This window comes from Jaculus jaculus, chromosome X, assembly GCF_020740685.1.
Source record: "Jaculus jaculus isolate mJacJac1 chromosome X, mJacJac1.mat.Y.cur, whole genome shotgun sequence".
NCBI lineage: Eukaryota > Metazoa > Chordata > Mammalia > Rodentia > Dipodidae > Jaculus > Jaculus jaculus.
In genome coordinates this window covers 42,961,112-43,033,200 of record NC_059125.1, presented here as the reverse complement: position 1 = coordinate 43,033,200, position 72,089 = coordinate 42,961,112, and the positions used below count along the sequence as shown (strand labels likewise).

At 43.3% G+C, this 72,089-nt stretch overlaps 1 long non-coding RNA gene and 2 pseudogenes across 1 annotated transcript; 1 reads left to right on the top strand and 2 right to left on the bottom strand.

Moving 5' to 3' along the window:
* Positions 1–55,208: 55,208 nt before the first annotated feature.
* On the bottom strand, positions 55,209–62,706 carry LOC123456758. Its single transcript, XR_006634650.1, has 2 exons — positions 62,565–62,706; positions 55,209–55,649 (listed from the first exon to the last, which is right to left on the bottom strand). It is a non-coding gene; the product is annotated as an uncharacterized LOC123456758 (long non-coding RNA).
* LOC123457011 lies at positions 56,805–56,931 on the bottom strand (annotated as a pseudogene).
* Positions 62,707–71,217: 8,511 nt separating the features above from the next.
* Positions 71,218–71,336, top strand: LOC123456950 (annotated as a pseudogene).
* The last annotated feature ends 753 nt before the right edge of the window (positions 71,337–72,089 follow it).

The following is a 72,089-nucleotide window of genomic DNA, read 5'->3' as shown; positions in this document are numbered from 1 at the left end:
AGTCCAGGCTGACCTGAAATTCACTCTAGTCTCAGGGTGTCCTCGAACTCATGGTAACCCTCCCACCTTTGCCTCCTGGGTGCTAGGATTAAAGGCATGTGCCATCACACCCAGTTGATGTGTGCTTTTCTTTCTCTTCAGTATGGAGGATGCTCTCAAATATTTCCTTAGATCTTGTTTAGTCTTCATATATTCCAATAGCCTGTTTTTTTTTCTGTGGAATGTCCTTATTTCTCAGTCTATTTGAATAGATAGCTTTGCAGGATAAAATAATCTTGGTTGATAGTTGTTATCTTTCAGAACCTGGAATATATCATTCCAAGCCCTTCTGGTTTTGTTGTTTTGTTTTTTTTTTAATTTAAATATGAGAGAGGGAGGAAAGGAGGAAGGAAGGAAGGAAGGAAGGAAGGGAGGGAGGGAGGGAGGGAGGGAGGGAGGGAGGGAGGGAGGGAGGGAGGAAGGAAGGAAGGAAGGAAGGAAGGGTACACCAGGGCCTCCAGCCACTGTAAACAAACTCCAGGCACATGTGCCCCCCCACCGTGCATCTGCCTTAGGTGGGTCCTGCGGAATTGAATCTGAGTCCTTTGGCTTTGCAGGAAAGCACTTTAACTACTAAGCAATCTCTACAGCCCAACCTTCTGTATTTTTGTTGTTGTTGTTTCGTTTGTTTCTCTATTTGTTTGTTTTTGGTTCCTTGAGGCAGGGTTTCACTCTAGCACAGGCTGACCTGGAACTCACTATGTAGTCTCAGGGTGGCCTTGAACTCATGGTGATCCTCCTTCCTCTGCCTCCCAAGTGCTGGGATTAAAGGCATGCGCCACCACACCAGGCTTCCACATCTTTAATTTTGATTAACTTTCCTCCCATTCCCTCCCCTCGTATTTTTCTTGATGTCATCACAAAGACAGGTGTCAAATAATCCTTCCAGATCATTTAGTTTGAGGGGTTGGCACCAGGATGATTGGAAGCAACTTTTTCCCTTCTTAGTTCCTCCCTACTGAGGCCCCTTGGTAGCACTGATGAGATGGGAAAGGAGGCGGTCCTTCCCACCCCTGCACTGTCATTAGAACAGATGTCCTCTGGGGTGGGGGGAACCTCAGGTGCAAATTGCATGTTATCTGTATATACCTATTTTGACACTTCTTGCTGTCTCCCATGAGACAGGAGCAAAGGAGCCTTACTTGAGCAAGCTGGGAATGCCTGCTGTCACTCCATGCTCTGCTATCTTTCTGAAAGCTGGCAAAGCAACGTGGTGGTAGCCAGGACACCAAGAATGGAACACTTGGGGGGAGCTTTTGAAATTTTGTGGGTTCACTGGCTCTTCTAATTGGTCACCATAACTCCAGTTTATTTGCAGCCACCAATCAGGCCCCCCATCTGTCTCTATAAGCTCTCACACTCTGCTCTTCGGTGTATAGATCCACCTGACTGGGAAAAGAGAAGACTCCCTCAAAATTGGGGCAAAGATCTGCCCTGTCTGGCCTGCAGGGCTGCTTGGGTTTGGGCTTGAGCTGTCAGACCAGAGGCCTTTGGAATTGCTTGTGCCGGGGTTTCTACATCTGCTCCTGCCTCCTAAACATCCTGAAATGACTGACCCTGGCGTGCTAGACTTCAGCCCCTAGAGCCACTCATGCTCTCAGGTTTGTCCTTGGCTCAGACCTGCTTGGACTCTCTTCTGCTTCAGAGAGACCAAATAAAGACCACTGCCTCAGTAGCTCCTGGTTCTTCCTGAGCCTATGGGACCTGGTATTGCTCTGTCTGTCCTCATTCCTGGTATCTCAAAGCCTACCGATGGTTCAGAGCTATTACACTTTTGTGTCTTTGGTTGGTAAACCCACGACTACCAAGAGTCAGAGCTGTAACACCCACCATAATCATCTTTGCCCTCCTGTTTAGCAAACCTAGGGCCATCAAGAATCCTTTTTTCTTCCTTCCTTCCTTCCTTCCTTCCTTCCTTCCTTCCTTCCTTCCTTCCTTCCTTCCTTCCTCCCTCTCTCCTTTCCTCCCTCCCCCTCCCTTCCTTTGAGATAGAGTCACACTGTAGCCCAGGGTGGTCTCAAACTCAGCAATCCCCCTACCTCAATTTCCTAAGTGCTGGGATTATAGGTGTGAGCCCTGCCCGGCTCAGCAGTCCAGTTTTTGTTTTTTGTTCAAGTTTTTATACTCCCATGTAAATAAATCCTCATTTATTCCCCCTTCATTGTCTGTCCATTCCAGTCTTCAGATAGATAGACAAGGACCTGGACAAAATAGACTGTTTCACTGCCAATACAGTTTATGTCATGCAAAGTTTTGCACAAGCCTTATAAAGCCAAAAAGAATATTTTTTTCAAAAAAAAATGTTTTTCAGGGGCTGAAAAGATGGCTCCGCAGTTAATGCACTTGCCTGCAAAGCCTAAGGACCCAAGTTTGATTATCCAGTCACCACATAAAGCCAAATGTATGGTGGTACATGCATTGGAGTTTGTGTGTGTATGTGTTCATTCTATCTCCCTCTGCTTGCAAATAAATAAATATATTAAGAAAAATTGTTGCCAGACGTGGTGGTACATGCCTTTAATCCCAGCACTTGGGAGGCCAAAGTAGGAGGATCACTGTGGGTTTAAGGCCAGCCTGAGACTACATAGAGAATTCCAGATCAGCCTGGGCTAGAGCAAGACTCTACCTGAAAAAAAGGAAAAAAGAAAAAAAATGTTTTGAAATGGTTTCATGAAGCCCAGGTTCGTGTTCAATCCCTAATCTTTATGCCTGCATATCCCTAGAGCTGAAAGTATAGGTGTGTACCATCATGCCCAGCCAAAAATGATTTTTTCATATGTGTATGTATAATTTGTGCATGTATGTGCAGTTGTGTATACCTTGTACACACATGTGCAAAGGCCAGAGGAGAACATCAAGAACTCTCTTCTCGCTTATCTGTGTGTTTCATTGAGATGGAGTCTCTCACTGAGCCTGGAGTTGCCATTGTTTGTCACTCCGACCAGTGAGCCTCAGCAATTCTCCTGTCTTCCCTTTTAAGACTGGGGTTACAGGTATATGGGGCCACCCCTCACTTTTTTAACATGATGCTAGAGATTTAACTCAATTCCTCGTACTTCCACAGCAAGTGCTCTTACCTGCTGAGCCACCTCCCTGACCTCTCCCCCCGAATGATTTTTAGTATTTATTTTTGCATTTGTTTGTTTTATGCAAAAGCGTGCTGTGTGGTCTGGCTAACGTAGAACTCATGATCCTGTTTTTTTAAATATGACACCTTTTTAGATTTATTTTTATTTATTAGAGACAGAGAGGGGGAGGGAGAGAGAGCCAGAGAGAGTGGAAATGGGCGTGCCAGGGCCTCCAGCCACTGCAAACAAACTCCAGATGCATGTGCCACCATGTGCATCTGGCTTACATGAGACCTGGAGAATCGAACCTGGGTCCTTTGGCTTCACAGGCATGCACCTTAACTGCTAAGCCATCTCTCCAGCCCTCATGATCCTTTTGATTCAGCCTCTAGAATGTTGGGATTATAGACTTGTGCCACCATACTGAACTAACAAACAAGAAATGTTCCCTCCTTTGAAACCAACTGGTAAAAGATCAAAAATATTTGATGTTGGCCCCAGCTGAAACCACAGAGGAATTGGGGAAATAAACAAGAGTGCTGCTTTCTTATTGAATCTGATGTCAGCACAAGGATGAAGGAGATAGACACTGAGGACACGCAACACCTACCAACCCAGACATCTAGATGCTCCTAAGTGCTCATCACTGAAGTAGACTTAAAATGCTCCCAGCATGGCTCAGGAAATTTTGTGGAAGAGGGGGAGGAAAGATTGCTGGAGCCACAAGTTGGAACATTTTGCACAGAGACATTACCTCTCCCCTATAACTAACTGCTGTTCCCATAATGTATGACTCACAATCCCCATGGGGTTGACCTGCATCCGCAATGAGGAGGACCTCTTCAGAAAAGGGGCAGGGAGGAGAGAAAGGGTGGTATCAATATGTGTTGTTTACATACTAAGTATGTCCCTATCTAATATAAAATAAATAAATGTAATGAGGAAAAATATTTGATGTTAATATCAGGGGTGTCCTTAAAGTCTGGAAATTCATATGCTATGTTTTTGTTGTTGTTGTTGTTGTTGTTGTTGTTGTTGTTGTTGTTTTTTGAGGTAGGGTCTCGCTTTAGCCCAGGCTGACCTGGAATTCAGTAGGTAGTCTCAGGCTGGCCTCCAACTCACAGCAATCCTCCTATCTCTGCCTCCCAAATGCTGGGATTAAAGGCATGTGCCAGCACTCCCAGAATGATTGTATTTTGTTTTTTGGTTTTTTTTTTCTTAAAGATATCCCTAAGCAGTGACAGGATAATGCAGCAGGCTGTGAGGGCATGTTCACCCCACTTCTTCCTTCTCCTAGACTCTGGCTTCATGGTAAAAGCAGCTGTATCCACTGTTCAGATAAGACTTGAATGAAAGAGCGCTGGACTGGCCCCGTGGGTCAGAGGTGAGGAGATACCCTTAATGGCGTTCTGCAAGCTTTGCCTGTTTTCAGACTGAATAGTTCACCTTGCCTACTTAGCAAAGGTGTAACCCTACAGCATGAATGGTGCTCTTTTTCAATTTTGCTATTTATAGGATCCTCATGAGCTACCTGATCCAAGCTACTCAGTTTCAGGACTTCTAAGTCATAGATTCATTCAGGAGGCAAGCCTTTTGAGTACTGGATATGTACTGACAACATTCCAGACAAGTGAAAGAAAACATTTTATATTGTCAGCCTGGCAGGGAGTACTGACCCCTAAACAAATTCCTTGTGTCTTAGTAACTCCTCTGTTATAATCACACACTTCCTTCTTCTGAGAGATAAGAACTAGTAAAACTCTAGAGTATCAGTCATTTAAGCAATTGTATGAGCTCGACTGACTTAATTTGTGTAATAGTTCAGCCATGACTCTACCAACCTTGTCATAAAAAACAACAGCACCACCCCCGTCAAGAAAAAAAAAAACAAAAAAACTGGCCGGGCATGGTGGCGCATGCCTTTAATCCCAGCAGAGACAGAGGTAGGAGGATCGCCATAAGTTCGAGGCCACCCTGAGACTACATAGTGAATTCCAGGTCAGCCTGAGCTAGAGTGAGACCCTACCTTGAAAAATCCAAAAAGAAAGAAAGAAAGAAAGAAAGAGAGAAGAAGAAAATGAAAGAAAGAAAGAGAAAAAGAAAATGACACTATGTTCCAATCATTCCACAGCTCTAGGAATCTTGGGTAGCATGTTGAAAAGGTCTTTTATTTTATTTATTTTATTTAGTTATTTATTTAACAGAGAGAGAAAGAATGGATACGCCAGAGCCTCCAGCCACTGCAAACAACCTCACACCTTGTGCATCTGGCTTATATGGGATGTGTGTGCCACCTTGTGCATCTGGCTTTTATGGGTACTGGGGAATCAAACCTGAGTCCTTAGACTTCATAGACAAGTGCCTTAACTGCTAAGCCATTTCTCCAGCCCAAGAAGGTCTTTCTTTATTCAATTCATTAAGCCAGTTTCTGAGAAAACATGTTCACTACTCTAGGACCCCAGAAGCACGTGGTTCATTGAAAGAGACTATAGGAAAAATGTACTGTACAGAGCCACAAGCAGTAGGAGTCATTGACTTAGTCACAGCCATGTCTACCTCTGTCTGAACTGACAGAGATCAGAACGGGCCATAGCCCCCCCTTAATTCCTTCTCTTGGATTGTTTGTATGGGCCTGACCTTGTGCAGAGGATAGTACATACAGAAAAAGTCTACAGCTGCCTCATCCCTGCATCGTCTGACCTTGTCCTCCATTCCCATGTTTTTTCTATATTTGATAAAAGAGTTATTGTCAAAGCTTTTCTGAGGTGCTACAATGTCTCCAACAGAGCCTGTAGACCACCCAATCCTAGCTTTCTCTGTATTACTTGTATCTGTCTTTCTAATCCTCAAGTCACCCCTAACAGGTCATGGCTGTGCTGGTCACGGCAGCATATTAGTTAACTAATAGCAGTTAAAATAAAGAGATATGAAACATCTTTTTTTTTTCCCAGTCAGCTGTGGAATGCTGGCCTAGAGATAGCTTGGGGGTTCTCTTAAGGCTGCCCTTCCAGAATGAAGCTTGTTCAAGGGTCATAGCTCTTATCATTTCTTTTTCTTCCTTAACCATATTCTCTAAGCAAAGGTCTGGGAGTAAGATCAAAGCATAAAATCTGGGCTGAAGAGATGGTTTAGCAGTTAAGGCACTTGCTTGTGAAGCCTAAGGACACAGGTTTGACTCCCCAGAACCCACGTAAACCAGATACACAAGGTGGCACATACATCTGGAGTTTGTTTACAGTGGCTGGAGGCCCTGACCTACCCATTCTTTCTCTCTTTCCCTTTATCTTTCTCTGTCTCAAATAAATACATAATATAAAAATATTTCTCATATATGGATCCTAGCTACAGATGCTTGGACTTCTGTGTGAGTAGGAAGAAAACTCAGTAGGAAAGGCCAGTATGCTAGAAAAGAGATATAAAACAAAGAGAAAGGAAGGGAGGGGATTACTTAATAGGATAGTATTGTATATATGTAAGAAGAATAGATTAATGGGGGTGAAAAGTGAGGGCAGGGGAAGAGACTGAGAAAAGGAAAGGTGGAGGGAGGGCTAATCAAAATCTAAGAGTATATAAATAAATCATATGGAAACCTACTTTTTTGGACAATGGAACACTTAGGAGCCATAGATTGTTGCTAGAAAATTTTCAGTACCAGGGATGGGATACCTTCCAGTGAGTTGCTGGTCAGGGAAATCCCTGATGCCCCAAAAACATTACAGGCCATTGTCGAGGCCCTTGGTTGCCCACCTGGATTAGATGGTAACACCCTATTGCTGAAGACTCCACATATTTGGGCTGTAAGGTCTCTGAGAAATCCTGCTGAAGCTGAGCTGAAAACCTCCATGCAGACCAGTTGACAGAAAGCTGGGAAAAGCTATGCTGTATTAAGTTCAATGGGAGAGTGAGAAATCAACAGTGAAGATACTCAATAGTGGACACTGCAAGCCTTAAACTTGGCCATGGGATATTTTTTTATAATCATGGAAAATGCTAATAAAATTAAAAAAAAAAAAAAAAACCTGAACCAGCATGGTGGCACACGCCTTTAATCCCAGCACCTGAGAGGCAGAGGTAAAATGACCACCTTGAGTTGGAGGCCACCCTGAGACTACATAGTAAATTCCAGGTCAACCTGGGCTAGAGTGAGACCCTACCTCAAAAAAAAAAAAAAAAAAGAAAGAAAAAGAAAAGAAAAGAAAAAAGAAAAAGAAAGAAAACTAAAGAAGAAAACAAGAATCTCATAAGCAGCAAAAAGATTTAATCTAGGTTCCAATTATTTATTGTTGGATAAAAACTATGTCAAAACTCAGTGTAAACCATTTTTAGAAGCCAGACATGGTGGCACACATCTTTAATCCCAGCATTTGGGAGACAGAGATAGAACCACTGTGAGTTCAAGGCCAGTCTGATACTACATAGTGAATTCCAGGTCAGCCTGGGCTAGAGTGAAACCCTACCTCAAAAAACAACCAAAAACATTTTATTATTATTTACATTTCAGAATGGGAGAGTTAAGATAATAGGCCCAGCTGAGCTGATGAACTGAAGTAAGATGCTAGATGAAGTTGAACTTTATCTGGATCTTCTTCACAAGCCTGTCACCTAGGCTGGACTGGCTGAAGAAAAGCTGTAGGCTTCCTTATGGCCCAGAAGGTACAGAGCAATTGGGCTTCCCTAAGTCAACACGGTGTCTGGCTTCCCCTAAAGTGCACGTTCCTGAAGACCCAGGTGTTAACCACAAGACTTCTTAGTGAGGGGGTCAGGTAGCTTTATTAAGCAATTAGGGAGATCTGAAAGTATAAAGGCAGGAAGGTCTCATCAACCTGCATATCAAAAGATGGTCTGACTTCTTATCTCTTGCCTAAAGGAGATGGTTTTCCACCAACAACCGGCGCCCCTGGGAGTGAGGTCCCCTTTCCTAATCCTGATACTGTAGTTGGTTTAGTTTAGCCCCCAATTTGACCTGATGTCTAGCTTTTCCCTGAGAGAGCCCCTATCCCAGACCAATCAGTGTCTCTTTGGTTCATCTGAGCCAGAAGGTAGGATCCACCATCATAAAGTTATAAATATGTTTGCAAGCTCTCTGCGCTACCTAACAACTCATGAACCTCCAGCTGCTGGTTTCTCCTTGGCTCCACCCAGCTGGACCAAACCAAGGAGAGAGTCCCCTACCCCTTACTTTCTACATGGGCTCTTTACCCCTTCCTGCTTTCCACATGGCAGGAGCTCTTTTGAACTTCTTTTCTGTCCTTTCCACGGTTTTCCCAGGCCTTCCACGTGGGGTCTCAAGCCACATTAAGTGGCTTTCCTTAGTTCTGTACTTCCCTAAATAAATATAATAATTTAATAATTATCCTTCTTAGTCTTATTTTAGTCAATTCTTTAATTAAAATTAGACACAAGGCTGGAGAGATGGTTAGGCACTTGACTGAGAAGCCTAAGGGCCCAGGTTCGATGCCCCAGTAGCCACATAAGCCAGATGCACATAGCGGAACAAGCAACTGGAGTTTGTTTGCAGTGGCTAGGGGACCTAGTATGCCCATTCTCTCTCAATCTGTCTGTCCAATAAAGAAATAATAAAATATTTAAAGTACCTAGGCATAAACCTAGGGTTTAGGATTCAAGGACTTTTCTGATCCTCCAGCACCCTATTACATAAGGATTTAGTCCTGGAAGTCATGTAGGTCATTCTGTGGAATATATATATATATTTCTCTCTCTCTGTTTCCTCTTGGGTTTAATTTTTAAGGCAGAGGCTGGAGGGATGGCTTAGCAGTTAAAGAGCTTGCCTGCAAAGCCAAAGGACCCAGTTTCAAAATTCCCCAGGACCCACGTAAGCCAGATGCACAATGTAACGCATGTGTCTGGAGCTCATTTGCAGTGGCTGGAGGCCCTGGCGTGCCCATTCTCTCTCATAAATAAAGATAAAAATATTTATAATTTTTTTGAGGCAGTGTTTCACTTTATTGCCAGGCCAGCCTCAATTTCGTGACAACCTTCTTGCTTCAGCCTCCAGAGTGGTGAAGTTATAGGTATGAGCCACCAGACCCTGTGTGAAATATACCATTATACAAAAAGCAACTCCTAGTCAAGCTTGGTGGTGCATGCCTATATTCTCAACACTTGGGAGATTGAAGCAGGAGGACTAAGAATCCAGACAAGCCTAGCTACATATCAAGTTCAAGGGCCAGCAGGGGGGCTACATAGTGAGACTTTGTCTTAAAAAACACCCAATGGGTGGCTGGAGAGATGCCTTAGTGGTTAAGACATATGTCTGCAAAGCCAAAGGATCCCAGATCGACTTTCCAGGACCCACGTAAGCCAGATGCACAAGGGGGTGCATGCATCTGGAGTTCATTGACAGTGGCTGGAGGCCCTGGCGTACCCATTCTCTCTCTCTCTCTCTCTCTCTCTCTCTCTCTCTCTCTCTTTCTCTCAAATAAATAAATAAAATATATTTTTTGAGATATTACTTTTAATTGGGCATGTATAAGATCCACTTTTACATTATTACAAACATTTTACAAATAAAAAAATTGTTTTCATCAAAAAAGAAAACATTTCCTGGATTTACCATTGTACAGTGGAAACAAAGGACATATATAAACATGAAGGTCATACTCCAAGTATTAGAACAGAATACTGACAGATTCACTTCAATAACTTTTTTTTTCAGTAAAAATATATATATTTAAAACACCCAAGGGGAGGCCGGGCGTGGTAGCACACGCCTTTAATCCCAGCACTCGGCAGAGGTAGGATCACCATGAGTTCTAGGCCACCCTGACACTACATAGTGAATTCCAGGTCATCCTGAGCTAGAGTGAAACCCTACCTCAAAAAACTTAAAAAAAAAAAAAAAACAATGGGAATAAAACCAATTTGCAATATGTTCATATATTAAAATTCCCTTGGGCTGGAAAGATGGCTTAGCGATGAAGGTGCTTGCCTGTGAAATCTAAGGACTCATGTTTTAATCTGCAGGTCCCACGTGAGCCAAATGCACAAAGGACACAAATACACAAGGTTGTACATACATACAAGGTGATACACACATCTGGAGCAACTTAATGGCTAGAGGCCCTGGAGTGCCAATTCTCTCCCTCTCTCCCTCTCTCCCTCTCTTTCTCTCACCTGCAAAAAGGCCAATCTGTTGGGCTTGCCTCAAAGAAAAATTTCCAATAATTTTTTAAAACCTTCTCAAAAGTTTCTTTCTATAAATCTGACTTCTTTAAATACAGCTTCAGATTTGCAAAACCTGTTTTATTTTTAACCAGACATGGTGGTAAACAACTTTAATCCCAGTACTCTATAGGTGGGGGGAAGAGGATCTGGAGACAAGTCTGGATTACATGAGACCCTTTCTCAAAGAGACAAAAATGAAGAAAACAAAATAAAAATCCCTGTCCTATTTTCTGTCTTGAAATTGCTTTTTCTTTGTTCTTTAAAATTATCATTGTAGCTGGGCGTGGTGGTGCATGACTTTAATCCCAGCACTCAGGAGGCAGAGGTCGGTGGATTGCTGTGATTTCGAGGCCAGCCTGAGAGAACATAGTGGATTCCAGGTCACCCTCAGCTAGAGCGAGACCCTACCTAGAAAACCCAAAATAAATAAATAAATAAAAATTATCATTGTGTCTGCTTCCTACTAATTATTTTTCATGATGAAAGAGTGAGAGATCGAAAGGTGAGTGACTGTAATCTGCGTTTGGGAAGAGCTGGGGCAGGATTGCTGTAAATTCAGGTCAGCCTGAGCTATTTAGTGAGACTACTGCGGGAAATAAAACAGGAAGTAGCTCAGTTAGTAGAGTGCTTGCCTAACATGTGCAGAACCCTGGGCTAAATTCACAGCACCTAATAAACCAGAGGTGGTGGTGTACATCTGTACTCCCAGCACTTGGGAGGTGGAGGCAGAAAGATCAGAAGTTCAAGATCAGCCTTGGCTACATATCGAGTGTAAGGCAAGCCTGGGATACATGAAACCTTATCTCAAAAAAAGGGGAGAAGGAATTAAACCATGTTATACTATGTAAGGTAATGATGGTAGGAAGCAAATGAATTGATTTCCAGCCCTCCAGGTGGGCAAAAATATCGATTTACAACACAATTTCAAAAAGAATTGCCCTAGGTCGTCGTCTCCTTTCTTTCTCCTCCTCTTCCTCCTCATCCTTCTTCTCCCTCTCTCCCTCTCTCTCTCTCCCTCTCTCCCTCCCTCCCTCTCTCTCTCTCTCTCTCTTTCATACTTTCTGATGCTGGAGATGGAACTTGCTACACACTAGGTAAGTACTACCATTGAGCCACACTCTCAGCTTTCTTTTTTTTATTTTTATTTATTTATTACAGAGAGGAAGAGAGAGAGAATGTCCATACCAGCTACTGCAAACAAAGTCCAGAAACAAAATTTCTTTTTTGTGAGACAGGCTCTCACTGTGTACTTTGAACTCACGGTCATCTTTCTGCCTCACAAGTGCTGGGATTACAAACATGAGGCATACTTTGATAATTTTTAGAATGAATATATACCTTAAAATAGTTGTACTTATAGTTAAAATGTTACAGCCAGGTGTGGTGGCGCATGCCTTTAATCCTAGCACTCGGGAGACAGAGGTAGGAGGATCACCGTGAGTTCGAGGCCACCCTGAGACTACATAGTGAATTCCAGGTCAGCCTGAGCTAGAGTGAGACCCTACCTCGAAAAACAAAAAAAAAATAAAATTAAATTAAAAAATAAAATAAAATGTCAGCAAAATACAAGATCAGGTACAAACCCAAGTATGCTAAATCCCAAAGAGCCAAAGATAGATAATGAAAGATAATGAACAGGCGTGGGGGCACACACCTTTAATCCTAGCACTTGGGAGACAGAGGTAGGAAGATCACTGTGTTCCAGGCCACCCTAAGACTAAAGAGTGAATTCCAGGTTGGCCTGAGCTAAAGCTAGACCATACTCAAAAAAAAAAAAAAATCAAGAAAGGAAGGAAATGGCCCACTGAAAATACTGTATTATATGGTAATAATTACCTTATAAGAGTACAGATTAAAGCAATAAGTGTGCTCCTCGGGTTTCTGATTCTTGGTTAAAACCCGCTAGATGTGATGGCTCATTCCTGTAATGCCAGCATTTGGGAGGATGAAGTAGAACGATAGCTATGTGTTCAAGGCTAGTCTCACCTACAGACTGAGTTCTAGGTCAGCTTGGGCTAGAATGACATTCTGCCTCAAAAAATATATATATTGCTCACCTAGTTGATTATTATACTGTAGTTACAAAAGTTGTTGGCTTTTTATTTCTTCTCTACAGCTTATTTAAAAACAATTTCAACTTAAAGCAAACTACCAGGAGTGGTGGCATACACCTTTAATCCAAGCACTCAGGAAGCGGATATAGAAGGATCATCATGAGTTTGAGGCCAGCCTGGGGCTACAGAGTGAATTCCAGGTTAGTATGGCTTAGAGTAAGACCCTGCTTCAAAGAAAAAAAAAAAAGTTAAAAAGCAGCCAGACATGATGGCTCACTTGTGTAATCCTAGCACTTGGAAGGCAGAGGTAGGAGGATCATCGTGAATTCAAGTCTAGCCTGAAACTACATAGTGAATTACAGGTCAGTCTGGGCTAGCACAAAACACTATCTCAAAAAAGCACAAAAAATTAAAAAGCACACAATCAAATTAATCATATAAAGGGCACTCACTAGAGATAGTAAATAGATTCCATAGTTAACTATATTTCTCAATTAAGGAATAAAATGAAAATTTGTAAGCCTTTAATGCATACTAATAAAAACAAGTCTCTGAATATACAGCAAAGTCTGAATATGTAGCTCAGTCTAGCCCCAAACTCATGGTGATGTCTTATCTTTCTGAAGTGTTGATATTTATTTATTTTGTAGGAGGAGATTACATAGTGAATTCCAGATCAGACTGGGCTAGAGTGAAACCCTATCTCGCAAAACCAAAAAAAAAAAAAAAAAAAAAGTCCCAGAGATTGTTTGGATGACTCCATTCACCAAGACCAGAAATACCCTTGGTGGGAGGATATAATGAGCCATCATTGGTTTGTTAATCTGAGGAGCCTGAAGACATGCCAGTGGAAATAGCCAACAGGCATCAGGAAACAGATGAGGAGCCACTGTCTAAGAAGCCAAATGATGTGGTTGCTAAAAGGAACACAAGATTTAGGCTGTGCTTATAGCTGCATAGTATTTCAGCAGAGGTAATCAGCTACTGTACGCCTTGTTAGTGTCACTAACTGTGGGAAGAGATTGAATATATTTTTAAGACTGATGGTGGTAACCCAGCTCAGTAGGTCCAGAGGGGTCAGTGAGGATGGCAGGAGAATGGAAAATCACATTACAAATACTAAAGGCGCAGGCCTTTAATCCCAGCACTTTGGGACATGGAGATAAGGAGGATAGCTGCGAGGTTGAAGCCAGCCTGAGGAGACCTACATAGAGAATTCCCGGTCAGCTTGTGCTAAAGCAAGACCCTAACTTGAAAAACCAAAACAACAACGAAAAGAATTAGACATCAACCTTTCCCAGAAGAAAAACTCGGGTTGAAAGATCTGTGGATTACAGAATATGAAAATGTTTGGTGTGGTGGCACATGCCTGTAATCCTAGCAGTCAGGAGGCTAAGGCAGAAAGATTGCTGTGAGTTCAAGGCTAGCCTGGGCTACATGATGAGATCCAGGGCTACATAGCAGGAGGACCCTGTCTCAAAAAAAAAAAAAAAAGGACTGGAGAGACGGCTTACTGGTTAAAGCACTTGCTTGAGAAGCCTAAGGACCCAGGTCTGATTCCCCAGTACCCATGTAAATCATGTGTCTGGGTTTTGTTTGCAGTGGCTGGAGGTCCTAGCATACCCATTCTCTCTCTCTCTCTCTCTCTCTCTCTCTCTCTCTCTCAAATAAATAATAACAGGTTTAATAACCTAGTCAAAACAAACAAACAAGACCTGGTGTGGTGGCATACACCTTTAATCCCAGCCCTGGGAGGCAGAGGTAGAAGGATCACTGTGAGTTCCAGGCCACCCTGATAATACATAGCAAATTTCAGGTCAGCCTGAGCTAAAATGAGACTCTATCTCAAAAAAAAAAAAAAAAAAAAAAAAACCACTTCTTCAGAGACCCCAAGTTTCCGTGAATGTAGAGTGTCAGAGTCAGTGTCAGATGTCTAATCACTATACATAGATTTGCTGAAATAGTATTTCTTTCTTTTCTTTTCTTTTCTTTTCTTTTTTTTTAGGTAGGGTCTTGCTCTAGCCTAGGCTGATCTGAAATTCACTATGTAGTCTCAGGCTACTTTTGCCTACTGAGTGCTGGGATTAAAGGCATGAACCACCATGCCCAGCTAGAAATAGTATTTCAGATGTCACCCAGTTGAAAACAGGAAAACCTAAAGTGGAAAGAGAGAGATGGAGAGTTTTAAGGTGAAAGGATAGTACCCCTGTGTGGGGAAGGATATATATGGAGAAGTGTTACCTTCTCACCCAAAGTCTAATGAGGGATTGGTCAGGCTCTATCTCTTCACCCCACATCAATAGTGTAGATAACTAGGGCTTGATATCACTAGGGCCACGTAAGTGTATCCCAGAATTGTCTGCCTGGGCTAGGGGTGTAGTTGAGGGGTACAGCATGTGCTTAGTTCCATCTCAGTACAGCCTGAGGGATGGAAAAGGACAGTGTTTATTCAAGGCTCTCAGCCCATATCAGTCTAGGGTTACACCAGGGTGTTTACACAAGTGTCAAAATGTCTCCGGCCACAAAGAAGCCCCAAGGCCAGAGGAATCTGCTCATGTGGCTGAGGGAAGTGCTACCATCCTAGGAGCTCTGGGGACCCTTGGGACCATGTTAGACCTACACAGGAGATAGCTAAAGTAGGCAGTGGACTGAGATTTGCTCCAACCTATAGTTTCTTTTTTTATTTTTTAAATTTTATTTATTTATTTGCAAGGAGAAAGAAAGAATGGGTTTATTAGGGCCTCTTGCCACTGCAAATAAGCTCTAGATGCATGTACCACGACTTGACATGAGTACTGGGCAATTGAACCGTGCCCAGCAGGCTTTGAAAGCAAATGCCCAAAAGCTGAGCCATCTCCCTGGCCTTATGTTTTTTTCCTTTCTTTTTTTGAGGTAGGGTCTCACTATTGCTCAGGCTGGCCTAGAATTCACTACATAGTCTCAGGCTGGCTTAAAACTCACAGCAATCCTCCTTCCTCTGCCTCCTGTGTTTTCTTTTTTGATTTATTATTTTATTTATGTAAAAATATTTTATTTGTATTAATATGTGAGAGAGAGAGAGAAAAAGAAGAAAGAAAGAGAAAGAGAGAGAGAGAGAGGAAGGAAGGAGGGACATGCCAAGTCCTCTAGCCACTGCTTACTAACTCCAAACACATGTGCCCCTTGTGCATCTGGCTTATGTGAGTCCTGGTAAATTGAGCCTGGGTCCTTTGGCTTTGCAGGCAAGTGCCTTAACTGCTAAGCTATTTCTCCAGCCCTTATTTATTTATTATTTTTAAAAAGATTTTATTTATTTGTAAGAAAAGAGAAGGAGAGAGAATAGATGCACCAGGGCCTCTTGCTTATGCAAATGAACCCCAGACACATGAGCCACGTTGTGCATCTGGCTCAATGTACCAGATAATTGAATCCTGCCCAGCAGGCTCTGCCAACAAGCACCTTGAACCACCGAGAAATCTCCTCGGCCCACATTTTTATTTTCTATTATTTTTTGTTTGTGCATGTGTGGTTTGTGTGATGTGGTATGTGTGTATGCATGTGCACACAAGACTAGAAAAACAACGTCTATTGAATGTTCTCCTTTATGGCTCACCCTCATATGTTCTTGACAGAGATTCTCTCTCTGAACCCCTAGCTGCCATTTTTGGTGAGCTCTAGTGATTTTCCATCTCCGCTCCCCTCAGGACTGGGTTTATAGGTATGGGTGGCTATACCCAGCTGTTTGTATGGTAGTGCTAGGGAATTGAACTCAGATGGTCTCAGGTCCTCATGCTTGCATGACAAGCACTTTTTTTTTTCCAGGTAGGGTCTCACTCTAGCTCTGACCTGGAATTCACTCTGTAGTCTCAGGGTGGCCTTGAACTCACAGTGATCCTCCTACCTCTGCCTCCCAAGTACTGGGACTAAAGGCATGAGCCACCATACCTGGCTGGCAAACACTCTTAAGCAAGGAGCCATCTTTCCACACTCATCCTAGAGTTTCTAAAGGGAAAAGCTGGGGAACTAGCTCATTGTAGTGGTGGCTACATGGAAGCACTGCTGCACTGCACCCAGTCCATTCTAGAACCCTGTGAGAGAAAAGATGTCTGAATGCTTCCTGAGCGCAAATAGGAGACAACCCCGTAGGGTACTCTTAGGGGTTGCTCAGAACAGCTCTTAGGGGTGAATGGGAAGATCTCACCGAATGGAAGCTAGAGGGCACTGCCCAAATCCCAAGGGTAAAGGAGGTCAAACCCATACCACTATACCTTGGGAGCGGGCCCCAATGATGAGAATCTCTGAAGCCCTTGAAAACTAGTCAGAACCACAAGAGGCCTTGCCCTGACACATTCCACCTTCCACCCACCTCCCCTCCCCTCAGGAGCTTGGAAAGTAGGGAATATAAAGTAAAGAAACAGACAGGAAGCCAGCCACACTCACTTCCTGCTGGAGGAGACCAAAGCAGTCCAGAGCCAGGAAAGGGAAAAGTTATGAAGAATCTCTTGGACAGGATATTCTAATTTGGGGACAGGCTTTTTTTTTTTTTTTTTTTTTACTTTGAGGGCCTGTAAGACTGTTTCTTAGGGCTTTAGCTCAGAGGTGGAGTGCTTGCCTAGCAAGCACAAGGCTCTGGACTCAGTCCCCAGGACCAGAAAAAAAAAAAATAAAATAAAACCACACAAAGTATCGGGAGGGAAATTCTTGGAGCTGAGGTTATAGCTCAGTGGTAGGGCACTTGCCTAGCCCATATAAGGTCATAAGTTTCATCCTTAGCACCACAAAATAAAGTATCTATTTCCTAAGACTGAAATGAAATCCATGGTGCCCAATGGAATATTTATTGAGGCATGGGGTTTATTTACCCACTATGTAAGTAAGGGTCTCCAGCATGTGTATGTGCACATATGAATTGGGTCACATGATTCTGAAAGCTGACAAGTCCCATGATCTGCAGTGTAGCTGGAGACACAGGAGAGTCATTCGCATAGTTCCAATATAAGTCCAAAGGTCTGAAACCCAGAAGGATCAGTGACATATTTCCAGTCCAAGTCCAAAGGTTTGAGACCCAGAAAAAGCAAATAGTGTAGTTCTAGTCCAAATGACAGTACACTAGACACCCAGGGAGAGCTGATGTTTTAGCTTCAGTCTCAAAAAAAATGTATCCAGCTCAAAGACGAGTAAAAGTAATTGCCCATATTTGGGAGATAATCAACATTTTTCCTTTATTCAAACCTTCAAATTAGTAAATTAAGCCCACCCACACTAGGAAGGGTAATCTGCTTAATTTATTCTATTACTACTACTACTTTTTGTTTGTTTGTTTGTTTGTTTGTTTCGAGGTAGGATCTCACTGTAGCCCAGGATGACCTGGAATTCACTATGTAGTCTCAGGGTGGCCTCAAACTCACGGCGGCGATCCTCCTCCCTCTACCTCCAGAGTGCTGGGATTAAAGGCGTGCGCCACCACGCCCGGCTCTTTTTTTTTTTTTTTTTTTTAATTCAATGGTGGTGATGAAACTCAGAGTCTTGTGCATGCTAGGCAAGCTCTGAGTCACATCCCCAGCCCCCTCATCGGAAACAAGCTGGTGATTCCGTTAACATTCAAGCCGCAGAGAGGTCCTCAAGCGGCATTCTAGTGGCTTAGTTTGCATGTGACAAACCACAAGAACTAGGTCATGTTTTTCCTTTTTCTTTTTCCTACTCAAACCAAGATTCCTAAAAGCTTCCTTTGTCCCAGTAGCTCCACCATTTACAAATCCTCTCTAGTAGGATCTTCAAGCCAGGGTCTTTTTGGCTTCCATCCATACCAGGTTGAGCGCGAGGAAAGAAATATTTATGAAACTTGGTTTCTGCCTTGGGGAAAAATAAACCGATAATCACTACTCTGTTCTGATGGAGAGAACAAACAGCATGCGTATGCGCATGCGCGCTGCTCCAATCCCCCCCCCCCCCCCGCGGCGGTGTGCTAATGCCTAAATCCACTAAGAGGTAGGGAAGGCCTGTGTTTGTTTAGCCTCTCCCCAAAACAAAGCCTGGGACCCGAGTTGTGCCCTGAGGGTTCTCAGCGGGAAGCTTGAGAAGCCAGGCCGGGCTGTGGTTTCGGAAGTCTAGACTCGCCTGATCCCGCAGGGATCTCCAGCGCGCAGACCTTGGACCTCCGCATCTGCTCTGCTAGGCTGGCTGTAGCGTTATAGTGTCTTATCCGCTCCTGCATTCAACTAACTGGGATTTTTGGCTTTGTGCTTATAAGGAAGTTCAGCCAGTTTCTTTCTGATCTTTTATTGTAATTGTTTCGTTTGCATGTATGGATTCTAATAGCTCCATAAAAATGAATTGGGCAACCTGGTTTGTCCCCGGGTATTGTCTGGCTCTGGTGGCGCCACTTATGGCGGCAGTGGGTGCACTTGCGCAGCCTAGCGGAGACAAAGGCAAAGGCTGGAGGCAAGGCTGGAAAAGATAGTGGGAAAGCCTAAGGCAGTGTCTCACTCAGAGAGATGGGCTACAGTTTCCTGTACAGTGTGAGGCCCAGGCTGGCCTCAAATTTGTGATGCTCCTGACTGGTTTCTAGGTGCTGGAGTTAGAGGTGTGTAGCATAAGGCCCGGCTTGACATTCCATTTCTCCTCTTTATTATTTCTGTGAAGATTTTTAAAAATTTAAAACAATTTATTTACTCATTTGAGAGAGAGAAAGAGGCAGATAAAGAAAGAGAATGGGCCCGCCAGAGCGTCCAGATGCTGCAAATGAACTCCAGATGCATGCATCACCTTGTGCATCTGACTTACATGGTCCTGAGAATCAAACCTGAGTCCTTAGGTTTTGCAGGCATGCACCTTAACCGCTAAGCCATCTATTTCTCCAGCGCTGATATTTTATTTCTTACTGACGTTATTTTATATTAGGAACATTGTCTCTTTCATCTGATTTTCCAAATGTGTTAGCAGAAGGCTGTTTTCAGCGATCACATGTGCTTTCCCAATCTCTTACAACACACTTTCCTCTCTGTCCTGTGGACTCCTATCCAGCCCTGTGCCACTAAGTCGGGGGGGATGGGGGGTGACTTCATAGCCTTGGTTGGGAATGAGAACACTGAATAGACATACTGTCCATTTTTTTATTAGTCAAGGAGTGTTTATGGGTATGAAGGGAAAGCCACAGTTCTTAGGGCTTGTAAAGGGCATTTAGTTTAGTTCTTTCCCCCCATGGGAAACACAAATCTGCATTTAAAAAAAGAAAAAACTGCTTGCTCTTGTCATTGCCTTGCTTAAAAATGTCGCCCAAACACTGAGGCTAAATTGCTTGACTAGGCTTTCAGGATCCTAAGGAATAACCCCTCCATAAATCATTGCCATGTGTAGATCTCAGAGCCAGGGAAAATGCTAGAGGCAAGGGCATCCTTTAAGGGAAGTGTGCCTCCACTGAGGTGGGAAGTGAGAATGAGGCAAACCAGGTGAACTGCATACTAATTTGTAAAGTCCTGCTGTGAATACAGTGGGCAGCAAAAGGCTAGCTCACTGGCTAAGATACTTGCTTGCAATGCCTTATGACCAGTGTTCAATTCCCCAGTGCCCTCATAAAAGCCAGATGCACAAAGTGGTACATGTGTCTGGAGTTTGCTTGCAGTAGCTAGAGACCCTAGCCCACCACTTCCTTTGTCTGTCTCCTTTCTCTACTTATAAATAAATTTAAAAACCCCTTTTTGGGGGGAGGGTTTCGAGGTAGGATCCCACTCTAGCTCAGGCTGACCTGGAATTCATTATGGAGTCTCCGGGTGGCTTTGAACTCGCGGTAATCCTCCTTCCTCTGCCTCCCAGTGATGGGATTAAAGGCGTGCGTCACCACGCCCGGCTTTAAAAACATATTTTGGAAAAGGATGAAAGACAGTTAGACCAGACTCTGTGGCTGAGAAAGGAATGGCTAGGCTGGAAGGGACAATACAGAAACTGTTAGACAACAAAAACTGCTAAGTGAAAAGCAAAAATGATGGAACACTGGGGCTAGAGAGATGGCACAGTGAATAAAGGGTTGAGGAAAAGCACAAGGCCGAGGAACAGCACCTACGTAAATATTTAGTGGGTGTTGTACCAAGATCCCTGACCAGGAGCCAAGTCCCCCGGTCACCCAGGAGTCACCCAGAGAACCGCCGCAGAGGCCGAGACACTCGAATGTAAAAACAACAGGTTTCTTTATTGCAAGCCTAGGCCTGGGCTCCGTCCACACAATACGGCACAGCGGTGGTGAGGGAGAGAGCCCCTTTCTTTTGGGGGAAGGGGTTCATATAGGGATTCAAACAAAGAAGTAGGGGATAGATACATGATTGGTTGATTTAAACAGTTCTGATTGGCTTGGGGTTTCAGCGGGCAAAGTTGGGGGCAGGAGCTCAGGGCACTCCAGGCAGATGAAGTCATCTCCATTGCCTTGAAATGGAGATTCCTCAGTTTCTTATCTAAGCAGGTGGTCGGCGGCCCCCCGCAGTGGAGTGTTTCTGCAATGTCCTTGAAGTGGAGATTCCTCAGAAACGTTAGGGGGAAAGGCAGCAATTAAGCAAGCAAAGTTTACCCAAGCAAAAGGTCAGCACATTAGCCGGCTAGTTCTCTATCTAAGTCAGGCCTGGGCCTTTTTTACTTAAAATGGTTACATTTGGTCTCTCAGTGGATATGACAGCTTGACAAAGGATCCTTCAGTAAACTGGCTAACTACACTAGTGGAATCAGCAAGACCTGGGTTCACCTGAGAGACCTTATGTATGGGCTCAGTACATAAAGTGGAAGCAATTGAAGAAGATACCTGACATCAACCTCTGGCCTCTACATACATGTGTACTCACATGTATACAAGCACACAGACACAGGCATACACTCCACACACACAAATGTATGTCCAAACAATGACACAAAATGCAGAAGCACAGGATCCAGAATGTTAGGGAGGTATGGTCTAGGGGGCTATCTTGTTATAGATTACAAACATAGGAGAGAGGGCATGACTGCTGATCCCTTGTTTGTAATGAGAGTAAAACTCATCCAGAGTGAGTTGGGGGTGAGAAAGAAATTCGATAGGATTAACTGATATTCTTTCACATAAGAATATATTATTGGACTGGAGGCCCACTTCATGGGAGGAAATACATCCCTGATACTGAAGACTTAAAACAAGGGTATTCATGAGTCCTAGGGGTGTAACATCTTCTGGTGTCTGACTAAATGCATATATTATGCTCACCAAACCACCCAGTAAGCACTTCTCTTAATGTTCATACCCATATATTAATGCTACTCTCACTTTTCAGATGGCCGTGATCTTGGGGCAACTCAGAAGGTATCTTGGTGCTGGAAAGAAGTGACCGGTGTGCTCAGTACTGTAATATCTCTATCACACCTTCCAAGGCCCAGGGTCTAATGCAGAAGAGGTGGCAGAAAGAATGTAAGAGGCAAAGGAAGGGTAGGACTCCTTACAATGTGCTCCCTCCGGACACAAAATGGCCTGGATATCCATGACCTCACAGTGTCTAACACTACCTACACAATAAGAGGAGGAAAAGATCTTGACATCAAAATAAGAGACCGACTGAGATGGGGAGGGGATATGATGGAGAATGGAGTTTCAAAGGGGAAAGTGGGGGGAGGGAGGATATTACCATGGGATATTTTTAATAATCATGAAAGTTAATAAAAATTTGGAAAAAATGAATACATTATTGAGGGCTGGGAGTATAGCTCAGTGGTAGAATATGTGGATATAGTATTTTGTTTTGTGGTGCTGTAAATCAGTGGATTAGCCATAGGGCTAATCATTCACAGTGATGACTGAGCTACACCACCAACTCCAAAAATATATTCTTATATATAAAGAAACATTTTTTTGTGGAAAGAACTTGAATGTATATCAGGGGATGGCCAAATAAATAAAATGTGAGTTCAAGGCCAGTCTGAGACTACATAGTGAATTCCAGGTCAGCCTGGGCTAGAGCAAGACTCTGCCTCAAAAAACAAAGCAAAACAAGCAAACAAAAACAACAACAATATTTTGGGGCTGGAGAGATGGCTCAGCGGCTAAGGTATTTGTTCCCAAAGCCTAACGACCTGATTTCAATTTCCCAGTACCCACATAAAGCCAGATGCACAGTGGCACATGCACCTGGTGTTTGTTTGCATCTCTGTCTCTCTTCCCTCTGCTTGCAAATAAATAAATAAAAATATTTAAAAAAATTAAAAAGGCAGAAAAATTTAAAGCATGCTATGACATGGATGAACATCAAAGACAAACACTGGATGATTCCACTTAAGTGAGGTATCTCTTATAGTCAATTTCACAGAGACAGACAGTAGGATGGGGGTTGGCAGGGGGAGAAAGGGATGGAGAATAATTTTTTAATGGGTAGAGTCTCAGTTTCAGAAGATGAAAAAGTTCTAGAGATGGGTGGTGATAATGGTGGCCCAACAATGTGAATAGACTTAGTGTCACTCTACTTACTGTACTTTAAAACGAATAAAACAAGCCAGGTGTGGTGGCACACATTTGTAATCCTGGCAACTGGGAAGCTGAAGTGAGAGGATCAAGAGTTGTAGGCCAGCTTGAGCAGCATAGTGAGGCCCTGTCTCCAAAAAAAAAAAAAAAAAAAAAGTCAGGGCTGGAGAGGTGGGTCAGAAGTTAAAGGTGCTTGCTTGCAGAGCCCAATAGCCTGGCTTCTATTGCATGTAAAGCCAGATGCATGTGTCTAAAATTTGTTTGCAGTGGCAGGAGGCTCTGGCACACCCATTCTCATTCTCCTCACTCTCTCTGCTTGCAAATAAATTATATATATTTCTGAGCTAGGGTCTCACTCTAGTTCAGGTGACCTGTGTAGTCTCAGGGTGGCCTCGAACTCACGGCAATCCTCCTACCTCTGTCTCCCAAGTGCTAGGATTAAAGGCGTGTGTCACCACGCCCAGCAAAATATTTTTAAGTTTTAGCCATGTGTTTGCAAGCCTGTGATACCCGCTCCTCAGCAGGCTGAGGCAAGAGGACTGGATTGCAACTTCAAGGCTTTTCCTGGGATATATAGCAAATTTAAAGCCAGCCTGTACAACTTAGCAAAACCCTGTCTCAAACTTGAAAAAAAAAGAGTGGGGAGGAGCTGGGGATGTAGCTCAGTGGTAGAACAGTTGCCTAATATACACAAGGAACTGTGGCCAATCCCTAGTACTACACACACACACACACACACACACACACACACACGAAGACTAACATGGGGAGCTGAAGAGATGGCTCAGTAGTTAAGGTGTCTAATGGCAAAACCTAATGACCAGCTTTCTATTCCCCAGTACCCATATAAAGCCAGATTCACAAAGTGGTGCATGCATCTCGAGTCCATTTGTAGTGGCTGGAGGCCCCTGGTGTACCCATTCTCTGTCACTCTTCTATATGTCTCTGCTTGCAAATGAATAAAATATTTTTTAAATGACTTAACAGGGCTGGAGAGATGGCTTAGTGGTTAGGTGCTTGCCTGCGAAGCCTAAGGACCCATGTTCAACTCTCCAGATCCTACCTAGTGAGCCTCACAAAGGTGAAGCAAGCGCAATGTTGCCCATGCCCACTAGGTGGCTCAAGCGTCTGGAGTTCAGTTTCAGTGGCTGGGACCCTGGCATGCCAATTCTCTCTCTGTCTCTCCCTCTTAAAAAAAAAATAAATAAAACTTAACATGGAAAATTTGCAATTTAAATATTTTAATATTGTATACAATTAAAATATTATGTATATTTTGCCACAATAGTAACATAGCCAATAGTAACTAGCCAGTTGTGGTTGCACACACCTTTAATCCCAGCACTTGGGAGGCAGAGGTAGGAGGAGTGCTATGAGTTTGACGCCACCCTGAGACTCCATAGTGAATTCCAGGTCAGCCTGGGCTAGAGTGAGACCTCAAAACCTAAATAAATAAGTAAATAAAAACTTTGTAGTAGGCAGCCTCATGCCACTAGGATGAACCTCCAGACCAAACACAATTTATGGGAGGAAGAAGGTATTTATTGAAGCTTACAGATCAAGGGGAAATCCACAATGGCAGAAATTGGCTCCCTTTCACAGACCCATGCAGGCAGGAAAGCCACCACCCAAAACACCAGCATGCTCCAGGAACTCCAGCAGAACTCAGACATTCTGCTTGTCTTTAGAATGGAATTCCAAATTTATTCCCATACCTTAGGGCTGGACCCTAGGACTCACTCACAGTGATACCTCCAGGTGGCTGGAGATCTAAATGACAGCTCTTAATAAATGCCTGAATCAGTTGGGGGACATCCATTCAAACCATCACAAACTTCAAAAGACTGCATTCCTTTTTAAAACTTTTATTATTAATTCTTCTTATTATTATTATTTTTAACATTTTATTTTTATTTGAGAGAAAGAGACACAGAAATAGGCAGGGAGACACAGAGAATGGGCACGTCATTGCAACCACCGCAAACAAACTCCAGATGTGTGCGCCCCCTTGTGAATCTGCCTTACATGGATCCTGGGGAGTTGAACCTGGGTCCTTTGGCTTTGTAGGCAAGCGCTTTAACCGCTAAGCCATCTCTCCAGCCCCCTTCTTATTATTATTAGCAACATATTTTTATGGATACATAATGTGTTGGTACCCTCTTTTCCCTCGTCCCTGCCCCCAGTCCACTGGGGACCCTCCTCATTGGAGTTGCAAGTATTCCCCATGGGGTTGTCAAGTTGTTTATTTGGCATGGGGGGGATGCCTCTGGGTTTGATGTCTTAATATGTGGCTCTTACAATCTTTCTGCCCCTCTTTCATAAAATTCTGCAAAGTTTTAAGTCTACTTCAGTGATGAGCTCTTAGGAGCCTCTGGATGTCTGCTTTGGTAGGTATTGAGTATCCTCAGGGTCTGTCTCCCACACCCTGGTGCTGATTATCTGGCTCAGCATGGAAGCAGTACTCTTGCACATCTCCCCAGGCCTCTGTAGTTTCAGCTGTGGCTTGGCTGAAGTGCCTGGGATGGTTTATCTCCTCACATCTCGCTACCTTCTGTAAAACATGAACAGATTCTGCATCAGAGAGTGATGTTAGCATAGTCTAAATGGGATAAGCATTATTAATTTACGGAGAATTTGATGCACGCAACTCCTCTTTTAGCCAAAGACTAGTGAGAGCTTGACACTGGAGAGCATAATCTTATAAAGACTATATTCTTTTAAAAAAATTTTTATTAACAACTTCCATGATTGTAAACAATATCCCATGATAATGCCCTCCCTTCCTCCCCCCCACTTTCCCCTTTGAAACTCCATTCTCCATCATATACCCTTCCCCTCTCAACCAGTCTCTCTTTTATTTTGATGTCATGTTCTTTTCCTCCTATTATGATGAAGACTATATTCTTTTTGTTTGTTTGTTTTGGTTTTTTGAGCTAGGGTCTCACTTTGGCCCAGGCCGACCTGGAATTCACTCTGTAGTCTCAGGGTGGCCTTGAACTCACAGCAATCCTACCTCTGCCTCCTAAGTGCTGGGATTAAAGGCATGTGCCATCACGCCCAGCGAAGACTATATTCTTACATTAAGAATATATGCATATGCCAGGTGTGGTAGCACATGTCTTTAGTCCCAGCACTCCAGAGGCTAAGGTAGGAGGGTTACCAAGAATTTGAAGCCAGCCTAGGGTTACAAAGTTAAATCCAGGTTAGCCTGGGCTAGAGTGAGACCCTGCCTTGAAACAAAACAAAACAAATATATATATATGGGGCTGGAGAGGTGGCTTAGCGGTTAAATGCTTGCCTATGAAGCCTAAGGACCCCAGTTCAAGGCTCTAGGCTCTATTCCCCAGGACCCACATTAGCCAGATGCACAAGGGGGTGCACGCATCTGGAGTTTGTTTGCAGTGGCTGGAGGCCCTGGCATGCCAATTCTCTCTCTCTCTCTCTCTGTTGCTCTCAAATAAATAAATAAATAATGAACAAAAAAATTTAAAAATATATATGCATACATCCTGAAGTATAGAGACCAGGTTGAACAATGGTCATTTCCAGAGAGTGGAAGCACAGAGAATATTCTTTATTGTACATTTCCACATTGCTTGGATGTCTGGTAATGAGCATGTAATCTTGTAAGATAATTAGAGATGGAAACAAGCCAAGCAGAGGAGGATGTCATATGATGGATTAGCATGGCTTTAGCTGTCACCTCCAGGAGGGTTTTCCTTCCTCACAGGAGGGATCTTCTTTCCCTTAAATCCCCAAGGATGATCAGCAGTGGAGTAGGAACAGAGAAGCCTCTGGTGATTACCCCCTATGAGCAAAGGGAGCAAGGGGCTGACACTCACAGAAACAGTGCACCCAGACCTCACCTCCCTAACCCCACCACAGCCCTGCGGCCTGAATCCGGGATCTGGGATGACTAAGAGGATGGCCACTAAAATATACACATTTCCTTGCTGCAAAGCACAGTGAGCTGGACTTGAGATGACAAGGTGGCCTCCCTGCCCCACTGGAGACAGGTCCATCTAGACAATCTGCCTGTTGGGAGAAGCCAGCATAATGCAGGGGACCAGGAGGGAACTGGCATCTGAAATGCTTCTTCCTCTGCTCTGCTTCCAGGTTGGTAGGGTAAAATCCATAAACACACCGCCTGGCTTCAGCACTTCCTTACTGATTAATGACAGCCAGCTTTATGCCTGATAATCGTTGGATGGGACCCAGGAGGCTCCCTGCTCCTCATAACAGTAGGTTCAAAGCTCTATGGTTCTTCTCCTTAACCCCTAAAGCCCTACAGAACGGTTAATTGGGACTGCCTTCTCTCCAGAGGTCTGGTGAGCTCACCTGGCCTTTGCCTCTCATTCCTTTCAGACTTCCTCCTCCCTCCCCGTGTGTGTGTGTGTGTGTGTGTGTGTGTGTGTGTGTGTGTGTGTGTACGAGCGTGATTCTTTTACCTCTGCCTTCTGAGTGCTAGGATTAAAGGCATGCACCACTATGCTCAGCAAAAATTTAAATCTTATATTACAATCTTTCATCAGTCCAAAATGGCATAACTTCAAGTACTGAATATCTAACAAATTAAAGTACCTGTGCCTACTTGTAAATTAAGTAGTTGACGTATAAAATATGATTTAGGCCGGGCATGGTAGCATACTCCTTTAATCCCAGCACTTGGGAGGCTGAGGTAGGAGGATCACTGTGAGTTCAAGGCCAGGTTCTTGTTCAGGTTCTTGTCTTATGAATGCAGAGAATTGAAATCCACACACCAGAGGGTAAGGTTTAGAGAGGTTTGACTGGATTATAGATAGAACTGAAAGGATCTAAGTGAAGGACCTCTCTAAACCTTACCCTCTGGTGTGTGGATTTCAATTCTCTGCATTCATAAGACAAGAACCTGAAACATTGTGAATTCCAGGTCAGCCTGGGCGAGAGTGAGACCCTAACTTGAAAAACCAGAAATAAAAATGTAATCACATCCAACCAGGGTTGGAGAGTTGGGTTAGCTGTTAAGGTGCTTGTCTGCAAAGCCAAAGGACCTTGGTTCTATTCCCCAGGACCCACATAAGCCAGATGCACAAGGTGGTGAATGCCCATTCTCCCTCCTCTCTGTCTGCCTCTTTCTCTCAAATAAATAAATAAAGATAAAATATTTAAAAAACGTGATTAGCATTCAGTGGATACCTTTTATAATACTAATGCTAGATATATACTACTACTTGGGAAGAAGGAAGGATCGGATGTGTTCCCACATTTAGAACAGAATTAAGAAGCTGAAGAAACAAATGAGAAGGTAGTATCCCCAAAAGTTGACACTTTTAAAAATTTTTTATTAGCATTTTCCATGAAAAAGTTGACATTTTTATGACTAGGAGCAAGACTAGAACTCTTGTGTTAGCACCTTGATTACCAGTCACTGGCATGTGTGAGTGTGCACACAAGTGCACATGTATGTGTGTGTGTGTGTGTGCATGCACGCTTAACTGAGGAATAAGAAAGAATGAGTATCTAGCTGAATCTACAGGACACTAAAAATGGGCTAAAGTGATGCATGTATCTGGAGTTCATTTTCAGTGGCAAGAGGCCCTGGTGTGCCCATTCCTTCTCTCTCAATCTTGCTGTCTCTCTTTCTCTCATTCTTTCTCTGCTTACAAATAAGATAAAATAAATGAATGGGTACATATAAAATCTACCAGGCATGCAAAAGTGTTCAGTAAATGCTAGCAACTCCTTCCCCAGCCAAGACAAAGGAAGAAAATACAGGTCGAGCTTTGCCTTTATTCTCCTTATATTTCTCACGTCCAGTGTCATTATATTCTGTCAATTCTAAAACCCAAAACTTAGAAATTCTATCATCTCAACACAAGGGAGTTGGAGGCAGGATATTCAGGAGCCCAACCTCATCCTGAGTTAAATGTTGAGTTTAATGCTAGCCTGAGCTGATAAAGACCCTGCCTCAAAAAAAAAAAAAAAACTACAAAATGAACCCCTCCAAGCCCCCAAACCCTTTGAAAGTATCCCCACACCACATCATTGTTTCTCTTGAACAACATGCCGCATGCCTCCCAACTCCCCTTTGCGTTCACCTTTCCAGACGGACTCCAGTCTCATCTCCTGGTGCTACCAGAATCATTTTTTTTTGTTTTGTTTTTGAAACCAAGTCTCACTATGTAGTCCTGGCTAGCCTAAAACTATGTAGATCAGGCTGGTTTCCAACTTGTGGCAATCCTCCTGCCTCAGCCTCCCAAATGCTAAGGTTCTAGGCATGTGACACCATATTTGGTTCCAGAATCAGTGTTCTAAATCACACAGCTGGGGGCTTTATCCACTCCTGCCTTCTCTTGCCTATCTGTGCTCTCTCCTCTTTCCTTCACTTAGATGCTTTCAGTTCTATCTATAATCCAGTCAAACCTCTCTAAACCTTACCCTCTGGTGTGTGGATTTCAATTCTCTGCATTCATAAGACAAGAACCTGGAGACCACAGACTCAGTGAAGTTTTGTGTGACCGTGACAGTTCAACACCCTAACTCCTGGGTTACAGCCCAAGCAAGAGCTGCGGAAAGCTCTGCCACTCTCAAAGATACCTCAATTCCCATATCAAATTGGTGCCTTATCAAGGAACCCCAACTCCTCTATCATATTGGTACGATAGCCAGGAAATCAGAGAGTTAATGTTCTCCTGCTTCCTGCCTTCCTTATGGCAAGAGATATGATCTGCTCTGTCCCTTAATTCTCTCTTCCCTGCAACTTCTTTCTCCTTGGGAACTAGACACATTTATTTGAAGCTTAGTAGATGGTAGATTTGGGAAATTTCTGTGGGATATATGTATTAAAACTTTCAAGCCAGTTATGGTGGCACACACCTTTAATCCCAGCACTCAGGAGGCAGAGGTAAGAGGATCACTGTGAGTTCCAGGCCAGCCTGACACTACATAGTAAATTCCAGGTCAGCCTGGACTCTAGTGAGACCCTACCTAGAAAAAAAAAAAATTCTGCTTGGTGTGGTAGCACATGCCTTTAATCACAGCACTTGGGAGGCAGAGGTCAACATGAGTTCGAAGCCACCCTTAGACTAAAGAGTGAGTTCCAGGTCAGCCTGGGCTACAGTGGAAAACCAAAAAAAGAAAAAAAAACACCCTTTCAGTTTTCTCTTTCTACCTGCTTATAAAGCCAACAGCAAAATGTGTGCCCTGTTGAACATTAACTGAGCTTTAAATTCTAATAACCAGTTGTAGTAATTTGATTCAGGTGTCTCCATAAACGTAGGTATTGTGGATGCTAGTCTCCCCAGCTGATGGCAATTGGAAATTAAAGTCTCCTGGAGGCGGTGTATTGTTGGGGGTGGGCTTTTTGGCGTTATAGCCAGTTTCCCCTTGCCAGTATTTGTCACATTCTCCTGTTGTTATTGTCCACCTTATGTTGGTCAGGGCGTGATGTCCATACTCTGCTCATGCCATTGTTTTCCCTGCCATCATGGAGCTTCTCCTTGAGTCTGTAAGCCTAAATAAACCTTCTTTGTTTTCCTTTGCCCCACAAGCTGCTCTTGGCCGGGTGATTTCTGCCAGCAATGCGAATCTGCTGCAACACCAGTGCTAAGGGAACTAATGCTTTGAGATGAACTGGTCAGAGATGCTTGCTAGTGTTTTCTGTTCTGTCGTGTTGCTTTAGTGGGAATAGGATGTTTTACTTGTAAATAGTTTCATTCTCTATGCTGCACATGTGGTACATTACACCATGGCTTTCCTAAGCCAGGCATTCTGATAGATTTGAATAGATAACTTACCCTAAGTGCTACTGTGCCTGCATTTTATCTACATCAAAGGTTTTTTTTTCTGTTTGCCAGTACTCCTTTAGGCTAAGACATACTTATGGGTACATGCGCTAAATGGGCTGAAATGTGCCAACAGCATTGGCTCCAAAAAGATCAGTCATAGATTTTGCACAGGAAGGCCAAGATCAACCAAAACGCAAGAAATGCAAGAAAAGGTCATTTAAAGCGAGGTGTGGTGGCTCATGCCTTTAATCACAGCACTTTGGGAGGCAGACGTGGGAGAATCACAGTGAGTTCATGGCTACCCTGAGGCTACATAATGAATTCCAGGTCAGCCTGGACTAGAGTGAGACCCTACCTTGAAAAACAAAAAAAAAAAAAAAAAAACCAACCAACCAAAGCCAATTGGAGACATTGGAGCTAAAAAAGACAACTAATATTTTTTGTCCCTACTTTCAGGTCAAGCAGGCCCCCAGAGACAATTGAACATTTCTAAGAGGACTTACAGGAGCTGGGCCTGGTGGCACATGCTTTTAATCCCAGCACTTTCAGAGGTATGAGGATCGCCATGAGTTCGAGACCACCCTGAGACTACATAGTGAATTCCAGGTCCGCCTGGGCTAGAGCAAACCCTACCTTGAAAAAAAAAAAAAACCCAGAGATGCCAGGTTGTTATTCTACATTAGTTGCTTTATTTTTTTAATTTATTTTTCGAGAAAGGGTCTGTGGTGGTTTGAATAGATGGCCCCCAATATATTCAGTTCTTTATTGTTTGTAGTTTGCAACTGTAGCCACCTGGCTGGAGGCAATGTCACTGGGTAGATCTTAAGGTGAGGTGGTAGGTTTCAGATTTCAATCTAAAGATATACAAAGTGTGCCTAGCTGGAGTTCCTAAAGTGTGCTGTGTGGCTTTTGGATTTTTGGCGTGTGCTTCCCTCTCTCTCTGCTTGGACCTGTGAAGGCAGGCCAGCTTCTTCTGCCATTATGGAATTTCCCCTGGATCTGTAAGCTTCAGTAAATATCCCTTCCTCTATAGCTGTGTCTGGTCTGAAAGTTCATCTCAGTGAACCTGAAGCTGTCTGCTACAGGGTCTCACTATAGCCCAAGCTGACCTGGAGTTCACTCTGTAGTCCCAGGCTGGTCTTGAATTCACATTGGTCCTCCTACCTCTGCCTGCTAAGTGTTGGGATTAATCGAGTGTGTCACCAGACCCAAGTGCTTTGTAACCAAACCATTTCTAGGTGTTTTAAATTCATTGTTAAAAATTATCTCCAGGGCTGTTATGTTTTGCCTGTACTTACAAATCCATGCTTTTGTTCAAGATTCCTTCTAAGTGTAGAATGTGAGTGATTGCAATAGTCAGCATGGCCCTGACTTATCACAGCAGATGGCTCAAATACTAAGAGCTATAGAGCTCCTTTGAGATCCCTACAAGTCTCTCCTAACCAGCTGCCACTGACCTTAAGAGAGAGAGAGAGAGAGAGAGGAAATTGGATTCCTAATTAGTCTTAAACATTCAGAAAAAAAAGTATAGCCAGAAAGTAAAGTATGTTCAAGGAATTTGGGTGATTACACAGCCCGGGGAATTTCCCTTCTTAATTCCAAAGGTCAAATGAGAGCAGCAACTGTACAAAACAGTGAGACTTTTGATGTGCTCACAGTGACTCAGAGCAGTATCTGTTGCCATTATCAAGGTTAAATGCTATGTATGTATTCTTGATAATTGTGCATTTTCCTCTCTGATGAGGCCCAGCCTGGCACTTTGAGGGCTTTGGACAAAAGCTGATCATTTCTTTTTGCAAATCTTCTTACCAGTCTTCTGTGTTTTGAGATAGAATATTATTTTAGTTATGTACACAGTGTGTATACAGTTATGTTGGTACCATCTTTAGCCTCTTCCCTGTCCTCCCCCCTCCACGGGGACCCTCATCATCAATGGGAACATGGGTTGTGCATTGTGGGTAAGAGGCAATGCCTTTATACATAATGACCCAATGTGTGGCTCTAACAATCTTCCTGCTCCCTCTTCCATGAATTTCCCTGAGCCATGTTGGGTTTGTTTTTAGGTCTATTCCAGTGATGAGGTGTTGGGAGCCTTTGTGTCTCTGGATATCTAGTTTGGTAGGAGTTGATTGTTCTCTGTGTCTATCTCCTTCACCCTTGTACTGGTACCAGGTTCATCAAGAAAGCAGGACTCTTGCTCATTTCCCCAATTACTTTTAGTTTCAGCTGGGGCCCTTTTGAGGTATGATGGGCTGATTCTCTATTTAGCATATGCATACATATGAAAAAGAGAAGCAAATTCTCCAATGGAGAGTGAAGTTACCACCAGATAAATGGGATAACCATTTTTTTAGAGAGAATTCAATAGTTGTAGTCTCTCTTATAGTCCATGATTATTTTTGGCTATGGTTCTGACGTTTTCCCAGTTCCAGCTGTGGGATCCATTCCACTGAGCAGATTAGCCAAACCAATAGCAGTTGTTTTCCCACCATGGCTGTGTGCCATTATTGCACTTGTTTGAGCATCACGTCAGGTTGCTTGCTGCTGAGTAGCTTAGACCACGAGTTGCTTGTACAGATGTTGATCATTATCCCCCAGTCACTCATGTAGCACCATCTGGAACTAGACAAGCTAACTGTCTGAGGACTGACTCTCTTCCAGATTCCAGCCAGGTCACCCCATGTTCCATACCAACAGCATATGGTGTCTTCAGCTGTAGGGTCTTACCACTAACCTTTGGTGGGTCATCAAGTACTCTGACAGAGAATCTTGCTATGTAGACCAGGCTGGCCTTGAACTTTCTGATATCCTCCTACCTAAGTTTCCCAAGTGGTGGGATTACAGGTGTGTAGTGCCAATTTCTAGTCTATATGAAAAGCCCAGGCCAGCTGAACAGGTGCAACTAAGTGAGAAGGAACAGAGAGGGAGGGAAGGGGAATAGAATCCCAAGGACAGAGCAGGCTATCAGCTTGGTAGACCTGTGAACATGGAGCACTGTGCTCTGTAGCAATGCTGTGGAAGATGGCCAGACCCAAGGGAGCTGACTGGTGGCACACTTGGAGAGGATCACTAAGCTGCAATTCCCAGGCTCTCAGGCAGAACAAGATTCCTGGACCCTTACTGGTGATTGTAGAGTAACTTGAAAAATCTAAAGGTCTCCATATTGAAACATAGCCTTGGCATTCAGACACTGACTTAAACAAGGGCATGTTCCTTTACACTGAATGTAAGTTTTCTTCACCACAAACTGGCTCTGAGTAAAGGAACGTGGGAGCCCAAATGATTTGACTTTTTGTTTTTATTTCCATGATGTTGGGGATGTAATTCAGGGTCTCAAGTTTGGGAAGTGTTCCATCACTGAGCCACATCCCTACCACATGAGACTAAATGAGTCTGTGAGAAGCTTGCTTACCAAAAGTGATAGGTATGCCTACCCCATTTCCTCCCCATTTCTCTTACTACCAGTACCCCTGTGTTATTGGGGGCAGCTTTGTGTCCAGAGAGAAAATGATGTTTCTGGCCTTGCACATTGAAAGGTATAAACAACTATTGCCAACTTTCATCAAAAGCAGCTGGGACAACTCAAGAAGAGAGAAAGCATCAGGAAGGTTACCACACATAATATAATTTTTTCCAGGTCCATCCATTTTCCTACAGATTCCATAATATCATTTATCCTTACCTCTGAAAGGAACTCCATTATGTGTATATGCCACATCTTCATTATCTGTTCATCAGTTAATGGGCACCTGGGCTGATTCTATTTCCTAGCTATTGTGAATAGAGCAGCAACATATATGGCTGAGCAAATGTCTATATAGCAAAGTCTAGAGTCCTTAGGGTATATGCCCAGGAATGAAATAGCTGGGTTATTATGGCAGATATATCTTTAGGATTTTGAGAAATCTCCATACTGATTTCCAAAAAAGCTGTACTAGTTTATTTTTCCACCAACAGTAAATAGAGGTCCTCTTTCCCCATCCCCCTCACTAGCATTTGTTGTCATTTTATTTTTTAAAAATGTATTTATTTATTTAAGAGAGAGAAAGAGAGAGAGAAAAGAAGAATGGGCACACCACAGCCTCTAGCCACTGCAAATGAACTCCAGGCATTTGTACGCCCTTGTGTATCTGGCTTACATGGGTTCTGTGGAATTAATTGAGCCTGGGTCCTTAGGCTTCATAGGCAAGTGCGTTAACCACTAAGCCATCTTTCCACCCTGTCATTTGATTTTTTAAATTATTTTTTTAAATTTTTTTCTCAGTTTTTATTAACATTTTCCATGATTATAAAAAATATCCCATAGTAATACCCTCCCTCCCCCCACTTTCTCCTTTGAAATTCTCCATCATATCCCCTCCCCATCTCAATCAGTCTCTCTTTTATTCATTTGATTTTTTTTTTTTTTTTTTTGGTTTTTCGAGGTAGGGTCTCACTCTTGTCCAGGCTGACCTGGAATTCACTATGGAGTCTCAGGGTGGCCTTGAACTCACGGCAATCCTCCTACCTCTGCCTCCCGAGTGCTGGGATTAAAGGCGTGCGCCACCACGCCCGGCCATTTGATTTTTTGATTAAAACCATTCTGACTGAAGTAAGATGGAATCTCAAAGTAGCTTTAATTTGCATTTTACTTATGGCTAAAGATGTTGGACTTTTTTTTAGATGTTTATAGGCCATTTTTATTTCTTATTTCAAGAACTCTCTGTTCAGTTCCATGTTACATTTCCTGAATGGGTTGAGTATTTTTTTATTGTTTAAGTTTTTGAGTTCTTTGTATATCCTAGATATTAAACCTCCGTCAGATGTATAGCAAGATTTTTAAATTTGATTTATTCATTTTGAAAATATTTTTATTGACAACTTCCATAATTATAGACAATAAACCATGGTAATTCCCCCCACATACATTCCCTTTGCAACTCTACTCGCCATCATACCCCTTCTCCGCTCAATCAGTCTCTCTTTTATTTTAATACCATCATCTTTTCTTCCTGTTATGTTGATCTTGTGTAGGTAGTGTCAGGCACTGTGAGGTCATGGATATCCAGGCCATTTTGTGTCTGGAAGATTGCAATGTAAGCAGTCCTACTCTTCCTTTGGCTCTTACATTCTTTCCCCTGCCTCTTCTGCAATGGACCCTGAACCTTGGAAAGTGTGATAGAGAAATTTTAGTGCTGAGCATTCCCCTGTCACTTCCTCTCAGCACCATGGTGCCTTCTGAGTCATCCCAGTGGTCACCACCATCTGAAAATAGAAGCTTCTCCAACCAAAAGTGAGACTATCATTACTATATGGGTATGAGCATTAAGAAAAATGCTAGGCTGGAGAGATGGCTTAGCGGTTAAGCGCTTGCCTGTGAAGCCTAAGGACCCCGGTTCCAGGTTCGGTTCCCCAGGTCCCACGTTAGCCAGATGCACAAGGGGGCGCACACATCTGGAGTTCGTTTGCAGAGGCTGGAAGCCCTGGTGCGCCCATTCTCTCTCTCTCCCTCTATCTGTCTTTCTCTCTGTGTCTGTCGCTCTCAAATAAATAAATAAAAATAAATAAATAAATAAAAAGAAAAATGCTTATAGGGCAGTTTGATGAGCAAAATATAAGCATTTAGCCACACAACCACAGGCTTGGCTGCTTGGCCTCATGACTTCCCCTCAAGTGTATAAGCCAAAATAAACCTTTCTTTTCCCCATAAGCTGCTCTTGGTAGGGTGATTTCTGCCAACAATGTGAACTCGAGTGCAACAGTAGTGCAGTCCTTAGGATATATGCCCAGGAGAGGTATAGCTGGGTCATATGATAAATCTACTTTTATGTGTCTCAGGAACCACCACACTGATTTCCACAATGGTCATACCAGATTACATTCCCACCAACAGTGTAGAAGGGGTTCCCTTTCTCTGCATCCTCACCAGCATTGATTATAATTTGTTTTCTTGATAATAGCCATTCTGACAGGAGTGATATGGAGTTTTAATTTGCATTTACCTGATGACTAAGACTATAGAACATTTTTAGATGTTTATGGGCCATCTTTATTCTTTCTTTTGAGAACTCTCTGTTTAGTTCCATAGCCCCCCCTTTTTTTTTTCAAAGTAGTGTCTTGCTCTAGTCCAGGCTGACCTGGCATTCACTATGTAATCTCATGATGGCCTTGAACTCATGACAATCCTTTTACCTCTGCCTGCAGAGTTCTGGGATTAAAGGCATGTGCCATAGCATCTGGCCCATAGTTGCCCCCCCCTTTTTTTCTGGATGATCATATCTAAAGCAGTAATCATTTACTTTTTAAAATTATTTTTTAATTAATTATTTATTTATATTTATTTGAGAGCAACAGACAGAGAGAAAAAGAGGCAGAGAGAGAGAGAGAGAATGGGTGCATCAGGGCCTTCAGCCATTGCAAATGAACTCCAGACACGTGTGCCCCCTTGTGCATCTGGCTAACATGGGTTCTGGGGAACTGAGCCTTGAACTGGAGTCCTTAGGCTTCACAGGCAAGCGCTTAACCACTAAGCAATCTCTCCAGCCCTTTAATTTATTTTTTATTGACAACTTCCATAATTGTAGAAAATAACCCATGGTAATTCCCTTCCTCCCTCCACTTTCCCCTTTGAAACTCCACTCTCCATCATATTATATCCCCCTCTCAATCAGTCTCTCTTTTGTTTTGATGTCAGCATCTTTTCCTGGCTGGCCAAATTTAAGGCTTGCAATGTCCAATGTTGAATATCTCCACTGGTGATTTTTCTCTCTCCCATTGTACAGCATGCAGCGTACCTTTTTCCAGCTGTCTGTCAGCTGGTCTACATGGAGGAAGTTTTCAGCTCAGCTCCAGCAGGATTTCTCAGTGTCCTTGTAGCCCAAGTATGTGGAATCTTCAACAATAGGGTCTTACCATCTATTCCTGGTGGGAAACCAAAAGCCTCAGCAATGGTCTGTAATGTTTGGGGGGGTATCAGTGACCTCCCTCATAGCCCATTTTTAATTGGGTTGATTGATATCTTATCATTTAGTTTTGTGAGTTCTTTGTATATCCTGGATATTAATCTACTGTCAGATGTATATCTGGCAAAGATTTTATCCCATTATTTAGGTTGCCTCTTTGCTCAGTTCACAGTGTCCTTTGCTATATAAAAGTCTTTTAATTTCATAAGGTCCCAGTGGTTGCTTAGCAATTTCATTTCCTAAGAAACTGGGGTTAAATTCAGAAAGTTGCCAATATGTTGAAGGGTTTCCTGACTTTTTCCTCTAGCAATTTCAGAGTTTCAGGTCTGATATTAAGGTCTGTGATCCATTTTGACTTGATGCTTGTGCATGGAGAGATATAAACATTTATTTTCATTCTTTTACATATAGATACCCAGTTTTCCTAGCAACATTTCTTAAAGAGGCTGTCTTTTCTCCAGTGAGTATTTTTGGCATTTTTGTCAAAAATCAGATGAATTTACTTGCCTGAATGTACATCTGGGTCCTGTAGTCTGTTTCACCAAACTACATGTCTGTTTTTGTTCTAGCACTATGCTGTTTTTGTTACTACAGCTCTGTATTATAGCTAAAATCAGGTATGGTGATACTGCCAGCCTTATATTGTTGCTCAAAATTGTTTTGGCTATTTCAGGTTTTTTGTGCTTCCAAATGAACTTTAGGATTGTTTTTCTATTTCCATGAAGAATTCCATTGGAGCTGGGCATGGTGACACACTCCTTTAATCCCAGCACTTGGGAAGCAGAGGTAGGAGGATCACTGTGAGTAAAAGGCCACCCTGACATGACATAGTGAATTCCAGATCAGCCTAGGCTAGAATGAGACCTCAAAAAAAAAAACAAAAATAAAACAACAACAGAAAAGAGAATGCCATTGGAATTTGGATGGGGAGTGCATTAAAAGTATAGATTGCTTTTGGTAAGATTGACATTTTTACAATATTGAGTCTTCCAATCCAAAAACATGAGATGTCTCTCTATTTCCTAGTGTCTTCATCAATTTCTGTCTTGGGTGTTTTAAAGTTTCATTGTAGACACTTTACTTCCTTGCTTAGGTTTATTCCAAGGTACTTTTTTTTTTTTTAAGACAATTGTGGATGGTTCACTGATTTCATCCTCTGTGTATTTGTTGTTAGCATATAGGATAGCTACGGATTTCTGTGTGTTTATTTTGTATCCTGCTACATTGCTAAAAGTGTTTAACAGCTCTAGTAGTTTGCTGGTAGAGTCTTTAGGGTTTTTTATTTATAGAATCATGTCATCTGCAAATAATGATAATTTGATTTCTTCCTTTCTAATTTGTATCCCTTTTATGTGTGTCTCTTGCCTTACTGCTATAGCTAAGACTTCCAGTACTATATTAAATAAAAGTGGGGACAGTGGACACTCTTGCCTTATTCCTGATTTTAGTGGGAAAGCTTCAAGTTTTCCTCATTTAGTATTATGATGGCTTTGTCATAAATAGCCCTTATGATATTGAGATATGTTTCTTATATTCCTAGTTTTTTATGACTTTTATTATTTGTAATATACTACATTTATTTATTTATTTTTTAATTTTTATTAGCATTTTCCATGATTATAAAAAAATCCCATGGTAATTCCCTCTCCCCCCACACTTTCCCCTTTGAAATTCCATTCTCCATCATATTATGTACTACATTTATCAATTTGCATATGTTGAACCATCACTGCATCTCTGGGATAGAACATACTTGCTCTGAGAGAATAATCTTTTTGATATATTCTTGTATTCTGTTTGCCAATATTTTCTTAAGAATTTTTTGCATCTGGAAAGGATTATACTAAGTGAGGTAACTCAGGCCCAGAGAGCCAAATGTTGCATGTCCTCTCTCATATGTGGATCCTAGCTATAAATGATTGGGCTTCCATGTGAGTAGGAAGAAAACTCAGTAGTAGAGGTCAGTAAGCTAGAAAGGAGATATAAAGGGAGGGAAAGGGGACGTAATAGGATGGTATTGTATATATGTAAGTAGAAGAACAGATTAATGGGGGTGAAAAGGCCTAGTTGAGGTCAGGGGAAGAAACTGAGTAGAGGAAAGGTAGAGGGAGGGCTAATAAAAATCTAAGAGGCCAGGTGTAATGGCACATACCTCTAATCCCAGCACTAAGGAAGCCGAGGTAGGAGGATAACCATGAGTTCGAGGACATCCTGAGACTACATAGTTAATTCCAGGTCAGCCTAGAGCAGAGTGAGACACTACCTCAACCCCCCTCCCAAAAAAATCTAAGTGTATAGGGCTGGAGAGATGGCTTAGTGCTTACGGCACTTCCCTACAAAGCCAAAGGACCTAGGTTTGACGCCCCAGGACCCACATAAGCCAGATGCACAAAGTGGCACATGTGTCTGGAATTTATTTGCAGAGGCTGGAAGCCCTGGTGTGCCCATTCTCCAATCTCTCTCTCTGCTTCTTTCTCTCAGTTTCAAATAAATAAATAAAAATAAATCTAAGAGGATATAAATAACTCATATGGAAAGTACTTTTTCAGACAATGAAACACTCAGGAACCATAGATTGTTACTAGAAAAATTTCAGTGCCAGGGATGGGATACCTTCCAGTGAGTTGTTGCCAAGGTGGTCCCTGATATCCCCAAAACATTACAGGCCATTGTTGAGGCCCTTGGTTTCCCACCAGGAATAGATGGTAAGACCCTATTACTGAAGATTCCACATACTTGCACTGCAAGGTCACTGAGAAATCCTGCTGGAGCTGAGCTGAAAACCTCCTCCATGTAGACCAGCTGACAGAAAGCTGGAAAAAGCCACACTGCATGCAGTTCAATGGAAGAGAGACATCGCCAGTGAAGATACTCAACAGTGGATACTGCAAACCTTAAATTTGGCCAGCCAAGCCAAATGAGCCAACAGGTGCAATAGTGGCACATCTGTTATGGGGGGAAACCAGCTGCCCTCTAATTTGACTAGAGGCCTGCTCCATGGGAGGGAATACATTCCTGATACTGAAAACCTACAACAGGGTTATCATGATCCCTAGGGGTGTAACATCTGCTGCTGTCTGGCTAAATGTATACAATATTCTCACAAAACTACCCAGTAAGCCCTTCTTTTAATGTTCATACCCATATATTAATGCTACACGCACTTTTAGTTAAAGAAGCTTCTCTTTTCAGATGACAGTGACCTTGAGATGACTCAGAAAGCAACATGGTGTTTGAGAAGAAGTGACAGAGGAGTTCTTAGCACTGCAATATCTCTATCACACCTTCCAACCCAAGGCTCAAGGTCCATTCTGGAAGAGGTGGCGGAAAAATATAAGAGTCAAAGGAAGGGTAGGACTCCTTACACCGTGCTCCTTTAGACACAAAATGGCCTGGATATCCATGACCTCACACTGCCTGACACTACCTACACAAGACCATCATAATAGGAGGAAAAGATCATGAGATCAAAATAAAAGAGAGACTAATTGATTTGGGGGGTATGATGAAGAGTGGAGTTTCAAAGGGGAAAGTGGGGGTAGGGAGGGAATTGCCATGGGATATTTTTTACAATCATGGAAGTTGTCAATAAAATTCAAATTTAAAAAATTAATAAAAACAACTTTGCATCTATGATCATGAGAGATATTAGTCTATGATTTTCATTTTTTGTTCTATCTTTGTCTGGTTTTGTGTTTTTTTTTTTTTATTTGAGAGAGACAGAAAGAGAGTCAGATAGAGTATGGGTGTGCCAAGGTCCAGACACATGCACCACCTTATGCATCTGACTTACATGGGTCCTGTGGAATCAAACCTGGGTCCTTTGGCCTGGCAGGCAAGTGCCTTAACCACTAAGTAATTTCTCCAGCCCTTTGTCTGTTTTGATATCAGGTTGATGCTGGTTTTGTAGAAGGAATTTGCAATATTCTTTCCTTTTCTATTTTTTGGAAAAGTTTGAAAAGCACTGGTGTTAACTGTTGTTGTTCTGTGACAATCTGGTATAATTCACCTGTGAATCCCTCTAGGCCTGGAATTTTTTGTTTATTTTTTATTTTTAATTTTTTTTGAGGTAGGGTCTCACTCTAGCCCAGGCTGACCTGGAATTCACTATGTAATCTCAGGGTGGCCTTGAACTCAGGGCAATCCTCCTACCTCTGCCTCCCAAATGCAATGTTTATTTTTTTATTTTTTATTTTTTTGACATAGGGTCTGGCTCTGACCCAGGATGACCTGGAATTCAATATATCATCTCAAGCTGGCCTCAAACTCATAGCAATCCTCCTATGTCTGCCTCCCTAGTCCTGGGCTTAACAGCATGCACCACCATGCCCAGTCAAGTGAGATTTTTATAACTGTTTTGAGCTCCATACTTGTTATAGGTCTGTTTAAATGTCTTATCTCATCTTAATTTAATTTTGATAGGCCATATAAATCTTTCAGATTTTCAAACAGTGGAGCATAAGTGTTTAAAGTATGTCTTCATGATTTTCTGAATGTCATTGGTACCTTTTGTAATAGCGCCTTTTTCATCTCTAATATCATGGATTTTGTCTGTTCTCTCTTCTTTTTGGTCAGATTTGCTAAGGGTTTATTAATCATGTTTATCCTTTCAAACAACCAACTCTTTGTTTCATTGATTTTTTGGTTTCTATTTCATTAATTTCTGCCCTAATCTTTATTATTTCTTCCCATCTACTGATTTTTGGTTTGCCTCGTTCTTCTTTTTCCAAGGCTTTAAGATGAAGCATTAAGTTATTTACTTGTAACCTTTCTAATTTCTTTACATAGGCACTTAAAGCTATACATTTCCCTCTTAGGGCTGTCTTCATTAGGTCACAAAGGTATTGGTATGTGTTGTTCTCATTATCATTTGATTCTATGAATATTTTGCTTTCCTTCTTGATTTTTTCATTGACCCACTCATTTAGTAGTGTATTGTTTCATTTCCGTGATTTTGTATATGCTCTATAGCTTTTCTTGCTATTGATTTGTAGTTTAATCTCATTGTGATCAGATAGAGTGCAAAGAATTATTTCAATTTTCCTGTATTTGTTAAGATTTGTTTTGTGTCCTAATATATGGTCTTTATTAGAGAATGTTCCATGTGCTGCTGAAAAAAATATAACAGTGTATTTTGTAGCATTTGGATGGAATGTTCTGTAGATATTTGTTAGGTCCATTTGTTCTATGACCTCATTTATTCCAGATGCTTCTCTGTTTCTTTGCTGGGATGACCTGTAAATTGATGACAGTGGGGTAGTGAAGTCACCCACTACAACTGTGTTTGGTGTTATTTGTGACCTCAGTTCTAACAGTGTTTGTTTGATGAAGTTGGGAGCCCCCATGTTAGATGCATATGTGTTTAGAGTTGAAATGTCTTCCTGTTGGATTATTCCCTTAATCAATATAAAGTGACCTTCTTTATTTTTCCTAACTAATATGGGTTTTAAATACTGTTTAATGTTTTAAATGTGGTCTATTTGTCTTATGAATAGGAAAAGATGAGTAAATAAGTCCTCTGTGAGATTGTTTTTGAGGCAGGGTTTTAGATATTAGGAGCTAATTAAATATTAATGTGTCAATTATAACCTTAAGATTTAGTTAAGAGGTTAACAAATAAAAGAACCTAGTTAACTTGGTTGTGTACTCTAAATTTAGTCTTTCATGACCATTATTATGACCAGATTAACATCAATGATTTAAAGTTAACTTTACAACTGAAATACCACAGCAACCTGCAACCAGCCAGGGCCATACTTTATTAGTGTGATGCAAGCCCTAGGCTCATAGTCATTTTATATCTCAAGAAGTTTGTAATCTGATTAAGTACTTTGTCTTTAACCTTCTGTTTAATATTATTCATATCTTCATCTAAATACTTTACTCATACCTTCATCTATATACTTTTACTTTATAATCCATGTAAGCACTCTGTAACAATCTTTTTATCAAACATTTAACATCCAACATGTAAAGTTTTCTCTCCAGTTTATCTTCTTTAGTCAGTTCAATTCATAAATACCAACAAAAACTTTTATTGACTTTACCACAACACTTTTTATAAATTTATTTATTTATTTTATTTTTAATTTTTATTAGCATTTTCCATGATTATAAAAAAAATCCCATGGTAATTCCCTCCCTCCCCCCCCCACACCCATAACACTTTTAATATGACCATTTTTTCCTCAAAAGGCATTTTTTAAATTTTTTTTAAAATTTTTATTTATTTGAGAGCGACAGGCACAGAGAGAAAGACAGGGAGAGAGAGAGAGAGAGAATGGGCGCGCCAGGGCTTCCAGCCTCTGCAAACGAACTCCAGACGCGTGCGCCCCCTTGTGCATCTGGCTAACGTGGGACCTGGGGAACCGAGCCTTGAATGGGGTCCTTAGGCTTCACAGGCAAGCGCTTAACTGCTAAGCCATCTCTCCAGCCCTCAAAAGGCATTTTGAAATAACATTTTTATGAAAGAATAGACCAGATTTGATTTATTCTACTTGCTGAGAATAAACATATAGTTTCTTATAACTTTCCTGAAACATATTTTAAAAATATGAAAGCAGAGCCAGGCGTGGTGGCGCATGCCTTTAATCCCAGCACTCGGGAGGCAGAGGTAGGAGGATCGCCGTGAGTTCGAGGCCACCCTGAGACTACATGAATTCCAGGTCAGCCTGGGTTACAGTGAGACCCTACCTCAAAAAATAAAATAAAAAAAATATATATGAAAGCAGATTTAAACATTATTAGAAATTTTAGTAAAAAAAATACAAATTTAGTACTGAGTACTTCTAAATTTAAACATAAATCTTGAGCCTGTTGTCTGTTAGTAATTCCATAGAAGCATATAAAGATAAAGTAAAACATTTATAAATTTCTTACAAGAAGTCCCCATCTGTTTATAGTGACTTGGCATTCATTCATCATCATTCTGGGGCCAGGATCCTGAGATTCCCAGTGCTTGCAGCCCACTGGCTCTGCAAGGCAGGGAAGCTAAGACAGAGCCATGTTTTTCTTCTAAATTCCAGGGAGAGTTTTGGACTTCTTGCAGGGCTATAGGTTGCTTTTCAATTCTGCCATTTTACAACTCTTTAAGAGTAGGATAATCTTGTATTTTTTGTCTATGATCTTAATTACTTTCAGTGTTCCTTCTGGGGGACACTCAACAGTAAAAGTTGGCTATGCCATCTTGTACAGTGGGCTTGGTGGAAAACATCCACACAATGAAATGCCACTGCTCAGAACAGAAATCATTCTTCAGCCTTCAAGCTGTGAATCCCATAAATACATACACATTCATCTTAAATGTACTTTTCATATAGATTCTAGACAACCATTTCCCTTTCACACATTCATTCATTCATTTATTCAGAAATTATGCATTCCCATTTTAAATTTCTATTTTATTTACAATTCCGGACAGTAAAATCAAAACTTGTTACCAGGCAGGGCATCAGGAGAGGCTGAGGGAGCTGGAGAAGCTATTGGGGTGAGGTGGCTGGAAGAACCTGGTGAGGAAAGCAGGTAGACAGAGAGATGGCTGTGCACACAGAGTGAAAAATAGGGTATTTTGGACCATTTACCTGTACATTGGCTCGGTGGTCTCAGGGGAAAGGAGGTTTGGCTGCCCAAGAGGGCAACCAGATGCCTTCCTATCCAAGTCAGGGCACCAGATGTAAGGTGCAAGAGTGAACAAGACCATGGAGACCACTCTGAGGCAAAGATGGAAACTTATATTTGGGAAAAATACGAGCTGCTACAACTGACTCTCAAGAGCAGAGCACAGTCCTAATGTGGGTTTAAGTCTGTCCTTTCAGATATTAGGATAGCAACACCTGCTTATATTCTAGGCGCATTTGCTTGAAATATCATTTTCCACTCTTTTATGCTACAAGAGTTGTTGTCTTTTATGGAAAGGTGAATTTCTTGGAGGTAACAAATAGAAGGATCCTGCCTTTTAACCCAGTATACAATCCTGTGTCTTTATTTTTTGTTTTGAGAGAGAGAGGGGGAGAGAGAGAATTTGTGCGCTAGGGCCTCAGCCACTGCAAACTCCAGACACTTGCACCACTTGGTGGGCATGTGTGACCTTGTGCTTACCTCACTGTGTGTCTGGCTTATGTGAGATGTGGAGAGTTGAACATGGGTCCTTAGGCTTCACAGGCAAGTGCCTTAACTGCTAAGCCACATCTCCAGCCCAAGCCTGTGTCTTTTGGTTGGGACATTGAGGCCATTTAAATTGAGTTATTACTGAAAGTATGCATTTATTTTTGCTGTTCTTCTTGTTCTGTAGTTCCTCCTGTTTTCCCTGTTACTTTCTTGTTTTAACTATTATTTGAATATGACTTATTTTTTCCTGTTTCATGTGTGTGCTTTCCTTTCTATTCAGCATGAAGGATCCCTTCATGTATTTTCTGTAGAGCTGGTTTAGTGTTCATATATTCCTTTAGCTTGTTTTTGTTATGGAATCTCCTTATTTCTCCTTTAATTTGGATGTATAGCTTTGCTGGACAACATAATATTGTTTGACACTTGTTGTCTTTCAAAACTTGGAATACGTCATTCCAAGCCCTTCTGGCTTTTAAGGTTTGTGTTGAGTAATCTGCTGTTATCCTGATGAGCTTGCCTTTGTATGTGACTAAATTTTTCTCTCTAACTGCTTTCAATATATTTTCTTTGTTTTGTGTGTTTTGTAGTTTAATTATAACATGTATATAGGTTGATATTATATATATTATGTTAAAATATCATCACCCTAACCCTAGTCTTGCTAATGTTTTTATCATGAAGGGATGCTATATTTTGTCAAAAGCTTTTCTGCATCTTTTGAGATTTTGGTCCTTAAGTCTATATGACATATTATGTTTATTGACTTCTATATATTGAACCATTTCTGTATTCTTGGAATGAAGCCTACTTAATCAAGGTAGATGATTTGGCCGGTGGGGGTGATTGAGGGAGGGACTCACAGGATCAAGGTAAATGGTTTGACGGGGGGGGGGGGGGTGAGGGAGGGTCTCACGCTAGACTAAGCTTATCTGGAATTCATTATGTAGTCACAGGCTGGCCTCAAACTACAGTGATCCTCTTACCTTTGTCTCCCAAATGCTAGGATTAAAGGTGTGTACCACCACAACCAACTAGATAGTTTTTAAAAATATTTTATTTATTTATTTATTTATTTAAGAGAAAGAGAGTTAGAGAGGGGGGGCACAGCAGGGCTTTGAGCCATTGCAAATGAACTCCAGATGCATGTGCCACCTTGTGCATCTGGCTTTCTATGAGTATTGGGGAACTCAACCTGGGTTCTTAAGCTTTGCAGGCAAGTGCTTTAACTGCGGGTCACAGATGAACTTTTAAAAAATATTTGTATTTATTTATTTTCAAGGAAAAAGAGAGAGAGAAAGAGTGAGCATGGGCATGCCAGGCCCTTTAGCCACTGCAATCAAACTCCAGATACATGCACCACTTTGTGCACATGGCTTTATGTGAGTGCTAGGGAATTGAAACCAGGTTGGTAGGATTTGCAGGCAAGCACCTTAACTGCTGAGCAATCTCTCCAGCCCAAAATGATAATTTGCTCTTGAATTTGATATGCAATAATTTTAGTTACTATTAATTAGGGATATTAGTGTATGTATGTATGTATGTGTATATATATATATATATATATATATATATATATATATATATATATACACATACATATATATATACATATATATATATTGGTTTTTCAAGATAGGGTCTCACTCTAGCTCAGGCTGACCTGGAATTCACTATGTAGTCTCATGGTGGCCTCGAACTCATGGCGATCCACCTACGCTGCCTCCTGAGTGCTGGAATTAAAGGCATGTGCTACCATACCCGGCTCTATACTTTTCTTTTTTTTATTGTGTCTCTGTATGATTTTGCTATTAGCATAATGTTAGCTTCATAGAAGGAGGCAGCAAGCATTCTTTCCTTTTCAAATTTATGAAACAACTTGAGGAGTAATGGTTTCAGTTCTTCTATAAAGATTCGTAGCATTGAGAAGTGAATCCATCTGAGCCTGGACATTTTTTGGTTGGGAGTTTTTTTTGTTTGTTTGTTTGTTTTAAGGAAAGCATTTTATTTTATAATTTTTAAAATCTTATTTTGAGAGAGAGAGAGAGGATGGGCACACCAGGGCCTTCAGCCACTGTGAACAAACTCCAGATGCCTGTGCTCCCTTGTGCATGTGTGTGACATTGCATAATTATGTCACTATGTGTCTGGCTTATGTGGGACATAAAGATTTGAACATAAGTCCTGAGCCTTCGCAGGCAAGGGCCTTAACAACTAAGTGATCTCTCCAGCCAATATGTTAATTTTAATTTTTTTGTTAATTTTAATTTTATTTACTTATTTTATTTATTTGAGATAGAGAGAGAGAGAGAGAGAGAGAGAGAGCACACAAAAGAGGCAGATAGAGAGAAATGGCACACCAGGGCCTCCAGCCACTATAATGATCTCCAGCCACATGCACCACCTTGTATATCTGGCTTATGCAGATCTTGGGGAAGTGAACCTGGGTCCTTTGGCTTGGCAGGCAAATACCTTAACCACTAGTCCATCTTTCCAGCCCCAATATTTTTATTTTATATTACTTATTTGGTAGAGTGAGAATATGAACTTCTGATCCTTCTGCTTTCACTTTCTGAGAGGCTAAAATTACAGGCATACACACCACCATACCTGGTTTATGCAGTGCTGAGGACTGAACACAGGTCTCATGCGTTTGAGGTAAGGACCCTTCCACCTGATATACATCCCTGGCCATAATAGTCTTTCTCATTATTTACAAGCTTCTAGATATTGCCAAATGAATCCTGAAAATATTATCATGTGGTGTGTGAAAAGGATCCCTGCTCTAGACACCATGGGACGATTTTCTTCTCTAGTGCACTTCCCTCTAGCATGATCACCATGAGACTACTGAACAGGCCCCTTGGTGATGTACTCTCATTACCCTGTGACCACCACTGTAGTGAACCCAATTTCCTTTTATTTATTTATTTGCGAGAGAGAAAGAGAGAAAGATACAGAAGTAGGCAAGTGTATAGAGAGTGAATGGGCATGCTGGAGCCTCCAGTCGCTGCAAACGAACTCCAGATTTGTGCGCCCCCTTGTGTATCTGTCTTACATGGGTCCTGGGGAGTCGAACCTGGGTCCTTTGGCTTTGCAGGCAAGTGCCTTAACCACTAAGCCATCTCTCCAGCCTGTGATCCCAATTTCTTACCTGAAAACTCAGATTGTCACCTCCTGGGCTACATGAAGGATGAGGCTGATTGCAGAAGCTGAATGTAGATAGCTTAATGTTTCACAATTCAAAGCTGGCATATCTCTGCTTTGAAACCCTTCCTGAACTGTCTTTATGAATTAGCACCCTTTGCAGACCTAGTGTCCAGGCAGGGGGCAGCCAGGGCTCATCCTGGAGTCCAGAGTGAGCTCATCAGTTTGCTTATCAAAAGCAACCCACAGCCATGCTTCATCTTTGCTACAGCCATGGATTTCAAGGTGAGCTACAGGGATACTTAGAAAGGCCAGTTCTAGCTCGAGGAGTAGTTCGGTGGTATAGTGCTTGCCTGATATTGTTAAGGCCCTGGGATGGCAATAAATACATGAGAAATGTAAGTTCTCAGCCCCTACTTTAGCCTGTTCAATCAGAAATTCTGAGGATCAGGCCCAATACATATCTGCTTTAACAAGTCCTCCAGAGGATTAGGATGTGTACCAAAGCGCAAGAATTTCCAAAGCTCTTTAATATATCTGTCTTCTAATTGCTTACAGTGCAAAATCACTCAGCCAGGGATAGCTGACCAGAGAAGCCTCTGCAGTAGTAGGGAAGATGGATTGACAGGCCCTGTGGGAGCTCAATTTAGGTAACACCAAGGCTCTTCCGAAGCCAGAGTGTCTAACTGAAGTGATGAAGATAGTCTCTCTCTCTCTCTCTCTCTCTCTCTCTCTCTCTCTGTGTGTGTGTGTGTGTGTGTGTGTGTGTGTGTGTGTGTGTGCGTGTGCGTGTGCGTGTGCGTGTGCGTGTGTGTTTGTAGAAGCCAGAGGACAACCTTGGGTGCCTCTGACTCCCCAGCACTACCAAAGTCAGGTTCTTATGTTGCATGACAAGAACTTCGCCAACTGATCTATCCCCCCAGCTCCAAGAAAATCAGTTTTCCTCTCTCTCTCCCTCTCTCTTTGGGTTTTCAAGGTAGGGTCTCACTCTAGCCTAGGCTGACCTGAAATTTACTCTTTAGTCTCAGGGGGACCTCAAACTCACAGTGATTCTTCTACCCCAGGTAGGATCTCACTCTAGCTCAGCTTGAACTAGAATTCACTATATAGTCTCAGGGTGGCTTCAAACTCATGGTGATCCTCCTACCTCTGCCTCCTGAGTGCTGGGTTTAAAGGCGTGTGCCACCACGTTCACCTGAATTGTTTGTTTTTGTTTTAACCTCAGAGGTATGGTCAAATTAACAATACTCTTTGGATTATGACATATTAGCAGCTTTGATCCACTTAAGACCTGCTGTTTATGTGTGCATGTGCGCCTGTGTGTGTGTGTGTGTGTGTAGAGTATCCTATAACCTAGGCTGGCTTCAAACTCACTAGGTAGTCAAGGATGACATTGAACTGATCCTTCTGCCTCAGCTTCCCAAGTGCTGAGATGACAGATGTGCACCACCACATCCAGTTTTATGATGAGCTAGAGAATGAACCTAGGGCCTCATGCATGCTAGAGAAGCACTCTACCAACGGAGCTACATCCCCAGTCCTGTTTACTTTTTTCTTTTTTTTTTTAAATTAAATTTAATTTATTTGAGAGAAAGAGGGAGAGAGAAAGAGAGAGGGAATGGGTGTGCCAGGGCCTTCAGACTTTGAAAATGAACTCCAGATGCATATGCCACTTAGTACATCTGGCTTTACATGGATACTGGGGAATTGAGCCCAGGTCATCAGGCTTTGCAGGCAAGCACCCTGGCTACTTGAGCTATCTCTTCAGCCCCATGATAGGTGATTTATTTACCACTGAGCTACATCCTTAGTCTCTCAGGCAATCAATTATTTTTAATTTTGCTTTAAACTTTTATAACAGCTTCCATAAGTATAGACAATAAAATCATGATAATTCCCTCCCTCCATTCCCATTCCCCTCTCTCAAATCCAACCTCTATTGAATTAACTTTTTTTACTTATTTGCATGTGTGCGTATGTGTGCGCCCATACACAGACACACACAATAGGGCTTCTTGATTCTGCAAACGAGCACAAAAAGCTTGCCCCAATTTTTGTTTGTTTGTTTTTGTTTTTTGAGGTAGGGTCTCACGCTAGCCCAGGCTGCCTTAGAATTCACTATGTAGTCTCAGGGTGGCCTCAAACTCACAGCAATCCTCCTACCTCTGCCTCCTGAGTGCTGGTATTAAACATGTGTGCCACCACACCTGGCTCTTGCCCTACTTTTTTTAAAAATTTTTTATTTATTTATTTGAGAGCGACAGACACAGAGAGAAAGAAAGATAAAGGGAGAGAGAGAGAATGGGCGCGCCAGGGCTTCCAGCCTCTGCAAACGAACTCCAGACGCGTGCGCCCCCTTGTGCATCTGGCTAACGTGGGACCTGGGGAACTGAGCCTCGAACCGGGGTCCTTAGGCTTCACAGGCAAGCGCTTAACCACTAAGCCATCTCTCCAGCCCTCTTGCCCTACTTTTTTTTCTGTTGCATCTGGCTTGCATGATAGGCTTAGGAATTGAACCCCAGGCAGCCTTATGAAGCAAGCACCTTTAACCACAGAGCCATCTTCCCAGCCCTAATGCAATCAATTTAATGTATAACTGTCCATCTGTATCCATGGGGGAGTCTGTTACAGGAACATTCTCTCCACAAAGCTACCACAATTCACAGATGTTCATGCCTCTCATATAAAGTGGTATAATGCTGGAGTCAACCATGGTGGTTCATGCCTTTAATCCCAGCACTCAGGAGTCTTAGGTAGAAGGATTGCCGTGGAGTTCCAGAACAATCTAGGCTACAGTATGACCCTGCCTCAATAAATCAATAGATAATAGTAAAATAGTTTAATAAACAAGGCATGGTGGCACATGCCTATAATCCTAGCTCCTGAGAAGGGGAGGCAGGAGGATCTGGAGTTCAAGGCCAGCCTTCGCTATATAGTGATTTTGAGGACAGCCTTGGCTGGGGAGATTATTCAGTGATGAAAGGCACTTGCTTGCTAAGCCCACCATCCCAGGTTCATTTCCCAAGCCACCCACATGGCTGATCAGCCCACTGACTGACCAGCAAGTACCTCCGTTATCCTCCTATCTCCACCCCTCCCCTTCAGCACTGGGGTTACAGGTTTCTGTGGCCATGCTTGGCTTTTGTCATGAGGTCAGGGGCTTGAACTCAGATCCTTGTGCTTGTACAGCAAGTGTTCTTACCTGCTGAGCCATCTCTTCATGCCTACTAGGCTTATATTTTAAATTTCTTTTCATGGTGATGAGCTATGTATTTCATCCAGTTTTTGACTTTGTTTTTTTCACCAAGGACTGTTTTTCAGATCAATTCCATTAATACATGCACATATAATCCATTGTCTTTCATCGACCCAGGTCACTGTAGGATGGGCCCCCACCACACGGAATCTTCCTGTAGTCCTCTAGGACACCCAGATCCCCTGGGGTCCCTGCCACAGCAAACAGCACTGCAGAGAATAGCTTGTGTATGTTCCCCAGGGATCATGTGATCCAGGTTGCACACTGCAGGCCTGGCTACTAGCCCGACAAGGTCCTGTGTACCTAGTAGCCCTTGGCTGGTGTCTGGAAAGTTCCATTTGGAGAGGGTTCCGGCTATCTCTAGAACTGATAAAAATGTCAGAACATCTGCTTTCTTTCTGGGAGTTGTGCTATTGGGCAGAGGGGCCCTATCCAATCAGCCCTCAATGAGAAGCCTGGACACTAAGTCTCTAATGAGCTCTGGTAGATAGCATGGCACGCATGTCATCACAACTTGTTACTGGAGAATTAAGCACATCCTGCTTCGAGACAGATTTTAAAAGGCTTAATTTCCGTCTTTAATGAGAAGCAGGTTTTGCTAGCATATGCATCCTAAGATAGCTCTATTTGTGCCACTTCCTTTAAAGGCTGCAAAGGAAGCCTGGGGATGTGACTTAATGGTAGAACACTTGCCTACCATGCACAGAGTCCTAAGTTCACTTGTCAGCACTGCAAATAAATTCAATAGTTGCACAGGGACTTGTTCCTATATCCTCTATATGCACAGAATACTAGCTTTAGCTACCATGTGATCTGCCTGGAATGGCAATAGTCAGCCCCTTTGCCATCTTTCTGTGAGTCAACTTCAAGTGAACCCACATGCATGAGCAAATCACCAGGCTGATTGTCAAGACCAAAGATCAGCTGAGACATCTACAGAAATGTTGAATTATGGGCAAGTCTCCAGTATGCCTGTGGAGCCACTCATCCAACTATAAAGCTTTCTTGCTGCTTCTGAGAACATGGTCCAAAGACATTATTGGTCCACTGTCTGCCTTGTGCTCCAGCACATGCCCCAGTAAAGCCTCAAGCAGAGTTAGATGTGGTGGCTCATATCTATTATCCCAGCACTCAAAAGACTAAGGCAGGGCTGGAGAGATGGCTCAGTTGTTAAGGCACTTGCCTGTGAAGCCCAAGGACCCAGGCTCGATTCCCCAGGACCCATGTACACTAGATGCACAAGGTGGTGCATGTGTCTGGAGTTCATTTACAGTGGCTAAAGGCCCTGGCATGCCCATTCCCTCTCTAACTGTCTCTCAAAGTAAGTAAGTAAGTAAATAAAATATTTTTTAAGATGGAGAATGGAATTTCAAAGGGGAAAGTGTGGGGGTGGGGAAGGAGGGAATTACCATGGGATTTTTTTTTATAATCATGGAAAATGTTAATAAAAATTTTAAGAAAATATTTTTTAAAAGACTAAGGCAAACTGGGTGTGGTGGCGCACACCTTTAATCCCAGCACTCTGGAGGCAGAGGTAGGTGGATCGCTGTGAGTTTGAGGCCACCCTGAGAATACATAGTGAATTCCAGGTCAGCATGGGCTATAGCAAGACCCTACCTTGAAAAACTTAAAAAAAAAAAAAGACTAAAGCAGAAGGAATGCCAGCCTGGGCTACATAGTAATATGTTGTTTCAAAAACAAAAGAGTGAGGCTGGAGGTGCAGCTCAGTTGGTAGAGTGACTGCCTAACATGCATGAAACCCTGGGTTTGGTCCCCAGCACCAATAAAACAGGACATGGTGGCTCACACCTGTAATCCCTGCACTCGGGAGGCTAAGACAGGAGGATTGCTGTAAATTTGAGGCCAGCCTGGGATACATAGCAAGTTTCAGACCAGCTAAGGATATATAATGAGATTTTGTCTCAACAAAGAATTAGTATTCAATCCAATAATTGCACTTCTCTGGATAAATACTCAAAAAGTTTGAAAACAGGGGCTCTCACAGATGTGAACACACATGTAATCATAGCAGCATATTCACAATAGCCAAGGGGTGAAGCCACTCAAATGTTCATGAGTGCTTGAATGGCTAATCAAAATGTGATGTACAGGGCTGGAGAGATGGCTTTGTGGTTAAGGCACTGGCCTGTGAAGCCTAGGGACCCAGGTTTCATTCCCTGTACCAGGATGGTGTCTGCTTCTGGAGTTCGTTTCCAGTGGTTGAAGGCCCTGACACACCCATTCTCTCTATCTACCTTGCTCTCTCTCAAAATAAGTAAGTAAATAAATGAATAAATAAAATAAAGCTGGATGTGGTGATACATGCCTTTAGTCCCAGCACTCAGGAGGCACAGGTAGGAGGATTGCTGTGGATTCAAGCCTGAGACTACATACTGAATTCCAGGTCAGCCTGGGCTAGGGTGAAACCCTACCTCGAAAAACAAAATAAATAAATAAAATGAAATAAAATATTTTAATGTGATATGCAATGGTGATGTGGATTCAGAGCAAGGTAACATTTTCCTAATAGTTAGGTTGAGCCCACTACTAACCAATCAGATTGCTCCCTACACACCTCCTGAGCCTGATGATGAGGCTCATTCTAATTAGATGTCTGCTTCGTATAAATGGGCCTGAGACACATGTGAAAGCTCCTTCTTCATTCCTTCTCCATTCCTGCCCTTCCTCTCTTCTTTCCTTCCCCCAGAAGCATGTGAGAAAGATTCTCCCTGTCTTCACCCACTTCCTAGCCAGGCCGGGAAGGTTTGAACTTCTTATGGCTTTGGTGCTTTCTTGCTTTGGTTTCCTGCTTAACTCTCCCTAAAATAAATCTCACAATTTACTTTTCTCTGAGTACGAGTTTTCAATTGTTTGATAATCTGGACAAAGGCGCATAGTTAGGGTTCATGGCCCTGGGCCCTCCTTCATCTTTATGAAGATCTAATCCCTCCCAGGACTCCAATTCCACATCAATGGGATGTTATTTCATCCTACAATGGAAGGAGATTCTGAAATACCACAACATGGATAAACTGTGGAGGCATGCTAGCCAGGTGAGGTAGCTCACGCACATGCAGGTTTGAAACCAGCCTGTTGACACAGTTTCAGAGCAGTCTGAGCTATAGAGTCAGATCCAGTCTCCACCCACCAAACAAAATACTATGCTAAGTGAAATAACTCATTAAAACATAAAAGAACCCAGTCATAATAAGACAAATATTGTGATTTTATTTATATAGGCATAAAGTAGAATGGTTGTTTCCAGAAACTCGGGTGGAGGGAGAATGGGAAGATTAGTGTTGAATGGGTACAGAATTTCAGTTTGGGAAGATGAAAAATTTCGGGAGATGAGTGGTGGTGGTGACTAGCCAGTAATATGAATGTACTTTGTTAAAGGACAAAATTACAGGGCTGGGGGTGTAGCTCATTTGGTAGAGTGCTTGCCTAGAATGCATGAAACCCTGGGTTCAATTCCCAGCACCACATAACCCCAGCACTCCAATCTTCAAGTACATAGTGAGCTTGAGAAGACTGGTGAGATGGTTCAGTGGATAAAGTGCTCGTCACCCAAATGCGAGTACCTGAGTTTGGCTCTCCAGATCCCACATAAAGCTGGACACTGCCAACATCTGCAATCCCTGCACACCTAGGGCAAGAAGGAAAATAAAGTCAGAGAATGGGCTGGGGAGATGGCTTAGTGGTTAAGGTGCTTGCTTTTGAAGCCTAAGAACCCAGGCTTAATTCTCTAGGACCCATGTAAACCAGATGCACAAGGGGGTGCCCGAGTCTGAAGTTTGTTTGCAGTGGCTAGAAGTCCTGGCATGCACCCATTCTCTCTATCTCTAATGAATAAAGGGGGAAAAAAAAAGAGGTTGTGGCCATTCTTGGCCACAGAGTAAGACTCTCTGTTTTAATATTTTATTTTTATTTATTTATTTATTTGACAGAGAAAGAGGGAGAGAATGAGCACGCCAGGGCCTCCAGTCACTGCAAACAAACTCCAGACATGTGTGCCGCCTTGTGTGTCTGACTAATGTAGGTTCTGGGGAATCAAACCTGGGTCTTTTGGCTTTGCAGGCAAACCTTAACCACTAAGCCAACCCTCCAGCCATATATATAATTTATTTATTTATTTTCGTTTTTTGAGGTAGGAGGTAGGGTCTCACTCTAGCCCAGGCTGACCTGGAATTCACTATGTAGTCTCAGGGTGACCTCAAATCCACAGCGATCCTCCTACCTCTGTCTCCCCCATGCTGGCAGAGTAAGACTCAAAAAAAAAAAAAGGGCTGGAGAGATGGCTTAGCGGTTAAGCGCTTGCCTGTGAAGCCTAAGGACCCCGGTTCGAGGCTTGGTTCCCCAGGTCCCACGTTAGCCAGATGCATAAGGGGGTGCACGCGTCTGGAGTTCGTTTGCAGTGGCTGGAAGCCCTGGCGCGCCCATTCTCTCTCTCTCCCTCTATTTGTCTTTCTCTCTGTGTCTGTCACTCTCAAATAAATAAATTTAAAAAAAAAAAAAAGAATTACCTAGAATCTCCTGGACCAGCTATTCTAGTGAATGCACCAATGAGGAATGTTAACAATGAGAAACTATGCTCCAAACAAGGTGGAAGGTGAGGTCCAATACCTGACATTGTCCTCTGACTTCCATACATATGCTATTGTGCACACACACACACTTACAGCTGGGGTGTGACTCAGTGGCTGAGTGCTTACCTAGCATGTGCAAGACTCTGGGTTCAATCTGCAGCAACTCTCCTTCCCTCAAAAGAGCACAGTAAATCTACTTTTGCCAGTTTTTCCTCCAGCACACCCCCACTACCACAAGTTATACAGTCAAGTTTCCCTCATTGGGGGTCAGCACAGAGTGCAATGGATCAACCTCACCCTGAGAAAACCACCGTCAAGGTATCTCCCCTGCCAGGTGAGTGTAGTTTTCCAGATCTTAATTGTCTTTATTTGCAATCAAGCATCAACATGGATCAGAAATGGCTCAGACTGCTCTGCCCCTCTATACAGGCAGGCTATATATAGCCAGAGAGAAGGAAATGTTATACAGGAAATGGAGGCGAATGTGCAAGCACAGCCTGATTGGCTTCAGCTCAAGTCTGTCTTATTTGAATATCATTTGAATAGTTGGCTGCTTATGATTGGCTAAGGCTCAACAATTTGTTATAAGAGTAGGCTACAGTCTGTTTTCCCTTCAAGTTATGTTTCACTATGGACAGAGAACCCTTTAGGCAAGCTTGAAGTATATGTGGAAGCAGCTTTAGGACCTGTATGTGAGTGTATATTGCTGAGATAAAATTCAGGGCCTCATGCTAGGCTAGTGGTCCTACTACTGAGCTATACTTCCAGCCCTAAGCCCTACTAATGGTACACTTAAAACTGATGAAATGTCAGGCATGGTGGCACATGCCTTTAATCCCTGCACTCACTGTGAGTTCGAAGCCAGCCTGGAGCTAGAGTGAATTCTAGGTCCGCCTGGAATAGAGTGAGACCTTGCCTTTTGAGGGAGAGGGGGAAATAAAGCTGCCTGTGGTGGTGCACATCTGTAATGCCAGCACATGGGGAGTAGTAGGCAGAGGGATTGGGAGTTCAAAGTCATCTTCCACTACATAGCAAGTTCAAAGGCAGCCTGAGCTATATGAGACCCTGCCTCAAAGAATGTGAAAGGGAAAAAAAGCCGGGCGTGGTGGCACACGCCTTTAATCCCAGCACTCAGGAGGCAGAGGTAGGATTGCCATGAGTTCAAGGCCACCCTGAGATGACAGTTAATTCCAGGTCAGCCTGGACCAGAGTGAGACCCTACCTCGAAAAACCAAAAAAAAAAAAAAAAATACTAAAGGATGGGTTGGAGAGATGGCTTAGCAATTAGGCGCTTGGCTGTGAAGCCTAAGGACCCCGGTTCGAGGCTCGATTCCCCAGGATTCCACGTCAGCCAGATGCACAAGGGGCCACACGTGTCTGGAGTTTGTTTGCAGTAGCTGGAGGCCCTGGTGCCTCCATTCTCTCTCTCTCTCTCTCTACTTCTTTCCCTGACTGTTGCTCTCAAACAAATAAATAAAAATTTTTAAAAATTAAAATTAAAAAAAATACTAAAGGAAAAGCCGGGTGTGGTGGCGTATGCCTTTAATCCCAGCACTCAGAGGCAGAAGTAGGAGGATCACCGTGAGTTCGAGGCCACCCTGAGACTACATAGTGAATTCCAGGTCAGCGTGGGCTAGAGCAAGACCCTACCTCAAAAAAAAAAAAAAAAAAAAAAAAAAAAAAAAGGAGAAGAAGAAGAAGAAAAATACTAAAGTAAAATTTAAAAACTGGTAAATTTTATGTCATCTATATTTTACTGCAAAAAATAGGAATAAAATACAATTGTGATAATTTAAAAATCCAAGTTGTTAACTTTCTAAGACCAGTGAGTACATCTTCTATTTCATTGTTATCAGTGAATTAAAAATGTTCTTGGAAAGCCGGGCCTGGTTGTGCATGCCTTTAATCCCAGCACTCAGGAGACAAAGGTAGAAGGATCGCTGTGAGTTCGAGGCCACCCTGAGATCATTTAGTGAATTCCAGGTCGGCCTGGGCTAGAGCAAAACTCTACCTTGAAAAACGAAACAAATATATATACATACATACATACATACATATACACACATACTGGAATTCTGACAACCATATGGTAGTCAAGAAGTACAATCTGTTTCCATAGGCTTGTGTTCCAGATGAGTGTAAGTCTCTTTATAGTACCTATAAAAATGTGTCAGCCACAGAGCAAGGGTTTGTTGAGTGGTGACCAATATTTGCACAGGCCTGGGGGCCTTTTTGCTGTCACCTCTAAAGTAAATTGTAGAGGTTTTCTAAAGGGCCAGTTCCCTTTCTGTTACGCTTCTGTTCAGATCCGTGGCAATGGACCTCCAAGATAGCCCCCAGTGAGCTCTACTTCCTGGAATTTGCACCTTTGTGCCTTCCTGCAGTGTGGGTTGCACTTACTGAACAGTGTAAGTCAGGCCTGCTGGTACATGACTGGGAGACTAGGCAGTAAAAAGCAGAGTCTCCCATACAACATGCTCCCTCCAGACACAAAATGGGCTGGATATCCATGGCCTCACAGTGCCTGACACTACCTGCATAAGACCATCATAAGAGGAGGAAAAGATCAAGTCATCAAAAGTAAAAGAGACACTGATTGAGATGGGGTGGGGATATGATAGAGAGTGGAGTTTCAAAGGGGAAAGTGGGGGGAGGGAGAGAATTACCATGGGATTTATTTACAATTATGGAAGTTGTCAATAAAAACATTAAAAAAAAAAAAGCAGAGTTTCAATCTCCCCCATCCGCCCTTGTCTCACACTGAGGGAAACTTTGTCCTGAGAAGCCCTAGGGTAAAGTCCAAGTGGCAAGAAACTGATGTTTCCTGCCAACAAGGCCATATGTATCATCTTGACAGTGGATCCTTCAGTCCCAACTGAGTGTTCAGAGACCACAGTCCTGGCCATTATCTTCACAGAAGCCTGCATCATGAGATCTTCGGGGTGAGAAACCCCCAGATTTCAGATCTTGGAAACTTCTTGCCATCTTGTTTTAAGCTGCTAACTTCTGGAGTCATTTGCTATGCACTGGTTTATTAATAAGATATTTCCCATCACAGTAGAGTGGCTGACAGTTGAACTCTGGAGCAAAGAGCATGGCCAAGTGGTTAAAGTATTTGCCTACCATGGGTAAGGGCCTGGGTTCTATCTCCAGCACCCAGGGGAAAAAAAGCAAATGGGTTGGAGAGATGTCTCAGGAGTTAAAGGAGCTTTCTTGCAAAGTCTGATAGCCTTGGGTTTGATTCCCCAGTACTCACACAAAGCCAGGTGCACAAAGTGGCACATGCATCTAGAGTTCATTTGCCATAACAGGAGGAACACACCCATATTCATTCTCTCTCTCTCTCTCTCAAATAATAAATATTTAAAAAAAAAAGAACTCCAGAGGTTGACTCTGGTTTGACCACTTCCAAGCTGCATGTAGCTTAATTTTTCGGTGTCTCAGCTTCCTCAGTTAATGAATGTGGGCTAACATCATTGCCTACCTCATCAAGTTGTGGTGAAGAAGAACTAAGTGCATTCAAGGTGCTTAGAACGGAGCCTAGCCCTCAGCAGCAGTCAGTATGGCTGACCCTCAGTATCCACACATTCTGATCTGGTGCATTTGACAGCCATAGAAAAGGCTGGAATGTAGCTCAGTCACTAGAGTGCTTTCTAAGCATTCATGAGGCCCTGGGTTCAGACCCCAGCACCACATAAACCAGGCACGTGTCACATGCACCAGCATGTGTAAGGGCCTGAGCTCCATCTCCAGTACCCAGAAAAAAAGAAGAAAATTGGTTGGAGAGATAGCTCAGAGGTTAAAGGAGCTTGCTTGCAAAGTCTGATAGCCTGAGTTTGATTTCCCAGTACCCACGTAAAGCCAGATGCACAAAGTGGTGCTTGATAGGTGGAGGTAGAAGGATGAAGAGCTCAAGGTCTTTCTCAACTACTTCTTGAGTATAATGCCAACCTGGATTATATAAGACTTTCTCAAAAAATGGGGGCTGGAGGGATGGCTAAGTGGTTCAAGATGCTTGCCTGCAAAGCAAAGACCCAGGTTTCATTCCTTAGGACCCACGTGAAGCCAGATTCATAAGGTAGCACATGCATCTGGAGTTAGTTTGCAGCAGCTAGATGCCCTGGCATGCCCATTCTCTCTCTCTCTTTCATATAAATAAATAAAAATAAATTATTTTTTAAATGGGCTGGGGAAATAGCTCGGTGGTTAAAGGCACTCACTTGCAAAGCCTGCTGGCCTGGGTCTGATTGCCCAGTACCCATGTAAAGGCAAGTATCTAGCATTTGCAGCCACAGGAGACCCGTGAGTGTGCTCATGCAAACACACACACACTTGCAAATCAATAAATAAGTTTTGGTTTGATTTTTTAAAAATGTTTTATTTATTTATTAGGGAGAGAGAGAGAATGGGTATGCCAGGGCTTCTAGCCACTGCAAACAAAATCTAGATGCATGTGCCACCTTGTGCATCTGGCTTTATGTGGGTTCCAGGGGATCAAAACTGGGTCCTTTGGCTTTGCAGGCTAGCACCTTAACCGCTAAGCCATCTCTCAAACCCTGTTTGCTTGTTTAAGGTATGGCTTCACTCTAGCACAGGCTGACCTGGAATTCACTATTTACTCTCTCAGGGTGGCCTTGAACTCACAATGACCCACCTATCTCTCCCTCCCAAGTGTTGGGATTAAAGGCGTGGTGGTGCAGCAATAAATGACTTTTTAAAAAATATTTTCTGGGCTGGAGAGATGGCTTAGCGGTTAAGTGCTTGCCTGTGAAGCCTAAGGACCCTGGTTCGAGGCTCGGTTCCCCAGGTCCCACGTTAGCCAGATGCACAAGGGGGCGCACGCGTCTGGAGTTCGTTTTCAGAGGCTGGAAGCCCTGGCGCGCCCATTCTCTCTCCCTCTATCTGTCTTTCTCTCTGTGTCTGTTGCTCTCAAATAAATAAATAATTAAAAAAAAAAAAAGAGGCAAGACTTATTAAAAAAAAAAAAACTAACAAACAAAAAAAGTCAACAGGAGTCCGAGCGTGGTGGTGCACGCCTTTAATCCCAGCACTCGGAGGGACGCAGAGGTAAGAGGATCACCGTGAGTTCGAGGCCACCCTGAGACTACATAGTGCATTCCAGGTCAGCCTGGGCTAGAGTGAGACCCTACCTCGAAAAACCAAACAAAAAAAAAAAAAAAAAAGAAGTCAACAGGAAAATGAGAAAGCCAGTTTTGCTTGGAGGGCACATGACTTTGAAATAGGTTGTTTTCAAGTCAGAAATTTCAAGCTATCTGGACCTGGGAAGGAGGTCATGGGTCGGGGTGCCTCATGAATTATTAGGGATGAGGGAACATCCCAGTGGGTCTCATGAGTTACTGAGAGGCCTGTTCCAAGCACAGGATGAATGCCTTCCTGGTGGTTTGCCCCTTTCCTTCTCATATCCTCAGTGTCGGCCTCCTCAGCCCTACAGCTTCCCTCACAGCTTCCCTGATCACACTGAATATTTTCAGCTTTCCACAGACGTTATTTTTGCTTTCTCTATCCCAATCCTACATTCCTGGGCAAGGAGACTTCCGTGGTTCTCTAGGCAAGGGCCTGTCGTGGCTCTGGAAATGGAGCTGGTGCCTGCGGGGGATGCTAGGTGGTGTGTGGGGCTGGTAGCTTTTCGTTGGGCCTAGTTTTGGGGAGGTGGATGGCAGGTTAGCTGCTGGCAGAACTCTGCCCCACTTTCGACGCTCATACTCTTCATTTACAGCCTCTGCAGAGCCAGGAAGCAAGTGGAGGAAGCTCAGGGCCAGCTGGCCTGGGTTGCTCACTCTTATGTAAGAAAGGAGCGAGCCAGAGAATGATCAGAAAATCTCTTATCTGTCTCTTTCCTCCCTCCCTCTCTCTACCTCCTTCTATCCTCCCTGTTGCAGTTTATTGCTTCAATAGTGTGCAGAAAATAAAATGGAAGTAATGAAATAGCCTTATTTATGCTTCATTCTCCTTACCTGCCTGTAGCCTGGCATTTGAACTGGAACGTGTGCCCCCCACGCCCCCAGAAGGAATCAGGGTGTCAGCATCTTCAGAGGCAAAGACACGTTAATTTCTCTTCCTCCAGGCCTAGCTCGCTCTCGGTCTCCCCTTCCCCTTCCTTTCTTCCTCCTCCTCCCCTTACCCCTTCCCGGCCTCCCTTCGTCCCCCCTCCCCCCGCAGCTTCGGGAAGAGCACAGCGGGGTGTTCACAAAGGGTGGTGATGGAAACCGAGGCTCTGGCGAGCGGCCGACGCTCCTCCTCCCAGAGACCCAGCATGCACCGCGGCGCGAACCGCCGCCCGCGCGGGCCCGGAAGAGCGCGGGGATGCGAGAATGGCGTGGCCTGGCCCCTCGTCGGAGCAGCCCGTTCACGTGATGGCTAGGAAGAAGGCCCTCCTTGGCCCTCGCAGCACCCCACCAGCAGGCCTAGGCAATTAATTTGAACAGTTCTCCACCTGAGCAGCTGCGGCGCGAGAAGCGCAGGAGGCGCCACCTGGCACACCAACAGACTTCATAGACTTTTTGAGACCCGCGCCCAGCCCAGCCCTCCACGGAAGGATACCCGGGACTGGTCGGCCGCGGGCTCCCGCCCTGCTCAGGCAAAAGTGCCATTGCAGGTGTTGGGGTAGACATCCAGCCTGGGCTCACCATTGTTCACCTCTGGTTTCCGAGAAAATTTATATATTTATATGGGACTCCGAATTGAACTGAAGAGTATTGGGGGAGTCAAAGGCACCTAGTCGGGAAAATGCATTTCAATTTTGGTGGCTTATGTGATCTTATAAAGAAAAGTAAACGTCAGGGCTGGGCGTGGTGGCGCACACCTTTAATCCCATCACTCCGGAGGCAGAGGTAGGAGGATCGCCGTGAGTTCGAGGCCACCCTGAGACTACATAGTGAATTCCAGGTCAGCCTGCGCTAGAGTGAGACCCTACCTCGAAAAACTCAAAGAAAAGAAAGAAAACAAAGAATTCAACCTCCCCCAAAACTATCTCAGATTTCTGGTAAGGGAGACAAGCATCTGACAACTATGCTTCTCTCCTGATGGCTGGGAACACTTGAGACCCGTGGTGGTGAAACATCACCTTGAGGACTTACCCTGGCCGCGATACTGAGTTACTCATCACAGTGTTCTCTGTCTCATAGCTCTGGGTACGAGTGCACACAGTCTAATTATTGCCTTGAAAACCATGAACTCTAAAAGGAGCTGATAAAAAGAAACATGGCCTCCATTCTCTGTGTTCTCTGTCTGTCAAATGCTTGAACACCTACATAAGCCAGACTTTTTTTTTTTTTTCTTTTTGGTGTTTTGAGGTAAGGTCTCACTCTGGCTCAGGCTGACCTGGAATTCACTATGTAGTGTCAGGGTGGCCTCGAACTCATGGCCATCCTCCTACCTCTGCCTCCTGAGTGCTGGGATTAAAGGCGTGTGCCACCATGCCGGGCAGCCAGACTATTTATGTCATCCGCTGAGGCAGAGCTCTCAGGAGAAAGGGCTGCTGACAGGAAAGGGGTCAGGACATCCCTTCATCAATCTGAACAAAAATTCAACTTGAACTTGTGCTTTTGTTAGCCTTTGCTGTGTGACAAGCCCACTACATACAGTAGTCCCCCACAAACAAGTTTATTTCTACTAACCATTTGGAAGAGCGACTGAGTGATTCCTCTGCATGCTAGTTTCTCTCTCTCTCTTTCTTCCTTCCTTCTTTTCTTTCTTCTTTCCTTCCTTTTTTGTGTTATTGTTGTTTGCAGGCTTAGGGATCAAACTCAGGGCCATGCCAGGCCAGTCAAGCCCTCTACCACTGAGTAATACTACCTGCTTTTATTATTATTTATTTACTTATTTTTATTTTTAATTTAATTTATTTATTTTGGTTTTTTTGAAGTAGGGTCTCACTCTAGCTCTGGCTGACCTGGAATTCACTATGTAGTCTCAGGGTGGCCTTGAATTCATGGCGATCCTCCTACCTCTGCCTCCTGAGTGCTGGGATTAATGGCGTGCACCACCATACCTGGCTTTATTTATTTTAATATATTTTACTTATTTATTCCAGAGAGAAAGGGAGGAAGGGGGAGAAAGAGAAGAAGAGGCATATATACAGAGAGAATGGGTGCATCAGGGTCTCCAGCCACTGCAAACAAACTCCAGATGCATGTGCCACCTTGTGCATCTGGATTACATGGGTCATTAGGTTTCACAGGCAAATGTCTTAACTGCTAAGGCATCTCTCCAGCCCGTTATTATTTATTTTATTGGTGGGGGAGTTGAGGCAGGGTGTTAGTTTAGCCTAGTCTGACCTAGTATTCACTCTGTAGTCCAGGCTGGCCTTGAACTCAGGGTAATCCTCCTACCTCCACTTCCCAAGTGCTAGGATTAAAAGCATGTGCCACTGTGCCCAGCTATTTATTTGATTTTTATTTTTGTGATGCTAGGAGTGGAACCAAGGGCATGCTAGACAAGTGTGCTACATGCTAGACATTTATGCTGCCATTTATCCACACCCCGGCCTTGCTCTATCAGTTTTGACTGAGGTCACTGCTGAGAAGTACAGGACAGCCTCATTGGGTCCCAGGCTATCAGTGAGGACCCAGACATCATGGGCAGCCTCTTATCATAGGCTTCCTTATTTAGCAACTAGCCTTCAACAAGAGAAGGCAGGCCTCAAGCTTTCTAGTAGGAGTCACACATCACTTCTAACCCCTTCTGGTCAAAGAAAGCCAGCCCAGCCTGGGGAGGGGGATGAAGAATTAATTAAACCCCAGGTCTGGCCGGGCGTGGTGGCGCATGCCTTTAATCCCAGCACTCGGGAGGCAGAGGTAGGAGGATCACCGTGAGTTCAAGGCCAGCCACCCTGAGACTACATGGTGAATTCCAGGAAAGCCTGAGCTAGAGTGAAACCCTACCTAAAAAAAAAAAAAAAAACAAGTCTGGATGTGAGGAGCCAGGAGCAGAGGCACATTGCAAAGGGAGGCATTTGCAACCTTTAAACAATTGGACTGCATTTTCTCTTCCTCTGCTTTTTTCTTTTTTCTTTTTCTTTTTTTGAGGTAGGGTCTCGCTGTAGCCCAGGCTGACCTGGAACTCACTCTGTAGTCCCAGTCTGCCCTCAAACTCAAAATAATCCTCCTATCTCTGCCTCCTGAGTGATGGGATTAGAGACATGCACTACCACTGCAACTTTTTCTATCAATGTCATTTAGAAAACTAAGGATTTTATTTAAAATTTTTTTGTTGTTTATTATTTATTTATTTATTTGAGAGTGACAGACAGAGAAAGAGGCAGAGATAGAGAGAGAAAGAGAGAGAATGGGCATGCCAGGGCCTCTAGCCATTGCAAACGAACTTCAGATGTATGTGCTACCTTGTGCATCTGGCTTACATGGGTCTTGGGGAATTGAACCTCGAACCAGGGTCCTTAGGCTTCACAGGCAAGTGCTTAAACTGCTAAGCCATCTCTACAGCCCCAACAAAGGATTTTATTTTTTTAGTGACACTTTGGAGTCTCAGCAATACTGAGCAAAAGGTACAGAGTTCCCTTATATCCAGATACTTCCCTCCTGTGTGTATTGCCTTGCTCCTATCACCAACCCACACTAGAAGAGTGCAGTTGTTACCATTTACCAGCCTCTATTGACATAGCACCCCCACAACCTCCAGTCCACGTTAGGGCTAACTATCAATGTTGTGCACGCTGAAGTTGGACAAGCATATGTAGTGTCTGCTTCTGTCTGTGATTTTTTTCCCCCAGAATAATTTTATGGCCCTAAAACTGTCTCATGCCCTGCTTTTCAGCCTTTCCTTGCCTCAACTCCTGACAACCACTGATCTTTTTACTGTTCTCACTGTTTTGTCTGTTCATAGATGTCATCTGCTGGGAATCAAGCAGCATGCAGCCTCTCAGATTGGCTTCTTTCACTTAGCAATGCACATTGGACTTTCATCCATGCCTTGAAAGTTCATTCATCCCTTCCTTCCACCCACTCTTCCTCTTCTCTTTTTTCTTCTTTTTTTTTTATTTGTTTGTTTGTTTAGTTTTGTGAGGCACAGTCTCGTTGTAGCCCAGGCTGACCTGGAACTCACAGCTATCTTCCAACCTTTGCCTCCCAAGTGTTGGAATTAAAGGCATGCGTGACCATGTCCAGCTAAGGATTTTATTTTTATTTATTTGAGAGAGAGAGGGATAGGATGGATGTACCACTGCAAACGAACTCCAGATGAGTGTGCATCTGGCTTACATGGGTTCTAGGGAATTGAACCTGGTTCCTTAGGCTTCACAGGCAAGCACCTTAACTGCTAAGTAATCTCACCAGCCCTTGTACCACATTTTTTTTCGAGGTAGGGTCTCACTCTGGCCCAGGCTGACCTGGAATTCACTAGGTAGTCTCAGGGTAGCCTCAAACTCACGGCGATCCTCCTACTTCTGCCTCCCAAGTGCTGGGATTAAAGTCATGCGCCACCATGCCCAGCATTTCCTTGTACCACATTTTATACTTCGGCTTTACATGGGTGCTGAGGAATCAAACCCAGGCTGGAAGGCTTTACAAGCACCTTTAATCACTGAGTCATCTTCCTGGATCTGGTCATGATTTTTTTTGTTTGTTTGCTTTTTAGTTTTTCAAGGTAGGGAATCACAATAGCCCAGGGTGACCTGGAATTCCTCAGGGTGGCCTTAAACTGATGATGATCATTCTACCTCTGTCTGCCTGGTGCTGGGAATCAAGGTATGTACCACCATACCCAGCTGTTTTTTTGAGAGAGGATCTTACTCAGTACTCTAGGCTAGCCTCAGACTTGCACCTCAGCCTCTCAAGTGCTAGGATTATGCTCATGAGTAAACACAACTGGATCTTATTTGCTTATTTATTTTTTCCATATGATTTATTTGTATCCTCTTAGATTTTGATTAGCCTCCCTTCCTTTCTCTTCCTTATTTTGTTTTTTTGAGGTAGGGTTTCACTCTAGCTCAGGCTGACCTGGAATTTACTATGTAGTCTCAGGGTGACCTCGAACTCATGGCCATCCTCCTACCTCTGCCTCCTGAGTGCTGGTATTAAAGGCGTGCACCACCACAACTGACATTTTGGTTTTGTTTTTTTTTTTTTTTTTGAGGTAAGAAATGGGTTTTAATCCAAATCTATCTTTTTCCTACCAAGCATTTCAAAATAAAGATGGAGATGAATATCTAACTTGTAGAAGGCATGTGTTATTGGGAGCAGCCACCCTGCAGTTGGCCCGGACACTGAAACTTCACAGCAGCATTGAGGTATTGAGGTGCCTAATACCAGGGGAGATGGTGTTTTCTGCTACCCTGGACACCCACCCTCTCACTCTATAGACTCACGTGAGTCTTTCCTGAACATCTGGACACCAAACGGAAGCCACAATCACCAGCAGTTCTGTGGAACCTGGTCCTGAATGGGAAGGGGTGCTGAGTTAATGAGCAATGGCAGAGTCTGCTTTCATCCTTGCCTCTGTGTGACTGCGCTCCTCACCAATACGACACTCAGCCAGACTTTAGTGCATTGAAGTGCCCTCTGAATAACTGGAATGACTATACCAGGGTCCCTGCCCTGGCACCCTGACCACTGAGAGGATTGCCATCTCAGGGTTTCTGAAATGCCATTCTCTTACTGTTGCAGCTTTCATTGGACTTATCAGCTCAGTGAGTCATAACTATGAGCATTATACTTTTCTAAGTATATAATTTTATTCAAGTCTAAACAAAAAGGAATGGGGATGATGTTAAATTGAATAATGCAATATGAATATAGCAGCTTTATGTTTAAAATTCAAGAGAAAGCCAGGAGTGGTGGCACATGCCTTTAATCCCAGCACTACGGAGACAGAGGTAGGAGGATCGCTGTGAGTTCAAGGCTACCTTGAGACTACATAGTGAATTCTAGGTCAGCCTGGGCTAAAGTGAAACTCAGCCTGAAAAAAAAAATAATCAAAATTCAAGAGAGAATCAACTGCATTCCAAAACAGCCCAAATATACAGCCCTAAAAAATGAAGTTGGGGGCTGCTGGAGAGATGGCTTAGAGGTTGAGGTGCTTGCCTGCGAAACCTAAGGGCTCAAGTTCAATTCTCCAGTACCCACAATTCCCCAGTTCCCACATAAGCCAGATGCACAAGGTGGTACATGTGTGTGGAGTTCTTTTGCAGTGGCTAGAGGCCCTGGTGTGCCCATTCTTTCCCTCCCTCCCTCTCTTTCTTTCTCTCTCTAAATAAATAAGTAAATAAATTTAATTAGCTGGGCGTGGTGGCACACACCTTTAATCCCAGCACTCGGGAGGCAGAAGTAGGAGGATTGCCGTAAATTCCAGGCCACCCTGAGACTCCATAGTGAATTCCAGGTCAGCCTGGGTTAGAGTAAGAACCTACCTCAAAAAAAAACCAAAAAAATTAATTAAATTTAGAAAATGTGGGCTGGAGAGATGGCTTAGCGGTTAAGCGCTTGCTTGTGAAGCCTAAGGACCCTGGTTCGAGGCTCGATTCCCCAGGACCCACGTTAGCCAGATGCACAAGGGGGCACATGCGTCTGGAGTTCGTTTGCAGTGGCTGGAAGCCCTGGTGCGCCCATTCTCTCTCTCTCTCTCTCTCTCTTTCTCTCTCTGTCGCTCTCAAACAAATAAATAAAAATAAACAAAAAAAAATTTTTTAAAAAAGGAAATGTCAGGGCTTGGTGGTGCAAGCTTTTAATCCCAGCACTCAGGAGGCAGAGGTAGAAGGATTGCCGTGGGTTTGAGGCCACTCTGAGACTACATAGTAAATTCCAGGTCAGCCTGGGCTAGAGCAAGACCCTGCCTCAAAAAAAAAAAAATTAATAAAAATGAGGGCTTGGTAGCAGAGTGTTTGCCTAACAGGCAAGAGACCTTGTGTTCCAGCACTGCAAAATAACAACAACAAAAATAATGGTTTTTATTTGCTTGCTTGCTTGCTTTCTTATTTTTGAGACAGGGTCTCATGTATCCCAGGCTAATCTCACACTCACTATGTGACCAAACATGACTTTGAACTCTTGAAGCTCCTACTTCCACCTCCAGAGTTGTGGGATTACAAGAGTGTGACACCGGGCTGGAGAGATGGCTTAGCGGTTAAGTGCTTGCCTGTGAAGCCTAAGGACCCCGGTTCGAGGCTCGGTTCCCCAGGTCCCACGTTAGCCAGATGCACAAGGGGGCGCACGCGTCTGGAGTTCGTTTGCAGAGGCTGGAAGCCCTGGCGCGCCCATTCTCTCTCTCTCCCTCTATCTGTCTTTCTCTCTGTCTGTCACTCTCAAATAAATAAATAAAATTAAAAAAAAAGAGTATGACACCATGCCCAGCTTAGAATTTTTTAATAACCACATTCACTCTAACACTCATTCTTGTCCCTCAGCACCCCAAAGATAAAACACACATCCTATTGTGTAAGGAAGTGGCAAACACACCACCCATAGCAAAGCAGTTGCCTAGAAAACTAGATCTTTTCCTTTCATTCCTTTTCTATTGCTCCTCTCCTATCCCCTTCCCTTCATTTTGCCCTCCTCTCCCCTCACTCTTTGGATCTTTTTGAGACACATAGGGTCTCACTTTGCCCCAGGCTGGCCTCTAACTCACCTTGAGGTCCTTGTTGGCCTGGAACTCTTCATCCCCCCTGCCTTACCCTCCTGAATGCTGTGATTACAAGTATGTACCACTACACCTAGCAAAGTTACATGTTTTTCTGACACTAATGACAGCTTCATATTGTCACCATCATCATATGAGTGTCACTAAAGCTAAAGCCTCACTGGCAATTCAGGGTCCTGAGTACACGTAGAGGTGTAAGCCGGTCACAAAAGGCAGGCTTGGGCTGCATCTGCTTTCTATCAGACCCAGGGGGCTGGCTTGGCTAAGGGGACTTCCTGTACCTACTCATTCCCTTCAGATGCACTTGGCTGCCTGCCCTGAAGCAGCTGGACACATACCAAGGGTTACCTGAAGCCCTCCCCATAAATCACATGGCTAGACTGTCTGGCTTGGCCATGGCCTGAATCCTCCAGGAAACAAATGTCCCCTTGCCTGGCACCACCTCTCAAGGGTTTGGAGATCATCTGCCAGGAAGCAGCCACATCACCACCCTCCTCATTCGCTCTCTCTCTCTCTCAGTAATCTTCACTGTTTTTGTTGTCTATTTTGTTTTATGGGATAGGGTGTTGCAGTATAGCCCAGACTGACCTAAAACCTTGCCTCTTTATTTGCATACTGAGTGCCTGGCAAGGTTCTTACTATACAGCCTGCCCACTGCTTTTCCATTTCCCCTGCCTCTTAGCATCCTTTCCTTTCTCTGGGCAGGGTCTTTCTTCACAGTAGAGGCTAGCCACATGACCATCAATCCATGAGCCCAAGGTAACATAGATGATGTGGATCTGGGCAGCTAGTGGGGTTCTTGCTGGCCAACCAGCCATCCTGAGTGTATCTGCGGAATCTTGCCTACTTGCTCCCAGGAGAACAAAGGAACAGGGCTATGGAGACAGATGCGAGCTAAGCAGGTCTATCTATGTTACCTGTAATGCTGACCATGCTAAGAGGCCTGGCATGTGGAAGATTTCTGTCACTCTGGGAGGAATTATGCACCTTGAATATGGAAGCAGATAATGAAGAATTTGGCTGCACCCACTGATAAACCGTATGGTTCTTTTGGTTTGCACTAGGATGCAAAAAGTCCAGGATCCCTGTGATTTCTGCCTGCCTTTGTGACAGCCCAGATTGAATTGGGGAGCACACCCATATGGTGGCTGAGTGTGGTGGCGCACGCCTTTAATCCTAGCACTCAGGAGGCAGAGGTAGGAGGATCACTGTGAGTTCAAGGCCACCCGGAGACTACAGAGTGGATTCCAGGTCAGCCTCGGCTAGAGTGAGACCCTACTTTAGCCCCCGCCCCCCCCAAAACAGCAGAATTTGTGGCCTTGTAAGCCTGAGTATTCTCCCCTCCCCCTCTACTTTCACCTCTCCTATCCTCCCTGTCTCAATTCATATATATAATTTTAATATTTTATTTATTTGTATGCAGAGAAAGAGAGAGAGAGGGAGAGAATGGGTACACTAAGACATCTACCTACTGCAAAGGAACTCCAGATGTATGTGCCACTTTGTACATCTAGCTTTATGTGGGTAGTGGGGAATCTAACCTGGATGGTTAGGCTTTGTAGGCAAGCACCTTAACCTTAACACAGAGAGAAAGACAGATAGAGGGAGAGAGAGAGAATGGGCGTGCCAGGGCTTTCAGCCACTTCAAAAGAACTCCAGACGCGTGCGCCCCCTTGTGCATCTGGCTAACGTGGGACCTGGGGAACCGAGCCTCGAACCGGGGTCCTTAGGCTTCACAGGCAAGCGCTTAACCGCTAAGCCATCTCTCCAGCCCCTTTTTTTTTGGTTTTTTGAGGTAAGGTCTTGCTGTAGTCCAGACTGACCTGGAATTGACTCTGTAGTCTCAGAGTAGCTTTGAACTCATGGTAATCCTCCTACCTCTGCCTCCCAAG